The sequence below is a fragment of the Rhododendron vialii genome, chromosome 13a (assembly GCF_030253575.1).
Source record: "Rhododendron vialii isolate Sample 1 chromosome 13a, ASM3025357v1".
Classification (NCBI taxonomy): Eukaryota; Viridiplantae; Streptophyta; class Magnoliopsida; order Ericales; family Ericaceae; genus Rhododendron; species Rhododendron vialii.
Window position 1 is genome coordinate 2,658,908 of NC_080569.1, and position 68,430 is coordinate 2,727,337.

At 38.1% G+C, this 68,430-nt stretch overlaps 9 protein-coding genes and 2 long non-coding RNA genes across 13 annotated transcripts; 4 read left to right on the top strand and 7 right to left on the bottom strand.

Moving 5' to 3' along the window:
• Positions 1-439: 439 nt before the first annotated feature.
• On the top strand, positions 440-3,805 carry LOC131313539 (uncharacterized). 2 transcript variants are annotated; one of them, XM_058341896.1, is made up of 4 exons: positions 440-591; positions 1,656-2,155; positions 2,245-2,316; positions 3,295-3,805. In XM_058341896.1, the coding sequence occupies exons 2-4, from the start codon at positions 2,063-2,065 to the stop codon at positions 3,532-3,534; spliced, it is 405 nt and encodes a 134-aa protein (XP_058197879.1). In that variant the 5' UTR covers positions 440-591; positions 1,656-2,062; the 3' UTR covers positions 3,535-3,805. The 2 variants fall into 2 exon arrangements, with proteins under 2 accessions (XP_058197879.1, XP_058197880.1); XM_058341897.1 differs by having other exon boundaries at positions 534-676.
• Positions 3,806-4,054: 249 nt separating this feature from the next.
• LOC131313535 (uncharacterized) lies at positions 4,055-6,255 on the bottom strand. Its single transcript, XM_058341889.1, has 5 exons — positions 5,911-6,255; positions 5,693-5,815; positions 5,021-5,212; positions 4,757-4,921; positions 4,055-4,610 (listed from the first exon to the last, which is right to left on the bottom strand). Exons 1-5 carry the CDS (start codon positions 6,028-6,030, stop codon positions 4,290-4,292), a joined length of 921 nt encoding a protein of 306 aa, XP_058197872.1. The 5' UTR covers positions 6,031-6,255; the 3' UTR covers positions 4,055-4,289.
• A 1,432-nt stretch (positions 6,256-7,687) lies between these two features.
• LOC131313532 (RAN GTPase-activating protein 1) lies at positions 7,688-11,284 on the bottom strand. The gene is made up of 2 exons (XM_058341887.1): positions 11,009-11,284; positions 7,688-9,571 (listed from the first exon to the last, which is right to left on the bottom strand). The coding sequence occupies exon 2, from the start codon at positions 9,559-9,561 to the stop codon at positions 7,942-7,944; it is 1,620 nt and encodes a 539-aa protein (XP_058197870.1). The 5' UTR covers positions 9,562-9,571; positions 11,009-11,284; the 3' UTR covers positions 7,688-7,941.
• A 3,150-nt stretch (positions 11,285-14,434) lies between these two features.
• Positions 14,435-17,279, top strand: LOC131313537 (cyclin-P3-1). Of its 2 annotated transcripts, none has more exons than XM_058341892.1 (3): positions 14,435-14,812; positions 16,156-16,563; positions 16,761-17,279. In XM_058341892.1, the coding sequence occupies exons 2-3, from the start codon at positions 16,163-16,165 to the stop codon at positions 17,014-17,016; spliced, it is 657 nt and encodes a 218-aa protein (XP_058197875.1). In that variant the 5' UTR covers positions 14,435-14,812; positions 16,156-16,162; the 3' UTR covers positions 17,017-17,279. The 2 variants fall into 2 exon arrangements, with proteins under 2 accessions (XP_058197875.1, XP_058197876.1); XM_058341893.1 differs by having other exon boundaries at positions 14,501-14,812; positions 16,161-16,563.
• Positions 17,280-17,483: 204 nt separating this feature from the next.
• Positions 17,484-21,883, bottom strand: LOC131313534 (DAR GTPase 3, chloroplastic). Its single transcript, XM_058341888.1, has 9 exons — positions 21,693-21,883; positions 20,443-20,583; positions 20,225-20,341; positions 19,557-19,700; positions 19,389-19,475; positions 18,806-18,921; positions 18,239-18,420; positions 18,082-18,139; positions 17,484-17,944 (listed from the first exon to the last, which is right to left on the bottom strand). The coding sequence occupies exons 1-9, from the start codon at positions 21,831-21,833 to the stop codon at positions 17,821-17,823; spliced, it is 1,110 nt and encodes a 369-aa protein (XP_058197871.1). The 5' UTR covers positions 21,834-21,883; the 3' UTR covers positions 17,484-17,820.
• A 1,481-nt stretch (positions 21,884-23,364) lies between these two features.
• On the bottom strand, positions 23,365-32,640 carry LOC131313530 (ARM REPEAT PROTEIN INTERACTING WITH ABF2-like). The gene is made up of 19 exons (XM_058341881.1): positions 32,290-32,640; positions 32,027-32,175; positions 30,154-30,326; positions 29,953-30,073; positions 29,776-29,850; positions 29,573-29,667; positions 29,302-29,377; positions 29,083-29,190; positions 27,533-27,661; positions 27,347-27,415; positions 27,080-27,139; positions 26,587-26,710; positions 26,343-26,482; positions 25,683-25,746; positions 25,516-25,595; positions 25,160-25,224; positions 24,948-25,065; positions 24,735-24,859; positions 23,365-23,939 (listed from the first exon to the last, which is right to left on the bottom strand). Exons 1-19 carry the CDS (start codon positions 32,534-32,536, stop codon positions 23,846-23,848), a joined length of 2,112 nt encoding a protein of 703 aa, XP_058197864.1. The 5' UTR covers positions 32,537-32,640; the 3' UTR covers positions 23,365-23,845.
• Positions 32,641-47,038: 14,398 nt separating this feature from the next.
• Positions 47,039-49,465, bottom strand: LOC131312597 (probable inactive patatin-like protein 9). The gene is made up of 3 exons (XM_058340476.1): positions 49,005-49,465; positions 48,113-48,825; positions 47,039-47,423 (listed from the first exon to the last, which is right to left on the bottom strand). Exons 1-3 carry the CDS (start codon positions 49,222-49,224, stop codon positions 47,196-47,198), a joined length of 1,161 nt encoding a protein of 386 aa, XP_058196459.1. The 5' UTR covers positions 49,225-49,465; the 3' UTR covers positions 47,039-47,195.
• A 2,167-nt stretch (positions 49,466-51,632) lies between these two features.
• Positions 51,633-52,311, top strand: LOC131312600 (uncharacterized). Its single transcript, XR_009195922.1, has 2 exons — positions 51,633-51,810; positions 51,844-52,311. It is a non-coding gene; the product is annotated as an uncharacterized LOC131312600 (long non-coding RNA).
• Positions 51,817-56,794, bottom strand: LOC131312596 (uncharacterized WD repeat-containing protein C17D11.16-like). The gene is made up of 16 exons (XM_058340475.1): positions 56,521-56,794; positions 55,837-56,036; positions 55,516-55,595; positions 55,285-55,374; positions 55,050-55,179; positions 54,618-54,676; positions 54,449-54,523; positions 54,021-54,091; positions 53,824-53,920; positions 53,493-53,567; positions 53,211-53,309; positions 52,914-53,057; positions 52,793-52,822; positions 52,637-52,699; positions 52,458-52,535; positions 51,817-52,354 (listed from the first exon to the last, which is right to left on the bottom strand). The coding sequence occupies exons 1-16, from the start codon at positions 56,634-56,636 to the stop codon at positions 52,283-52,285; spliced, it is 1,479 nt and encodes a 492-aa protein (XP_058196458.1). The 5' UTR covers positions 56,637-56,794; the 3' UTR covers positions 51,817-52,282.
• Positions 55,044-55,432, top strand: LOC131312599 (uncharacterized). The gene is made up of 2 exons (XR_009195921.1): positions 55,044-55,179; positions 55,285-55,432. It is a non-coding gene; the product is annotated as an uncharacterized LOC131312599 (long non-coding RNA).
• A 2,370-nt stretch (positions 56,795-59,164) lies between the features above and the next one.
• On the bottom strand, positions 59,165-62,729 carry LOC131312598 (fatty-acid-binding protein 1). Its single transcript, XM_058340477.1, has 4 exons — positions 62,279-62,729; positions 60,763-61,018; positions 60,058-60,161; positions 59,165-59,620 (listed from the first exon to the last, which is right to left on the bottom strand). The coding sequence occupies exons 1-4, from the start codon at positions 62,679-62,681 to the stop codon at positions 59,481-59,483; spliced, it is 903 nt and encodes a 300-aa protein (XP_058196460.1). The 5' UTR covers positions 62,682-62,729; the 3' UTR covers positions 59,165-59,480.
• Positions 62,730-68,430: the final 5,701 nt, after the last annotated feature.

Below are 68,430 nucleotides of genomic sequence, written 5' to 3' on the forward strand. Positions count from 1 at the left end.
CGTTAAATATAAAATATTTTTTCAAAATTAGATAATTGGATCAAGTGTCTATGAGTATCGAATTGAGCTGATTTTTCACGATCATTCTTGAAAAAATATTTTAAATTCAACGAATGACTTTGTATGGGACTCGTAGTGGGTCTCATACCGTAATCTATGCACAAAATCTGTATAATTAGATTTTTTTATTATAATAAAATTATAGTAATAAAAAATCACTACAAATCTGGATTTCGTTCGTTTTGAGATTTGGATTTGTAGGTAATAAGTGTAGAAATAAATAAATTAATTATTGAAAGTATGGGTAATGATTTGAGAGATATAATGAAAAAATGAGAGTAATAATTGAAGAAAAATAGGATAATAATTAGAATTCAAAACCCTTAAACGAACGGATCTAGAGACGGAAAAAAAAGTTAAAAATAATTTCTTTCTTTAACATCGTATTACATGAATATTTTTTCCATTCTGAGTTCCTCCAGATTAGTGCACGAAAGCTGGCTCGGTACCTGGTGCAACGGATCAAATTCTAGGGTTTTCTATGTAATCATCCAATTCCTACGCGATCAAAACCCGCCCAAAATCCAGCAGGTACCTACCTCTCTCTCTCTCTCTCTCTCTCTATCTAGCGTCTATGCAGGCCTCCACCCAGGGCCGGGCCGGCCCTGAGAATAAGGTAGAGGATAAAAATAAGATAATGGAGGAAAAGCGAAATTTTTACTTATGTTTCTGTAGCATGCAGACTTGGGTTTTAGCATATTCACTTCATTCGGATATTGATTCTGTTGTTTCTTTAGCAGATCCACATTATGGCTGTGTGATTGACATGAAACTGCACATTTATCTCTAACCACTTCCCTCCTCTATGTATTTCATATCCTTTATTTTTCTTTTTTCTGCATTTTCTTCTGGGTTCTCCAACTACTTGTAACTGCGGGAGGGATTTCTTTGTTTCATACGGGTTCTGGACATTTGTTCTACTCCTTTTTTTTCCCTGAAAGAGCGGGGTGGAAAGGAAAACACTTTACAATGTGTGAATAAACCTTGAGAGAAGCTTATCCGTGAATAAGCAAATCGCGGAGGCGCCAAATCACAGCCGTCCGTTCTGGTGATCAATGAAACTTTTCTGGGCAAGAGTTAACTCTTCCCGGAAAAGTTTGTTTAAAATTTTGACCACGCGATGGTGCTCCGTAAACACTTTTTCACAGAAAACTCCGTAAAAAAGGTTTTTTTCATCAACTTTATTGCACCTACTATAAGTTAAAAGTATCACAAAAAAAATATTGACTTCAAAAACAGTTCTTTTAAGAAGAAAAAACAAGCAAAGCAGTATCAAAGGGACAATCCTCCATCATTTGAAATGATAGTTTTTCTTGGTTGGCTGATACGTCCTCGGCAATCTCAAAATTTTTCAGAGTATCTTACATATTTAGGATTTTTGTATCATCTAGATGGGATTTAGTTACTTTTTTATTCGGTGATAGTATTTTCGTTCATGAAGTTGTTAGCCATAGTCTCAATGGTAGTCAGTAGCCACCGTAGTTTTTCTTTCGTTGCTTTTCTTCATTACAACGTGCAGTGATTTGTCATTTTTTCGTTTCATTCTGTCTAATATTCTTAAATATGGTTGTCTAACTACATTATGCTATTACTAGCCTGAAGTCTTCAATTCTTCCGTGGAGATGGTTACCCCTCGATCTAGAGTGCAGACAAAACCAACTCGATTATCTTCCAAGAAAAATGTCAAGAAAAGAGTCGGTGCCATCATTAGGCGATCTGACCGACTCCGCAATGTAACCCCACCAGCTCAAAATCGAGAAATAGAGCCCGTGGTCGAGGAGATAAATCTGTGCGAAAGTGAGAAAGAAGATGACCCACATGTTGAGGAAACCCCCCCTGAGTCAATGTTACCTGAAGAGAGCTTGGAAGAGAAAACAGATTACCCTGCTGGAGGATTGAAGTCCGAGGCATATGATTAATTAGCACTTGCATCATTTGTTTTTCCTTGTTATTCTTTAGTTTCTGATTGGAACTCTTTAATTTTTATGCTGTTCTCATTGACATGCATAAACAGGCTGCCAAGAGGCACTTCCAAAGTGACAGCTCCAGTGCCAATCTTAAATACAAAAGACTGTATTTTGATTCACAGAAGAAGGTTATGTTTCTTTACAGCCTTTGCCGTCTCTTCTTGTTGTCTGTTACAACTACTATTACCTTATTTCATTCGTCTTCGAGCTATTACAGAATGAAGCCTTGACAAAGGAAAATTATGAGCTTTCTAAGAACTTGGCGATTGCTATGGGGAAAATTGAAGGGGTAATGTTTCCTATGTCTTCGGTGAAATCTTCTCTTTTGCCGATTTTCTAACTCGTTTTAACTGTTTTTGTATTAGGTTGAACTGCCCTTTTATGATTTTATTTCTGCTTCCAGCCATGTTGAATTAATGTGTTTCCCTGTTTTGCTTTCCTTCCGGTTGAAAATCGTATTCGAGATTTTATTTCTCGTATCCTGAGTGATTGGGTGGGTTAGAGCATGACTAGTTAGACACCCCTTGCATAATTATTTATCCTTTCATGCAAGTCAAGTAAGGATAACATATTAGTGATTTAGGAAAGCGTGTGGGGCTTCTATGCTCTGATCTTATATATTGAAAAGAGACAATGTCTGTTCGTCCTAAATGCTTTTGATTTTGTATAAGGCGCAGCTGAACCCTCTCTCCTTACTCCTTACTATCCGTTTTCGCAATGGACTTGGCTAATAACAGGGTTTGTCGAAGCATATGGAAATAGAATGAGTAACTCATGTAATGCCTGAATGTGAGTTATGGCAATCTTCAATAATCTTAATGATAACGTTAGGGAAAAAGGATATGTAGAAAATTGTCGAGGGAGAGGAAAGTTGTAGTTTTTTACATTATGAAGTGTGTAGATTTCATGACAATGGTGCAGAGCAAGACAGAAGTGAAAAGCTTAGAGCCTTGGACATCAGTTTATTTTTTTTGTTCTTTCTGTTAATTTCCGTGGCACTCAGCTTCTGTTTGCAATCAAAGGAGGAACTCAGAATATCCAAGTCATCTGTGTTGCAGTGTCTATACTAAAAGCTGCATGAAGAAGTAAAATATGGGTGGGCAATATCAGTAAACATGAACCTTCAGAAGTTCAAGCAGTATCCCTAATTTTGAATTTTGCGTGTATTGAACTCGTATGCCATAAGTAATACCAGTTTCTGAAAACATTTCTAAACTAGAAATGTATATGCCTAGCTGAGGTATCTTTCCCTTTTACTTTGTTACAGCTTGCAGAATCAAGTCGTGTTTGTTCAGGCTTACTGGGAAAATTGCAGGATGTGCTCTTGATCTCTAATCTCGGAAAAGCTACCGAAACTGCAATGAATCTATCGTCACAAGCAGTACTTTGCCGTTGTTCTTCTCCCAGTGGTGTTGGTGACCCCAAAGTTGCCGTGAAGAAAAAGGCAAAAGGTGTTGGTGAACCCAAAGTTGCCGTGAAGAAAAAGGCAAAAGGCAAAAATAACTAAAACTTTACAGCATCTCCTAACGTGGCTTGTGAACAGCATCATCTAGAGTCAGTAGAAACCAAATTAGTTTCCTTCGCTGTATGGTATTAGTTTCCTTCCCTCTATGGTATCAACTTTTTTTTAGCTTCAGTATGCTTAATACTTGAAAGGGATGTTGTATTTATTGATGAAAAGGTGGAAAAGGTTGTCCATTGTTGGATGATGGCAGCTACTTCATCTTTGGTATTTTGAATGGAGTAACAACTCTCTTTTTTGAGCTTTTCAATAGAAATAGAGTCAATAGACTTGGAAAATCCTTTTCGTAGTTCGATTAACATATGTGCAATTCATTCAACCTTCTAGTTGAATTGATGACCCTGAAATCTGGTTTGAATAAGGATATTTCCTATTTCCGATGTGTTTCCTGTGGATTTAGTGTGATGTTTATTCCTTCCTGCAGTCTCCTAAGAAATTTACAATTTGGTTAAATTGCTTGAGCATTTTTTTGAGCAATTCGCTCGCGGCGCACTCGACTGTGTGACGAAAGTCGCGAAATAGAACTTTGAAATCTACATCACTTAACATTACCTTGTCAAATACTATATATGAAGGGTACAACAAATCGAGAAATGACTAACTAGATAGAGAATGGATAATTATGATTCCTTTGGCATTGTGACAGGTACTTGATCTTTTGAAATCAAAATTTTCCACCTGACACTAAACCCAACTTCAATTGGATAGTGAAAACCACCACCAAGCTCAAAATTGCACCTTCAGCAATCTTCTTGCACTTCATCAAGAGAAGTGCACCACCCGAAACGATCTGTTTGTGGTGTCCTTGTAACTTGGTTACCATCTTCATGCTCATTTCCATCTCTATACTCCTCTTCTGGTATTGGTGGTGGCGGGGAAGAGAAGTCCAAACACAATCCGCGTATTAAATCCTCGGAATAGGATTCTGATAAATCCTGGGAAGTGAGGAGTTGGTGGTATTCCACTATTTGATGAAGGCACTGGTTCTCCCTAGTTAGATTTGCATTCTCATTTGCTAATCTGGATTTCTCAGCTAGCAGGGCCTCTAATTGAAGCCTCACCTGTCAAAAGTTAAATCCCCATCAATCCCATGATCCAAACTCTGATATGCAGTTTTCTCGTTTTTGCCATCGAAATACATCTACATCTTTCCATCGTTAAGCTGAAAGATCTAAGACCCAGACTAAAATAGAGTTAAGTAATTTACCAGATCATCTTCCTCAGGTCTAATCCCTTCAGAAAATCCATCGCGGAGTTTCGTATTCTCCTCCTCAAGGAAAGCACATCTTTCTTGCATAAAACACAAGTCCGATTTCATTGATTTCAGTTCTCTTGCAAGTGAGGTTGCTTTTGCTGCCATGGAAATTGCAAGCTGCAAAAATGGTGAACAAAACATAATCATTAATGGAAAAAATAATAATAATTAGCTGCATTTTTCATCAACAATGAGATCAGGCAGAGGAAGACCAACATTTTTGGCCTTCTTGAGCTTCCCCTCTTCTTTTGAATCAAATTCTTCCTCCGTACATGTTTGAGCTTCAGACTTCCTCTTCAATCCTCTCTTTCCTTCATCATTCTCTTCTTCTTGTTTGCTTTCGGCCCTCTCCATTGCGCTTTGATATATTTCAGTCATTGTTGGTGGTCTGGCCAGATCTCTTGCTCCCTGTATGACACCAATGAATGCAGAATTGGGTTTAGAGGAGAGTTGTAAAACATTAACTATCTTGTTCGGTTTGTTTAAAGCTCATTTTTTATCGACTTATTAGGTAAATGTATTTTCAAACACATTAATTTTTCAGCTCGGTTAAATAAACTTATAAATTGAGTAACTCGAACTTTGCTTTGATTGCCTAGAATGGTAAAAAATTCAAGCTCTACAAAGACTGGCCCCCACATGAGGGACCAAACAACTAATTCTCATGTCTTGACCAAACAACCTAACTCTATGGGTAGCTGCTCGACTCAACTTATTTGCTACCTTACTTTCCAAACAAAATCGAAAAAGTCTTTAGATTAAAAAAATTCAATCGGCATTATTATGAGATTACAACCTTCCATTCCACACAAATCTGCAACCAGCAAATTGCTATGTTCCATGGGATCTGAAAAGAATATCCAATTTCTTTTCAGAAAGAGAGAGTACCTGAAGAGCATTGTCCAGGTTTTGAGAAAGCTGAGAGAGAGAATAGCCAACAGAGTCAAACCCTCTAAGCAAAAGCAACGAGTCTACCCTCATGGTCTTTGCCCCATCAATTTCCCCAGAACTCTTCAAAAAAAAAAATCCCAATCAAACCCAGTTAGTAAATTCAGAAAAGGCAAAAAAAATCTGAAGACAACAGAAAGAAAGAGAGAGAATTCTACCGGTTGAGTTGGGATAGGCTTGCGATTCTCGAGAAGGGTGTCGATCCGGCTATGGAGAGCGCTCCAGAAGCGCTTATCTGAAGAAGGGCTAAAGCGGGGAGATGAACTAATGCAGCTCATTGAGATTCCTCAGATTAAAACCCGATGAAGATGAGAGAAGACTTTAAGTGAGCTTTGTTGGGCTTTTATTTTGAAGAGTAGCAATCTAAGTTGTCGAACTAAACTTGTTCTGGAGCAAGCAGCAGATGATTCCGCTGAAACTACCGAGAGAGAGAGAGAGAGAGAGAGAGAGAGTAACGGCTAGTTTTGAGGGGCTTTGGTCAAGATGGGAGAGTTTTAAATAGACGCGCCCAACGTTCTAATTCCAGTCCAGAGTCTTTCTTTGGAGCCCCACCCCCCAAAATATTTATCCAGCCTACTACGGAGTAATAGAGAAATTTAGACCCTAATCGTTTTGGAATTTTGGATTCAGAAATGCTAGGGACAAAGAAAATTTATCCCGAAAGTACCCCGAAAACAGCAATCAATGGTTGAGATTCACTTTGATGTGTGTGACCCAATCATCAAAGTGATTCTCAACCATTAATTACTGTTTTCGGGGTACTTTCGAGGTAAGTTTTCTTTGTACGTAGCATTCCCCGTTTGGATTTGTAGGTAATGAGTATAGAAAGAAAAAGAGTAATGATTTGAAATATGTGTAATGGTGAGAGAAATAGAGAGAAAAATGAAATAAATGATTTGAGAAAAAAAAAAATGTAATGATTAGAATCCAAAACCCTTAACCGAACAATGTCTTAAAGATCCCTATGGATAGACCAACAAAGTGCTAGATACAAAGAAAATATAACCGGAAATTACCCATAATGCACTTGTAGAGGTAATTATGACCGAATACCTCTACAAGTATATTTTGGATGATTTTCGGGTATGGTCATAATTACCTCTACAAGTGTATTCTGAGTGATTTTCGGGTATATTTTTTTTGTACCTAGCATTCCTCATATATCAATAATGCTAGATCTAGTAACCCAGAAAACCTATATGTTGTCATTTTAAGAATACAATTTTAAAGACTTGTAAAAAAAAACCTATACTTTTGAAAACAAGAACACCCATCTTTTTCGTGTTGGTTAGCTTTTTTAGGTAAATAGTTTTACATCATTTAAAAGCATTATTTTTGGTAGATTTCAAGGAAGTTTGAAAAAAAAAAAAATAGGAAATAGGTTTTGAAAATTGTTGGCAAAATATTGTTATTGGCCGTAGCAATTTCAATAATGGAAAGAAAGATGAGAGGTCTTAAATAATCTTCAGTTGAAGTTTACAAGAATACAACTCAATACGGAAATGAAATCAATAAGCTTTAATGCTTATGATTTAAAGCTTATTGATTGTTATTGATTCAATTAGCTTAAACGCAGCTTTATGGTTGTTTCTGATTTCCTGTTGAACTAAATATTTGGATCCTGTGTCCTGGGTAATTTACTACTAAAATAACCAAACTCCATATTGGCACAACACAGGATCTTCCATCCAAATCTGTCTCAGTTCAGCCTTAACTGATATCAATTCCTTCCTCACTCACCGTATTCATAGGTCGCCCAAGGTTCATCCCCAAGGCAGATTTGCCATTATTGGCTCAATTGGCAGCGCCACCGCCACACTTGGTAGCTGCCAAACGAAGAGAATTATCATAGCCAACGGAAAAGGGAAAAGAAGTAAGAAACCGAGAAGCAGAAAATAATACAAGAAAAGCAGAAAAAAATACAAGTCCGAGCAATATCCAAAGATTCTCAAGCAGAATCAAGATTCTCAGAGAACATTAGAACATACAACTAGCAAACTATTCCCAAAGTTTGAAGGAAAAAAAAAACAACAATTCCTGTGAGAGGAACTATGAAAGGATGAATCTGTTCTACCGTTTGTATAACAGATCACACATGAATCCAGCCTTCCTGAAAGTAATAGTACTAACATGCCAAGACTTCACTACAAGGTGATGCCCGATCAAGCAAGGTGATTCGTTCTCAACTCCTACTCCTCTGGCTTAATTTTGAGATCCTTAAGCTTGGACTCCAATTCATCCTCATGATCAGCAGCCCCCTCCTCTTCATCCTCCTCGTCAAGGTCTTCTCCTTCTGGATCATTCTCATCCAGAGGCCCAAGCATATCCGGAGCACGCTTGAATATCCCCTTCAGCTCATCAACCCCTTCGTCAGATATGAAATTACTATTGAGATTCAGCAACTTAAACCCAGGTTTCTGCACAACAACTTGAGCCAATACCCTAGCTCCAGCCCTTCTTATTCCATTAGCACTCAGATCAACTTCACTTAATTGCCCATGACCTTCTTCCAGTACCTTTGCAATCAAAATAGTACCGTCATCCTTCAATTCATTTTCAGCCAAATTTAACTTGGTGAGAAATTGCTTTGCAGCAATACAGGCTGCCAAATCAGGCACTGCTTTGATGGTGATATCATTTCCAGACATATCCAACACCTCAAGCGAAGGAGCAGATTTTATCAGAGCATTAGCAAGAGTTTTGGATCCCTCATCCTCAAGATTCAAATAACTGAGATAAATCTCAGTGAGATCAGAAAATCCCAACAAAGCCTTGCTTAAAGCAACTCCAGCTTCCACACCAAACATATTGTCGCGTAAATCCAGTTTCTTTAAATGAGAACATTTTCCAAGAGCATTAGCCAATGCAACTCCACCCTCGGAGTCTACCCTAGTAGAAGAACACCGGAAATCCTCCAACAAAGGAGATTGTTCCACAAGTTCAGAAATAGCAATTGCCCCTTCATCTCCTGTCATGTTATTATGAAACTGAAGGATTCTAAGTTTCTTAGTGGAAGGAATCAGCTCACACACTGCTCGTGCGGCTTCCTCCGAGATTCCATCATTCATCAAGTACAGTTCCTCCAAATTATTCTGTGACCTTAGGAGCGCTTCAAATGCCCTTATACCCTTTTCACCTAAGGCATTATTTGAGAGATTCAAATACCTAAGTTCACAGCCTTCCAGTGCTGATGAAAATATATTCATCACTTCAATAGCTTCATCCTCTGGCCTTCCGGCAATGAAATCTGATAGGTCAACTTCTGTTAGTTGGTCCCTGAGCGATGCCAAGATTGGCTCAACAACATGAGCTGCATCCAGGCCAAAACTTCTATTACTGAAACATATCTTATAATACTTATTTCCTGGTTGCCTCAGTGGCTTTAGCAACTCTTCAGCCTCCTCTGCATCAATAAAAGCCCGCCGGCCTCCAGATATGTCAAAAATAATTTCACCAGACGCTTTAACTTTCTCAGATATCATCACTTCCTCAGCTTCCTTTGTTATGGGGCCTCTTTTGAGAACTTCAAGCATAAGTTTACTGGATTCTTTAGCATAAAGTTGCACTGCTGAACTTCCATCACCATCCGGCTCCTTCTCATGATGCTGGTTTGCAAAAACAAAAGCCAGTCTTTCAATTTGCTTGGCATCCTCCTCAGCTTCTTCTTTAGTCAAAAGACCATATTTTCTGGAAAATATGGACGGAGTGGTAAGATTCTTGGTCATTCGCTCCACAAGCAGCAACCTCGTACTATGACTGGGGGGCCATAGTTTAATTGAGAATGAGCGAACTTGATTTGTGGAATCCATGTGCAAGTACCTGGAACCATGAATTGCAACTACATCATAAGCTTCTAATAGAATCAAATAATACTTGAGCACAAATGAAACCAGCAACCGAGGAAAATCAACAATTCGATCAAAAATTTTGCTTAAACCCAACTTCGACCGATGCTCTAGAAAATTTCATTTCTTTCAAGAATCCACAGAAACATTGATAAAAATCCGAAGACTTCCATATTCTAAATTTGTCCAGATTTTATATTAGATACCATTTCATGCAACTAGAGTCCGTAAGCAACAAGCATCTGGTGATCAAAGGAAAAGAAGTACGGTTAGTTAACAGTCACATTGAACTTTAAAAAATTATGAAACGATGGTCCAATGGGGTTCACTGGTCAAGAAATGGCCCAACAGCAAAGATCTGGAAAAAGTACCACGCCATCTTTCTTACATAGGGGCATCAGATGTTTATCTGAGGGAAAAAATGACACTGCAGTTGCACCTAGATCACCACTGTCCACTTCAAACAGACCAATTTCCAATAACAAAAACTAGACAAAGGTAAAACATAAGCGGTGGCAATATAAGTCACTGTATCACACATCAGATAGACTTACTCCGTCATACACGGATAAGCTGAACAACTAGTTCAGAAATATGCAGTTAAAAAAAGCCTAAAAACCATAAAAAGAATATGATGTGCACCATGAGCATTGCATTCACTGGCCACTGCTCATTGTTGATTCTGTCAAACAAAACTTCCACTCAATTGCATACCATAAATCAACATATATAAAAGCGAGTGCACATGCACATGTATAATTATATATGTCAAATAGGAATAGAACAACACACCGAACACTCCATAAAATTGACGGAAAATCAGCAACAGTCATCATAAAACCAACCATCTTAAGAAATTCATGCAACAGCTGAGAAATTGGTATATCAACCTTAGTTGTCCCCAAAGTTTAAGCCAAGTCACAGAATACATAACCAAAGCCTCTAGCCTTTACCTCCCTCGTGAACACTACCGAATCCTAGCGCTACAAAACCATCAATACCCACCCATGGAACCGGCATAAAGGTTACCTCTTGCTTCTTAACCGTCCACAGCACATACTTTTCAGTATAACCTACAAAGTTATAGCCCGGGCAGGGGGCACACAAGTGTAACTCAAGCACAACTTCGCTCACAGCTCACCCGTAGAACACACAAACGAATACAATCCACGTACTCTAGACAAGGCACAAACACTTCACACAAAAATAAAAACCCAATTCAAACGCATCAGGATCAAAAACAAATCCTGAAACAATAACATATCAACCAACCCACCGAGGAAGTAATAATCAACAAAACAAATTGACCAATTAATGAGAACCGTACGAGTGAACGGAACCCTATAAACTTCGGGAGCGAAAATTGAGATCTGTAAACTCTAAAACGAAACGAGCGGAAGTGAGGACTTACTTCGAATCGGCTGTCTTGGAATAATTATGCGAGAAGACTCACTCGGATGGTTATCGTCGAACGGCGACCATGAGAGAATCGAGCCCTAACTTGTGGGAGAGAATAATGGAGGGAAATGAAATGAACAACTCCAACTTCAAAAAGTGCGGAGACTTTCGATTCACGAGAATCACGACGGAGCAAGTGGCTTCGCAGTTGGCACCACCCCCAATCCCCTTTCGATACCCTGTTCTCGAGAGAGTTGAGCCTGGCCCAAACGTGAACGAGCCAAGATCTGATCTGCCTTTGGATTGGGATCCGACTGGATACATATCGAAGCCCATTTCCCCGACTAATGCCATGCGGCCCAACTGTCAGAAGCTTTCTCTTTTCTTTTCAAGTAACCTTGCCATAATCATGCTAGGAGAAATAAGTACGTACTTATTTTTTAAAATAAAGATGATATATTATGAAATAATGACCTATCTCGTAGAAAGTAAGTATTTAAAAAATAAAAACCTTAGCGGAACGGGACCTGAGTAACTTTTAATAGTCTTTTTATCAAAATCAAATGAACGTCTTTTTTTTCCCCCTTTTTGCTTTGTTTAGCTAATTTATCGTGAAAATGGTATTCTAAATGCTAACAAAATTGAAGTTGATTGCACATTATGGTTCGGTTCTAAATACGAAATGTGATGTGAATGTTGCACATATTATTTTTTAAATCGGAGTCAAGTAAATATGACACGTATTACGCATCATTGTCGGCTATCGAAATAGAATGTGACATGATGTAGTTGGTTCATGAAACAAAATTGTCATATGAGCGATAAAAACCATAAACGTACTAAATAACATTGGATCGAGTATCCAAATCCAAAATTGCATAATAATTCATTCAACGTGCCCGGACAACATAAACCAGAATACTACACAAATGATGTTTACTTGTTTAGTGGTTGACTTCACTGTGTGCCAGTTACACTCCAATTATGGACTCCTTTCTTAATTGCTAGCGTCCAAGAAGAGTTATCTTTTTTTAACAAAAAAATGACTTTTTGCGTTAAAAGCGGTTATTTCTCAAAATATTTGGATTTAAAAAAAATTATTTTTCCGATTTCTCTCGTTGAGACGAATCAATAATCCAAAAAAATTAGGCGCAAAACTAACAAATACGAAAAAAATTCAAATAAGGACAAACTTCTTAGATTTAAGTTAAGTTCATAAGAATGCAACCTTAATGTGTCGAGACAAGTTTACATATATCTCAATTAATTTTAAGAGACCATTCTCACGTCCACTTGCAGGGATCAATTAAAGCCGTAGAAAATTTCCATATACGTCGATCCCATGAGAGTCGATAGTACTTGAAAATTTTCAAACGTGAGATATTAGGGGGTGAAATGGGCATGCATACCCAGCCAGATCAATTGCGTTTTCTAGGTCCACCGTGGTCCTCTCCCGGTGAAGTGTATAAATATACATATGGACAGCTGAGCTACCACGGTCGTTGGCACTTCACATCTTTCGTCATATCTTTTCTTTCTATATATATATATATAACCATACATATTACTACCTGCCACCTATGATTCCATACCTGCCTCTGCATGCTAGTTGACATCAGAGTAGGGAGGGGCTTTTTCATAAACATAATTCAAGTTCGTAATTCGCCGACCCCAAGGGATTGGCCAAGTGAAAATGAAAAAGTATTTGTCCTTTATGAAGTCGTTTGTTTGATTCAAAGAAGGTTAAACATTTTAAGCTTTTGGGTACTGAAATTACTCGATCGAGATGCGAATAAACTGGCTCAAACATTTAATTATAAAAAAAAATATATAGGTTCGTAATTTGCCCGTGAGTTTGGACATTACTCCGGAAATAGCCTAGGTCTAGTTATGATATAGGAGTAATATGTGGCGTGGAATTCGTGATGTATGCACGACAGCATGTGATGATATTAATACAGTAACATGAAACATCCTAGCAGATACCAATGAGCTTATGATCTAAAAATCATTTTTAATTGACCAAACAGCGGAAATCCAGATGTTGAGTTGGTACTTGGTGCCAAGATTAGTATTTTGCAGCCACTCACTTGAAAGAAGTCAGATCATGATCATTGATAATTAAAACGTCTGAGGAACAACGTGGACTATTTACCGTTCACTTGCGGGAGTCCCAATTAAAACTAGAACAAAGCTCTGACCCAAAAGAATTTGATAGCACGGGAACGATTTCGAACCTAAACTCTTAAAAGAAAACAAACACCGAAGTACCAAGCCTTAACCCAATCGAGTCTTAAAAATACAGTTTACCAACAAAGCTGCTGCTGCTGCTTATTTTTACCGGCGAAAGTCTTGGAGGAGGAGTTCAACGGTGTATCCATAGTAGTGTAATCTAAACGGAGAACGGTGGTTTGGAAATAATCATTCTTTATATTTTCCTGTCCTGTCACAGCTGGAATTTTAGCCACAGGGTGAGACCACCGACACTAATTTTCGCATATATAAGGGAGAGTCCACATGTGAGGAATAATATTATTGAATGCTTTTGACACAAATTATGTATCCAAATATAGATGTCCGGACGAAGATATGTTTGAAACTTTCATGTGTGTGAGTCTCGCATAGGCACATGTACTATGGAAAACTCACACATTTCAAATGACTGTAGTAACATTCGTGTCTAAGCTCTACGTTCTGTTTGGAACTTGTGAGAGAAGTGAAATTTAAAAGTTATCCTCCTCTCTTGGTTTGGATCTTGTTAAAAGAGGAGAGAAAATAACGAAATAAATTCAACTTTCCTCCGTTTAAAAAATAAAACATAAAAATTCAACTTTCCTCCTATTTTCTCCACAACTTTCCCTCCACTTTCTCTCTTAATTATTTTCCTTTCTTTTGTTTTCCTTTCCACAAGTTTCAAACCGAGCATTATTCTTGATGTCTATGAGTCCATAGCGTAGATGTGCAAATACAACTCCAAACACCTAATTTGGGTTTGGATACTTATGTGTACATGACATAGATGTACGAATGCAAATTCAAATATAGATGTGATTCGGATACAAATATAACTGAAGTGGATTCCACATGCACCGTTGGCATGAAATACCCATGATACTTGATACTTCTTTGTTAAATATGTAAACATTGAAAGATTATTCACTAATATGTGATAGAAAATAGACTTGAAACTTCACGTGGTGTCTCAAGTCTTTTTTTCACTCCACATTGGTGTGTGGCCTTAGGCTTCTTTTCCATTCTATGTTCCCATTGACCCCTCACTAATTATGGGGCCGCTAACTTTTGAGCTCCGAATTAATTAATATACGTGTAAGTTGGTTCAGACATTTGAATATAATAAAAAAAATACTCCCATATAAAGAGGAGGCATAAACGGAATAATTTTTCCCAAATATCTCCGTCAGTAACGAAAAGGAAAATCAAACTACCACAAAAACAGAAAAAGGAAACTCTACCTTCTCGTTAAAGATACGGAGAGAGAGAGAGAGGGGGGTAGAAAAAAAAACGGAGAGAGAGAGAGAGAGAGAGAGAGAGGGAGAGAGAGACAGAATTCCCATGTGAAGTGACCTGAAAGGCAACCAAATTGGAGGGAGAGAAGAGAGAGCAAAAGAAGCAAACTTGGGGAATATATAAAGCGCTCTCTCTCTCTCTCGGGCCAAAAAGTGCTTTAGATATGGCCATGAGAGAGAATACAACTTAGCTTGCCGAGATAAGCGCATAGAATAAGACATACTCCAAACAACAAGAATCTTGGCATTCCCATTATCCAGAAAGTAGATCTCTTTCGAAAACAAACTCGGTAAGCCATTCTCATCCTCTGATTTTCTTGAATTGCTTGTTCTAACTAAGGTGATTTGGGTTTGGGTCTTTGTAGTTAGTGAGTTGAGATCTACTCATTTGAGGCATGTCTTGTTTCTTGATTTTGATGTTGTAGCTATCCAAGGTGTTTTTTAAGACTACCAGTTTTAACTGGATCGATTGAACTGTTATGCGCTTCTTTTCTCGATCTCAGTAGTTCAATCTTGCTTGTGTACTGTGTGAACTTTGAGATTCCCCTGCAGGGCATTGTTAATTAGATTGTGCCCAGTCTTTTTTCCTTTCTTGGCAGAATTTCGCGGGTTTAGGGTTTTATATTTAGCAATATTGGGTAGTTTGATGTGGAATTAGGTAGTATTCAGAATGCTTGACCTAGATTGAATTCAGAATAAAATGCATTCACCGTGCATGAATTTTAGGGAAATATTCTAGCTTGTTATTTATTAATTAATAAAAAGGCAAAGGACGTGTGACTTGAAAATGCATAGATTCTCCGTTCGATTTGAGAAATAAGGCATCATATTTTACAAATATACTGATACACAAGAAGGAAAGACTCTGTGGTAAAATAAAAAAATAAAAAAAAAATTTACATGAAACTACCGATTCTTCGCTTCTGAATTGTTTTCCACCTATCAAGCTTGATGAAGTAAAGCTAAGGCTTCAGTGATTTTAATATATTCTCTATGTTTCTGTTTATTCACGGATAATGTACTAGTCGTAAGAAATGTTGCCTCGGTCTCTTTATTCAACCAAAAAAATGTAGCCATTATTGACCATCAGTTTGGTTATGTTAAATTACGTCTTGTATATTCCATTTAAAATGGAGATTAGAAGTATTTGGTTCATCAAGTTTTTGTTTCTGTGCAACTCCTTATTGATGGGGATACTACGATGCATTTTGATTTCTAAATGCATTTGTTTTAGCTTTGGTTCATCGGAATAATCAAAATTGGATTTTTTTGAAATACCCAAAGAAATTATTGTGGGTCAAGGTCTTCATCAATTGCCTAGTAATTCTCCTGAGTCCGTGGTGGGGATAATCGGAACAGGGTTTTAATGGTTACAATATCTGATGCTTGGATTTGGTTCGGTCCTTCTCTTGTTGACTGAGCCTTCAAAATTCTTTAGTTCGATTTAAATCTTAATACTTGGTCAGAATGCATTTTCTTCCGTCTAGCTTTACATGTTTCCCTCTCATGTTGTTTTGGAAGTTGGAACATAGGCTATTTAAACTTCTCTCTCTCATTTCACCTCCAAGAAAATTTCTGTTCTTCATTTCTCCTACATTGAATAACTTATCAATGCTACTCTGTTGCACCGCAGCTTAGATATGGGAACCTTGGCGCTTGAAACAGAGTCTGTGATCTCCGACATTTTCCGATCTTTAGGGCTTAAAGAATCAGGCAAGGAGAATCCAGAAATCCCACGAGTTCTTCGGCTTCTTTCTTCACTGCTTGAGAGATCTGTTCAGAAAAATGAAATTTTACTTGAGAATTCACAAATTAAAGATGTCCTTACAATATTTCACGGCTCAAGAGCACCTTCTCTAGGCATTCAACAGTATCTTGATCGAATCTTCAAGTACTCATGCTGCAGCCCTTCGTGCTTTGTCTTGGCCCACATTTATTTGGAGAGATTTATCCAACGAAAGAAAGTTCATTTAACCTCCCTCAATGTTCACCGGCTTGTAATCACAAGTGTGATGGTGGCAGCAAAATTTATTGATGACGCGTGAGTATTAGTCTCCTCTATTATACTATGCTTTGAATGTTTGAAACCTAGGTGGTTTATGCGTAGGTTTTTTATAATACGAATGCTATCAGTGTTTGTTACTGAAATTCTTTTTCTGCATTATTTTCCGCTTGTTGCATCCTTTCGTTAACCTTTGCATCAGGGATAATTCAAATATAATCCCTTCGGTTTTTCAGATACTTCAATAACGATTACTATGCAAGAGTGGGAGGAGTAAGCACAAAAGAGTTGAATAGATTGGAGATGAAATTCTTGTTTGGTCTGGATTTTAGACTCTACGTAAGCGTTGAAGCATTTGGGAAGTGCTGTTCGCAATTGGAAAAGGAAGCGGCTCTTGGGATTCCCATTGAACGACCAATTCTGGCCTGCAGAATCAGGGAGAGCTGGTCCAACACAGATGATTCATCTTGCGCTTCCACAACTGCTACATGAAGAATTCGTATGTATCATTTCAAATTATCAATTCAGGGGGTTGTCAATTGTTATAAAATGGTCATTAGAGATTCAGAATGGTTGGTTTCTAAGCAGGCAGTGTGAAATTTTGTTTCAGTGTCCTGTTTGTGTGATTGTTTTCGGTCTTCATTTCTGTCCCCAAAGCTTCCAACTTTTCTGTTGGTTTTCCCAGAATGATTTCAGTCTTTCGTTGGACAGAAGCTCATTATTAAGAGAAGATGTTGCTATGATTGCCCAAGAAATTTGCCGCTATGATTGTTTGCATAAGCAAAGCTCCCGGTTACATCGATCCGGGTTCTGATTTATTTCCCCAATGCAACCAGTTGAGAATTCGGGATCGCTCACGAAATTTGATCTGGTCCTTGTATGATATCATGATAAGAGGACAAAAGAGCAAGGCCTAGTACCCACAGTGAGAGTACTGTGAACCTGAAATCATTTTGGTGTGCTTTTATGGGAACCACTGTATTACCAGACAAATTTTGAAGAAACAATATTGTTTCCAGTAATATCCATTATGTGCATAGGATCACATTTCTCTTATATGTATGACCTCCTAAACGTTACAACTTACAACAACACGAACCCTACAAATCATTGAGAACTCTTAAACTCAATGAGGATCTTAGTCTTGCTCATAGCACCAGATCTTTCCTCAGCTTAATAGTCCACCATGTTCCAAATCTGCAGTCGCAGAAGACATCTACGTCACTTCAAAACTGACAAATAAATACAACCACCGGGTCTTCTGGTCTCGAAACAGAAAATATCCCACTGCATCATTCATCGAGGAGGCCTCTCTAAGCCAATCCAACCAAACTTCCCTTTACGAAAGTCAGCCAAGATACGAAATGCCGCTTGATGTGTATCTCCACTGAACAACTGAAGTGCAAGCTTCTGAACGAATCTGCGATCCAGAATTGTAATAGATCTTAAGTTAGTGCTCGCATGGAGTCCAATTCCAACTGTTCTGCTTCGGTCGAGTTGGACATTTAACAATTGTGAAAAACCCAAGTGCACCAATGAGCACACACTACAACTTACGTTTTACCACATTGACAATCCATCTCAATCTTGTAACGGTTGTACATAGCTTTTGTACCTGCAACGAACAAATAACATTTTTCGGCATTGAAGCAAAGGAAAATATCGAGTTTAACAAAGAACACAGAGCAATTAGAAAAAAGAGGAGGAAACACACCAACAGTTGGATGCTTTGAGAGCATCTGAACGAGAATCGCTGCAACATTAGTGACGTCATAGGATCTCTCTCCAATATCATCACATATAGCAAGCTTTATTGCAGCTGACTGATCACTTATCCGCATTGGGATCATACCAGGGGAATCCAGCAACTCCAGATCTTTCCCAAATCGAACCCATCTTCCCAAGAACAAGGGATAGATCAAATGTACAAAAACATAATGAGAACCCAGCAGTCCCACTTAATAATAACTTCACATATTACTAGTCGACGTAAGCAGATGTAATCTAATGTGCGGTAGTCCCTAGGTTAGAAAACTTCTCCCACAATCGACGAACTCTCAAAAATTCTGTTTTAACTTTATAACCTAACTCTTCAGATTCTGGAACTTGAAAATTTTCTATTCTCACAACACAAAATAATTCCAGTTTCAGTTACTTTTGTGAAAGCTTCTTTCACCCTAACTGATGTCAGATTGGACTTAAAAGTTGAACCAAGTGTCATTAATAACTCTTCTCATTCTGCATTGACTTCAGAGAGTATGACTAAAGCAAAAGGACATACTTCAATTCCCTTGTAACACCTGGTCGTGGAGCTGCTGGACACATCCGGCGCTTAAGCAAACGGTTTATCAAAGATGATTTCCCAACATTTGGATAACCAACTATTCCAGCTCGAACCTGCCAAAGAGTGAAGGCAAAATCTTCATAGAGCAAAAGGAAGAAAAAAATCCGGTCAAGGCACAACTTCAGGCCTTAAATTGCAATCAATATTACTCACTCTGGATCTTTTTGGTAGATTCAACCTAGAGCATAGAGCAAAACAAACAAAAAAGGAAGGAAAATACATGAAAGAAAAATAACATGTTGAGGGTACGGAGCACAAACGCCAAGAGTTTCATCATTCCTTAATGGCCTTAGAGGATAGGACTGATCTGAATTTGGTGAACTTTGAAACCACTGATAAGCTAAAACCTAGCACGTATTTAGAAGAGTAGACAGAAAGGGCAACAGATTTCAACAAAAAGCAATCCACCTGCCAGAGCTGTACACCTGAAAAGCCATGAAACAATCTGCAACGGACCAGCTCTGGCAACAATTATGCCCTAATGGAAGGTGCATGATAATATTGGGATTTGAAAACTCACTGGGCGGGGGAGTAGTCCTTTTGCTCTGCGTTTCAAATTCACACCAGTTGCTAATGCCTTGGCTAACCTACCCAACTTCATTGTGCCCTGCACCCCATACAAGAAAATAAGAATTGTCCATTGTGCTCCTCCGTCAGCAGATTAAAGTACCAAGATAGTATCAAGTACCATGCCAAGCTGCCCATTGGAAAAGACAACCTTCACCCCTTGCCTCGTGAAATAATTTGCCCAAGCATTCCGGTCTTTAGTGGATATCATATCTTCTCTATTCAAAACCAAAATTCGTTTTCTGTTTCCAAGCCACGCATCCATCTGCTTGGATGAGTTCAATACATAAGGATATGAACAAGATAGTCAGGATAAAAAGTTACGAAGGACTGAACAACTCTGTCCAAAAGGCAGAATGTGGATTCACGTTAAGCTGCAATCTTAGTTGTGAAAAGCATACAATAACAGTACAATTGTCTTGTTTACAAATCATATGCATGTTTTTGCTGAAGGAGTAGAAGTTTTCTTCAATTCCCGTTGTTTTTGGCTAGTTTTGTAGTTGAATAACATGACAATAGCCTATACTCTGCATAATGACATGACACCAGTGTATATTCTCCTCATGAAAGAAAGATGGGATGATCCCTATTCCATAATTAAAATACAAAATAGGTGATTGACAGGCACTAAATAACAACTTAGCTTTATTATGTTTGCTCAGCATTGAGCATGCTCACCTAGTACTACATGTTCTTAGATTCCAGTATTTACCAACAAAACAAAAACACTATCATACAAACACATCCAAAAATACTAGATAAATTTCAAACAAATACACAATCATTCACCTGTGGATGACTTGTGGACATAGGAATCCTTGCATCTCGCACTTCTATCACGACATCCATCAATTTGAGCTGTTCTTTAAGTTCCTTCTCGGTCTTTGCAATATGACCAGGATACCACTGTTGCAGGGCCAATACTAATTACAGGTGTAAAAATTATTGGCCAAAAGTACAAAATTCAATCTCAATATCAAGTATCCAGGTTTATCAGCAAGTTCTACCTGCACAGGGCGCAATTCCTTCGTCCAGTGATAGAGGTCAGTATCAAGATCGGGCCAATAATTTTCTCCTCCATAGGCGTCCAACAAGTCATTGGAACTGGAATTCCTCCCATACCACCCTGGTGTTTTCCCACCAACAATCTGAAAGTGGTTGGCATCGAAACCAAGTTCTTCATTCGAATAAGAGGACGAGAAGAGTTTCATAAGCACATCAATCACTAGGTATTCTTAAACTCACAAATAAAGCCCCTCTATGCTTATGCCAATCCTCACAGATCCTCCAAAACAGGAGGATCCTCCGGAACAGATCCTCCTGAACAGGAGGATCACAACTGTGAGGACTGGCTTCTTGATTCCCAAATTTTTGCCATTAACAATTGTAGATAGGCTTTTCTTTACTTGATGGTGCTTAGGTGATTGTTAGGCCTTTTGTTGCATGGGTTTTCCGGGGGGATGCCCCTGTTGGTTTTTGTAGCTTCTCACGCTTTTTTGGTGAAATGAATTTACTTCCCCGCCCAAAAAAAAAAAGAGAAAATATATCCACATAACTGTGGCAGATTGGCAATTTCTCTGATTGCCCCTAGCTCTTACTATGGCCGTTTAGGTATTTCTCTGAATGTCACTAGCTCTCATTCGGTAGGTAAATTGCCAGCTGTTGCTAGAGTTAAGCAATGTGTAGTGACAAATTGCTACATATTTGCAATGTCCAAATGTTTTTTCTCCTGTTTTCTTCACAAAAAGTCCAATACAAACGACATTTGCAGAGAAATGCGTTGTCAAATATAGTTACTGTTTCTAAACCCTGAGCAAAATTCAGCACAAGACTAAGTTCTAGCTTAACTCAAGCCTTTTATATCTAACTATTGGAGAGCTCTTGACAGCAGTGAATCCTTTAGGCCCAACTGGGGCTGGGCAGCTAAAATTTCCGCAACTCTTACATGGGAAAACAGTACAAAAAGGAATTCAAACGAAAAACGAAAATGTCAGAAAGGAATATGTTTCAATTCTATTACTTATCTAATTAGGGTTCTGAAACCAGAGGCTCCTTTCATCTGAGCCTTGTATACAATTAAAAGAGGGCCCTGAATGCTAGAAGAGTAGATATTAACAATCTGAACAAGTAGTAAAGGTAAAACAGGAATTCTTAACCTCGTTAATGAAAACAATGGAATTTCAAACTTGAAACGGAGAGTAACCTACAGATGAGTTGTAGACTAGTAGTATATGCGTATGCGAAATTGATGACTTGCCTGAATAGTTGGCGGAGACGAAAGGGAAGATGAAGCTGCGAGAGCAGTCGGCGGCGGCGGCGGCGGTGTCCGGCAATGATGATGAAAATTCGTAGACAGGGGAGGGTTGGGAAGCCATAGCCTGTTGAGGTGAACCGCCATTTTTGGTTAGTTGCAGGATTGGGGATACACGGTTATTAGTTTTGGGAGCATATATAAAAGTAGAAAAGGTCAAAACTTTCAATTTTTATTACTCTCCCGTCTCAAATTAAGTGTCCATTTTCACCCTTCGGGAGACTTCAAAATATTTTTTATATCTTTTTATCTATAATATTTTTTAGATGTATTAGTTCTATTATACATAAAATTTTAAAAATATTATAAATTGAAAAAATATAAGAAATTTTGTAAATGACGGGGCTGCCAAAAAACGACATTTATTTTGGAACAAAGGATTAAGGAAGTAATATTTTACGTACTTTTTGATTTTCTGGTACAGTTTTTAATCAATTATTGCTAAAATGGACCCAAATAATGAGCATTTTATTTTATATTATCTTTACAAAACTTTTTTTTAACATTTTGTCGGTATTTGTTATTTGTCTGATTAGTCTAGAATCAATAAAAAAATAAAAAGCAAAAATGCTACTGGTACAGCAGCTGCTGTACAGCAGCTGCGTACAGATCCTATTTGCGCCCGCCTCGGGTCCCGCAAAGATAATCGAAGCCGCTCATTTTGTTCAAAATACGTCGTTTAAGGTCCTTGAAAAAAATTACCTCAATCCGATATCGGGAAGGGTGTTTACGAATCATCCAACTTTGCTTCAAAATTTAGCCTAAATTTTGAAGCAAAGTTGGATGATTCGTAAACACCCTTCCCGATATCGGATTGAGGTAATTTTTTGCAGGAACCTTAAACGACGTATTTTGAACAAAATGAGCGGCTCCGATCATCTTTGCGGAACCCGAGGCGGGCGCAAATGGGATCTGTACGCAGCTGCTGTACAGCAGCTGCTGTACCAGTAGCACCACTCAATAAAAAGTGATGCGGATCAGAATCATCAGATAGCTGAAAAGTACCTGGCAACCCGATCATTGGAGGAAGGCTTGCTAGACTCCACCGAGTCCGAAAAAGATTTTTCCTTTTCGCATATTTTCTTATTTCAGCTTATTCAAGGCTATATCCAATCCTTTGATTTTGTTTCTAGTTTTGTTTAATTCCTTCCTTTGTGTTTTGGATTTGATTTGAATTTCCTTTTCTTGTCCAACTGGTACTAATAGTAACCCGAGGGGTTGTCTCAATTGGTTAAGACCTAGAATATGCTCTCCCAAATCCTCAGTTCGAATCCCCTAAGGGTTACCCCATGGGCTCCCATAAGAACGGGACACAAGTTGGTGGAAGACCGTAGAAATTTAATTCCATAATGCGAGTAAGCTGGTCCAAGGACACTCTACATTATCAAAAAAAAAAAACTGGTACTAATAGCAAATGGCTCTTACCACCTAACTTGCACACAATGACTCATTTACGTGGTGGGTAATAATGCAATTTTCTCATTAAGATAAACCTTGCAAGACCATCCATTGGGCTCACTAACTAAGGATTACTCCTTTTTTTTTTTAGTTCTTTTAGTTCTTCCTCCACAAATTCAGATCCAAATATAACTCGCACTCAACTTTTTCCTCCCTTCTCTTTTTGCTCAGCAAGAGATTTCATTTCATAGACAATGAAGTTAGTAATACAAAGTACAAACTTAAAGTCAATAGCCAAAAGAGTCCTACAAGCATAGCGAGAGTCCACTACTTAAAAGAACAAAGAATTAAGTAACCAATAATAGTTCTCATGGCCACACCATGACAAACTTTCGAAGGTTAAGCTATCTCTTCTCATTTCCCCCCACTTTTGTTTGGGACTTTTTTGCAAAGACTTGCAGGCTTGCAAATGAGAAACACCCGGGAGTTTTTTTTTTTTGATCCGCAGAAACACCCGGGAGTTACTCGAGAAGAATAACTGCTGCCAAAACCTGAAACTCGCATTAGCCGCGGTATTAGCAAAACATCTCTGGATCAGGATGATTGATCACTTGCTCCTTCCGTTTTCTCGCAAACGGGGAAACTAACCGCAATCTGTACATTCTGTGTTTGAAACGATAACCACAACAGAGACAACCCATCTACTGCGGCAAGTCAGTTTGGATACGCCTAGAAAGCGCTCTGGCAAAGTAATTGCGCATCTCTGGTAAAATACGTTGAATAAGATGAGAGAACCTGCATATCATGCTTCCTTGATGAGTAGAGGAAAATAGAGAATTTGCACAGAATAACAAACACTAATAAGAGAATGTATTCACTATTTTGGGAAGGTGGAGCCAAGGTAGCTTGTAATACCCGATGCTTCAATACTTATTTCGAAGGAAAATGCAGACAACAAAGCATCCTAATAAAGACAACTATTTTAAACAAATAGAGATCTTTGATTCAATTCCTAGCCCTTTAAAAATACAAGTGTTGATAGTGCAGACAGACAACGATTGTGCTCATAAAACCCAGGTCAAACTTCATTCAATAAAGAGTGACATTTCAGTCAAAACCTCAAATTGGGCTAGCCAAATGAATTCCGGTTCCATAATCGAACCGGCAAATTTAAATCGGAACACTCCACAATGGAAGGAAATACGAGTTTAGAGTTAAAGCTAGGCTTGATTAAGTGAATGACGTTACTATTCACTTTCCAACCAAGGACATTTCTCTTTCTTAATGAATGACAATCAAATTCTATGTACTTAGAGAATTCTTTATTTTATTGACAACTGTTAGAGAGTTCTTTATTAAGATGAGGATTTGTGTCCGCTAGCTGATGTGTGTGTGTGTGTGTGTGTGAGAGAGAGAGAGAGAGAGAGAGAGAGAGAGAGAGAGAGAGAGAGAGAACGTGGAATTCTTTATTTTATTGATAACTGTTAGAGAGTTCTTTTTATTAAGATGAGGATTTTGTCTCTGCTAGGTGCTAGCTGGGGGGTGTGTGTGTGTGAGAGAGAGGAGAAGGGGGGAAGGGAGGGAACATACCATGGCGTAGCACTTAGCTTGTCGAACTTCTCCAAGATAAACAAAATGCATGCATGCTTCAATGACAAAGCATTGAAGGACTCCGACAACTCATACATGAGTGACACGTTTTCTGCCGATATGTCCTTGAGAAATATAAGGAGAACCAATTAGTTCAACTTGTGAAACTCAAGATAAAGTACGCAGTTATCAACTTATTTTTTCTTAACTCACCTGTGCAATGGCATACTCACAAAGACGCTTGAGCCCCTCCAAAAGATATTGATCAGATGCTCTGAGAAGCTCCTGTGCAATATCCAAATTGACATCCACTGATCCTGTATATATGTATCTGCAACCAAAGCATGGTACAGCATCTTATTCCGTTCCACCAAACATTTTCTCGCTTTCTCTCTCCGCAAACACAACGATGGAAAACTTCTCACCTCATCATCAATTCAAAAACATCCCATCTGATATTTGGAATCTCCACGTCCTTGGCATCCTTTTCCTGCAATGCATTTTTTCACTATTCAAACAAATTGAATAATCCGCTAATAAATTAACTGCAAATTTGTGTGGTTGGAAGGACTGGACAACGGAAATTGTGCAAAGTAACTTAGGCAAGTATGTATCCATAAGACCGTGCAAGTGTAAAAGATTAACAGCCTGCAGGTTTGTCTTATATTTCTAATTTCTCTAAGGAATAATGGGGACAAGAAATATGTTCGGAGTAGCTAACAGAGCCATCTGACATACACTGAAACCAGCAAAAAGCACTGAAAATGGTAATCCATCTCACCCGGTAACCACCATCAAACATTGCACGGAATGCATCAGAAGAAGCAAGCAGACAAATCCTGTGAGCATAGAACCGCTTGCCTGATCAAAAGAGAACTTTCTAATAAGCAACAAAAGATAAATAAATGAAAAGGGCAGACATGAAGATGGCAGGGAACAATTTTCTACCTTCAACTAGAAATGTAACATCAGAAAGCGTGGGGTTGTTTACAAACTGTTCACCCAAATAGACCTGCAGCAGAAAAAGTTGAACAATTACACATCCTAGCTCATCAAGATAATAGTTTCACATAAATAGTTCCATGCATTATTGAGAGACCAAAAATTAATAGCACAAACATATACAAGAAAAGCACTTAAACAAAGAGGCAAAAATTATGCAACTTTGGCTAAGGGCGCTTGGCATTCACATGTAAGCATGTTTAGTGATGTTTGTACAACAGTGATATAGATGTCTGTTCTATACCCTCATCATTACATAGTATCTCATTCCACCTGTAAGATGTTTTTGGTGTTGAGTCTGGAAGTGCTAGCCAACACTCTAAATATAGTTTGTGGTCATGTGGTGTGATTGTAGAATTGGTCTCACCCTTAAGGATTCACCAATAGGGTAAACAACTGATGACCAAAACAGCTTATCCAAATCCTAAAATGTTCCATTTCATTACAGTTAATACACAGAATCAAATACAATTAAAGGTCAATGGCATGAAGCAGCTTGGGCAGTAAATACCTGTAATATGCCAGCAGTTACAAAATAAATCACATCTGATAATCAAGCATTAACCAAGACAACATGTGGTAAACCTATTAGAAAACATGACCTACCTGAGGGGTTGGTGATGGGGGAGCTGCATCCATAGGACAGAGCGAACTAGCTTTGGTAGCCAATTTGTATAAAGCCACTGAAACATCTTGTTGTTGCTTCACATTTGTTGATTCAAGAAGCTCTAAAAGCAACTCAAGTCCTGTGAGACAAAGTCCACGCAGATGGCAAATCTCAGATGGCGATACGGTTGGTTACAAAAGTAAATACTTACGAGTAAAGAAAGAACCAAAACGGGGCTTTCACCATTGTTATCAATAAAAATAGCCTTCCGATCATCAGGAGAACAAAGGTGAGCAAGAGCCATAGCAACTCTTCTTTGAACAAACTTTTCTCCAATCCTCATCAAGTACAGCAAATGGCTCAATACCTGTCAAGAGAAAGCAATGATGTATTTAGATAGTGCGCTTTGCCAATAGTTAGTATGATGTATTGGTTACAAGGTTCTTCGATGCATCTAACCTAAAAGCTAACACAGAGCACCTGCTAAACAAAGTCTTTCACTCATTTCATCCCATATAAGTGGCATAATCATGTGTTTTCACATGAAATTATATTGTTTGCAGAAAACAATTTGTTAGTCTTACAGACAAAACGTTTATTACATTGTTTAGCATATATTTTCCTCTTTCCTTAAAACTCTATAAGATAATTAGAGGCTCTTTTGAATTCTGAACAGTTGAAAATGCCTAATAAGCCAAAGAAATGGAAACATAACAACAATAAGAAAAATCCTCACTCGTCCATGTATCTTCTCCTCTAATCTTTTCAGAGTCTTCGCTACACAATCCCTAGTTGGCTGCAAGAAAAAAAATAAAAAATTAATGTTTCATCCTTAGGAATCACCCATCATTTACTGACCAAATTAAATAAACAAGTACATACACACACACACACACACACACATATATATATATATATATACATATATAATTTATTTGACTGCCATTAAAGGCAACTAGGCAAGTAGTAAACAACAAGTAAGAAAAATTAACTAGAAACTTACCTGGACAATGAATTCTCCTTCCTGAAGCTTCTGAATGCCCCCAACCCTAACAAACTCTACAACATTATCCTACAAAAGATACCAACACAGTGAGTACAGGTTCACAGTCATGTAACTACAACTATGAAACCAGAATGTCATACTAAAGTACGTTTTGAATTTCATTACTATTCAATAAAACTCTACCTCATTATCTGCAAGGCCATAAAGAGCAAACGCAGAATTATGTTGCAAAGAGCCATTTTTTGAATCAAGAAGCTTCAGTAATGGCACTATACCACCGCTGTGGCCAATCCCAGCTTGGTTGTGAGTGTCCTGAAAAAGAGAACATCTTAGCAGGAAACTTGTGACAAAAACAAACGAATAAGGGAGGATGGAAGAATTAACATTTTTCAAGGAACAACAGTAAATCAATCAGTAACTTTGTTTCAGAAGAAATAACAAGCTGTATTTGTTGTGCCGAAAACCAAATTGAGAATATAAACAAAACAAGCGAAAATCAAGAACACAAGATTTATATGGTTCCCCAAATTGGGTACGTCCACAGGAGAAGAGCAAGAGGATCCACTATAAACGGGGAGATAACACACAGAGCCGGCTATACCCGTAACTCTTGTTGAAGCATCCAATTACAGATATATAGGGACAAATCTCTGGTGGAATCCGATAGGGATACTAAAACCCTAGGTGGAACCCAATAGAGCATAAACCAAAACCCTAATATCTAATCTTCAACATGAGAGACCCCCTTGGAGCCTCTCCATAGGGATTCACTCAAGAAGTCCTAAAACCTAATGAAGAGAGTAAGGCTATATTTATAGCCACAAGAGTCCTTCCTAAAACCAATACTTGCCCAAACAAAATTCCTTGCACCCAAAGTCCAAACCAACAAGGAAACAAATCTTTTAGGAATTCAAATGTCTTTTCAACCATCCCAAATTCAAGGCATATCTCCAACAGTATTCCCACTGGAAGATTTAACAAGGAAAAAAAGGTAATAAACAATTGCACCCAAATGACTTCAACGATTAACAGAAAAGAAATGAAATTTACACCATAAGAAAATCAAGTACTGGCCTCAAATGGAATATACACATTGAGAGAGATAGAAAGTTAAATGTTTCTAAAACATCAAAGGATAGCCAAATAAAGACTTGAGGTTACCATTGGCCCTCCAATTACTTCTAGAAAACACCTGGATTAAGATGCCGAAAGAAGCCAAGACTAATCTTGGTAAAGGAATGAAGAAGGTAACTTTCTGTCTCTTTTAGCTCTGTTAGATGCCTAATTATTCCTGGTTTCCTTTTCCTCTTGCTAACAAGGGCACTACTTATCTTCAAAGGAGAAACAATACAAAGATTTGACACCATGAAATATTTCTATTGGCACGATGACATGTCGAAGTGTTGTGTTTTGTGCGTCCAAGTGTTGTGTTTTGTGCGTCCAAGCCGTATGTAAGCCGTCCATCTCAGTCACTAGTCAATCGATAAGTGCTTAGTGTACATTATATTAATTAGTTCTGGAGACTAATAATTTGTAATGCAGAGCTTTAGCCCAGATTTCTCCTCTCAAAAACCGCATCTCTTTGAGAATTTTTTGGATAAATTGCATCATTTATTTAGTTAAGTACCACTGAAAACTTTTGCTGAAAAGTGAAAACGGGGAGGTTTTATGGCCACATGTTGCTTGACAGAATATACATGTAAACAAATCATGAGATCATAAAAGATAAAAACCTGCGCCAACCTCCCCAATGCAAAAGCTGACATTTCTTTTAGTTGTGTGTCTGGAGATTGAAGCATCTCAATTAATGGTTGGACAGCACCTCTCTGAACAATGTGCACCTACACAATAACACATTAAAGAAAATTTGAGGTAATGCGTTGCAATGGGATAGGATGGATTATAATATTGAAGATTCCAGTAAAAAATATGGAAAAGGTATTCCATTCTACCTTGCAGTCTGAATCATTAGCAGCAAATTGCCCAAGTAGCAAAGCTGCTTCCCTTTGGCTCTCTGAACAGCAAGAACTGTAATTGAGATAGTTTCACATGAGTTAACAAAAAAAAGGAAAAGGTACGAACGGACACGCAATCTAATTGAAACTCAAACTTTGCCAAGAGAGTTTAAGGACGCAGTGAAAACAGAGCAAATATCTACACTCCGAAAAGCACAAGTGAGTAACAAGCGAACCAATGCCGTCAGATTGGGTGCACGATTAGTACCTCAGTAATCCAATGACTGGCTGCAACGCTCCAGCAAGCAGAACTTCTTTCTTAATATGCGGAGATGAATGCACCAGATTCCCAATCACACCAACCTAACAGATACATTCCAAGGTCTGTCAGTGGTTCTGGCAATAGAAGTGTTCAGAGTGCCCAAATGAGTGAAGCAAGTGATCTAATAATGAATAAAATCATAAACCAACCGCTTCATAATGTATAGCAGCATCCTCTGATCGAAGCATTAGAATAAGAGTAGGTAGGGCATTGCATTCCACAATCTGCAAGTGCATTAATTTAAAACACAAACTGGGTCCATGATTAAGGTTGTATGGTATTTAAATCTGGTAATGCACTCTGTGAGTCAAAGAGAATCCATCAACCTGATTTTTGTTCTCATCGTTTTTAAAGGCAAGGGTTCGCAGAGCCCCTGCTGCTGCTCTCTGCACCTTTAAGTCGCTAAAATCAACCAATTCAACAAGGAGTGGAATTCCACCTTCAATCCTGGATGTATGACCAAAATGTTCATGATGATGATACAACACTGGATATTGGATTTGAATAACGCCAAAAAACAAACAAACCTAACACGAGTTTTGATGCTGCTATTCTCATGAGCAAGGTTGGTGATTGCATCAGCTGCTCTCCTGATAACACCATTGACTGCTCTAGAGTTTTGACCATCCCTATGCCTCTTCAACAGACCAACAAGATGGGGCAGAGCTCCAGCATCGACAATGAGTTGTTGATGCTCTGGCTGTACAAGCAACCAGAAGATAGAACAAACAACATGAGACACGGAGCATGGCGATGACGGTATGAATATAAATCAAGCACCAATCAAAAGGAAACATATCCTGTGATGGGAGGAAGGAATAGCATCCTTAAAATGCACATCTCAAATTGAAGAGGTCATCAACACCACCATATACTTTTCCTAATCAGACAAGGATTGATTCCACTTTAGAATGAGAAAGCAAAAGAAAAACTGTTTGCTAGTATTAGTGGAAGCATAGTATCATCCAACATTGGACACCAATATTCAACACCTTTTACATTCACGCTGTGGAATGGACTCTCCACAATTTAAAATACATCGTCAGAGTCTAGAACTACATACTTCCTGAGCAGGAAGTGGAGCAACCAAGACTACAATAGACACAGGTGCCCACTGCACAGACTGAAGTTCAACAACAGCAACATAGAGAAGCCCAATGCAGTATCTCCATCGTAACACAAAGAAAACTGTCTACAATCAGCTGAGACACTTCTAAATGAGAGAACCCTGCAACAAACATCCATAAAATCACAAAACACCCAATGGCCAATACAATGGAGCTAGTTTTTCTTCCAATTTCCCTATTTCTATCTGCTCCAAAGCTACAAATTACAATTGGCTGTGTAAGAACTAAGAAGGAATTATCCTCCCCCTGTGCATGATCCATTCCCAACCTTGATAAGGCAGGAGCTCCCATGCAACCATCAACCGTACTTGGTATTAGAAACAATGCTAGAGGCCACAGTGATAGCTTGACTCAAGCTATTACTGCCTGACAGTCATTGCCTTGGGTGTTGCTAAAAATAAGTGACAAGCAAAATATACCATAAAATAACAATCAACTAGAACCCAGCATTCGGGGAGAGATTACAAAATGATGACACATACCGTAATAAATAGTGCCTTATTAAATAACTCTATACGGTAACTCAAACATCTAAGACTAATCAATCCGCAAACTCATGTTAGTAAGGGAATTCTCAACTATCAACATTAAAATCCCGACACCCGACCTAGTGAATAGATAACAGCAAATATATGTGGCAGTTAATTCTCTCCTGAACATTAATAAGCTTCCAAAATTACATGGCAGTTAATTGTCTCGCAAAAGTAAGCTTCCAAAAAAGCAAAGTACATATTCAGGCGAACAAAATCTTACAAGCCTCCAACGTATTGAAGTGGGCGTGGATTGTCAAAACAGCACAACTCACCAATGTGGAATAGCAAGTTGGAATTTTTTATTATTCTTGCCAGTAAAAAGATTTTTTTGGATAAGAAAATTATTTTATTATATTTACAAGTGTAGTTTTATTTAGAGGGTTTAGACCTGTTAGGATCCTAGTTCTTATCCTAAGCTTGCGTTATGCTGTGTTAACGTGTAGATCAAGTATTCCAATTTTGGCTAATTTGATTTCATGTGATTTCAAGACTTTTCAAATGACTTTAAAAAAAAAAAACAAAGACTTTTCAAATGATATACTAACAGACACCTAACCAAAGATCAAGCACATAAAACAGTTACTAGTTATCAAATTGATTAACTTCACCAAGGGCACAAAGTAGCAGTAAAAATTATCAAATTGATTCATCATATCCTAATTACCAAAGATAGTCCACCAAAGGCACAAGGTAGCAGTAGCAAAATAATAATAATTTCAAAAAGTAGCATGCGTAATTACTTTCACAGCGAGAAGACCAAGCGTGAAAGCGCTTCCTTTCTCGACTTCGTGCTCGTACGGCTTCGAACCAGTGCTCGATGGCGGCGCCTGCAGATGCCTCACCAGCGGCGCCACCGCTCCGCAATCCACAATTAAATTCACAATTTCCTCTGAAAACACACAAATCCTCTAACATCAATTCCCTAGGTAAAAATTTTTTTAAAAAAATTAACACAGAAAATGAAAAAAATCAAATAATCGAATAATAAAGAATTTTGCGGTACCGTTCTTGGCGAGCTCGCAGAGGACGTGAATAGAGGTCTTGGCGGCGAGCCGATCTGCCTCGATCGGCGAGAAGGTGGAACCGAGGATGTCGACCTGCGTGCGGATGTTACGGACGAGATCTTCGTGGTTGTCGCGAGGAGAGAGAGCAACGACCTTCCGATCCTCTTCGAAATCCTCTTCCAGCTTCCGCTTCAGGTTCTTCCTCGCGGATCTCGTCGGTTGTTCGTGGCTGCTCTGGTTCTCCATCACCGGAGATGATGGGAGAGAGAGGGGAGGGGGGGGACACGGGGGTAATTTTGGGAAAGGGGCGTGGGTTTACGTATTTTGAGTGTTTTTTTTTTTTGGGGACGGAAGTGAAAATGAGTGGGCTTGCGTGGGTTTTATATCGGGCGGACTATAACCTAAGAAGCTGAAAATTGTGAAGCCCGCGTGCATCTGAAATTTTTGCGAATCGTTGCTAGATTGCGCTCCCGCCTCTTTTCTTTACGAAACGTTACGCTAACGTGCGCATGCATTCAGTCGTCTGTGTGCCCGCGCTTTATCATATCTCCATGTCAAGGGACACATCAGCCTTTGAAAATGGAAATCTCTTGTTAATTTGGGAAATTTTTATTACTACTACTACACACACTATGCATTATATGGGCCCCTTCGTGAATGTAAGTGTGTGCATTTCCGCGTGTATTTTGTGCGTGACACTAAGCATGATTGATTTATTGAAATCTTAAGAAATATCTCCACTAATGACAGTGTAAGCAACACATATTTTTCTTTACGTGTTTATATAATGTTGATTAAAAAAAAATCGATTTACATTAGCACATCAAGTTGAGTATCGAGGGTCGAGAGCATCACTCGTTTGTCAGGCTATAAATTCAACACAGTTGCCACATTACTAGAATTGTAGCTAACCATCCAAAAATATAACTAGAATTGTAGCTAACCATGCCTTGGGTTGCAAAATATATGGCATAACATTCATCAATTTCTTTCAATTTTGTTTCTTCTTACACATATTTAGAGGGTCTCGTTTTTATTCTCATCTTCATTTTCATGTGAGTGTGTTATACCATGTTTTACTCAATGTTTTAAATTGACTCAAATTTTGTTTTTATTTTTTTAAACATTTATTTATCTTTGATGGATAAGAGGAGGAGCCGAAATGGGAGAGATCCCTCTCGGGCGGTACCTTTTACACGTGCTTCATTACCAGGCAGAAAATAATGTTCGACAAGTTCATTTAGTTCAACTCGCTGAATTTGTCCTGCACTAAACAAAATGATATTTTTTCAAACATCGTTCGAAAATCAATACGAGCTGAAAAAAAATACCCCAGTTGGATAAATTCTCAGGGCCCGAATATAGGGCCACTGTGTGCGTCACAAGTGCTTTCAGTTGTGACAGGTTTTCCACGATCCGGCCATTTACCAGTGGGCCTGGTTGTTGGGCTCAAACCAGTCCTTGCTGTTTTTTTACGTTTTGGGAACGAATAGCGGGATCTCAAGAAAAGCCCATTCAGTTTCACAAACTATTCTCAAGGCCCAGTTCCCAAAGTATGTTTGAAATGGGAAAGGGCTTCTTTCCAGCTGGTCCTATATAGGTGGACAATGTCCCAATAGATCCGGATCCCATAAACTTTGATGCCTGAACAACCAACTTTACCTCATCCGTCACCACAACCAGACACTAGAGCATTTCACCGCCACATCAACCCCATTTCTCGTCGAGAACGGAACAAGCTCGCGGATTCGGTGGCGGAGCAGGATTTGGGCGTTTCAGGGGAGGCAACGGCCGCTGCGACAGCGGCGGAGAGAGGAGGACAACGATGATGGTAGATCTAGTCTCTGGTCGCTCCGCGGAGGAGTCAGGCGACGGGAGAGAGAAAGGCGGCGATGGTGGAGGGAAGGGCGGCGGTGGTGGAGAGAAGGCCGGTTGTGACTAGGGAGGGCGGCGGAGGGAAGGTCGGCGGTGGTGGAGGGCGACAATGGTGGAGGGAAGGCCAGTGGAGAGAGAGAGAGAGAGAGAGAGAGAGAGAGAGAGAGAGAGAGAGAGAGAGGTGGGTTGCCAAATCCTAAATGATGAGTTGCCCACCACCCTTTGTTGCTATTTAAAGTAGGGTAAAGAAGTAAAATCACACCAACAAAACATAGTGGGCATTGCACTTGTACCTCATATGACTTTATGGGCTAACGAATCCAAAATTAGGACCAGCCCAGAATTAACGAGTGCTTGCTGTGTTTTTTACTTTTTGGGAACAAATAGCAGCTTCTCGAGAAAAGCCCATTCAGTTTCACAAAACTATTCTCAAGGCCCAGTTCCCAAAGTATGTTTGAAATGGGAAATGATAAAAGGAGTAGTACTAAGGCCCAATACGGAGTACTAAGGCCCAATTCTCCGTAATGTCTTAAGGAGCTTTTTTGCTAAGTTAATTTGGGTCATCCTAATTCCTAAGTAGCAGGCTAAATAGAAAAAATGAAGTAAATCACATATTGTATTGCCTGTTTCGAAAAGCCGGAAAAAGCATTAGATTGGCCGGGAAGTTCTTTCTGTACTCAGGTGCGTTTAGTTAATTAATCCAACATCCAAGAAATAAAATGCTAAGATGCACAAATACAGTCCCGTGATAGAGAGTTGTGCAACCAAAAAGAAATCTTGAAAGAAAAGAGGAAGATATTTCAAATTTATTTGGGTGAAGTTTGGACAAAATTATCTTTGGACTCATTTTTTTGTCTTTGAATCTTTGTTAACTCTGCAATAATTTCTTTTACCTCTTGAAAGTTAAAAACTTTTAACAAATTTTTTTTTTTTACAAAATATGTAAGGCAAAAATATTTCAAAAAAATACAAATTTTAATGATGTTTTAAAAATTATTTCTGATTATTTTTCAAGTTCGGTTTATTTTTTCCCTAATTTAATCTACATCATCGAGAAAAATCCAAAAACTAAAATAGGTGAAAGATGAAAAAACTAACTAAAAACAAAAACAAGTATTTATAGAGAAAATAGATATACTTGGTTCAAACTTTTACCCAGTTTCATTTTATCACACATGCAGTAACACTGTAACAAGATCACACGGTGGCAAAACCGTATCTGTCGGTGTCGGTGTCGTCGGCGACGGTACAATACGTCCGTAACCGAAGAAACTTCGCGGGACCTTTCCTTTAAAACGTGCGTCTCCTTACAAATGATCCCCACCACATTTGCAGCCACTTTTAGCTGCTCAAGAGGTAAAATAGATACTACTCCAGTAGTAACTGCTTAGTAAACAATAGTCCGTCCCAGTAATTTTCGAAGAAATCTCACCTCCACGCACGCGAAAGCATGTAAAACGGCTATGTGACGGTCGGAAATACAGGCAAACTAACTCAGATCACCCTGTGCTACCCAAAAAAAACCCGTATGCGTGTCCCCACCTCTCTCTCTCTAATTGTGTGTGGATTCTGTTTCTCTCTCATCGATCTCCACCGGACTCAGCACCATAAAATGCCAAAAAAATAAGAAGTCAAATCACATCCACCATCTCCACCAGGAGTTTTGTCTTCTTGTGCAATAGAAATATATTACTCCTACGTGCTGATGCACCATACCCCGACAATGAATTACTACTCCATAAACAAGTTGCGGAGACCTACCAACAGCTAGAGCCAAACAAAATGCTACGGGTGAATAAACAACTGGTACTGTATTATTATTATTACATATAAGTGGAGCCAAACAAACCATGAAGAGGTACCCACTTAGGCGCATCCGAGTTGTCTATTTCGGTTTTGGACGGCTCGAATTTTGGAAAGAGAGAGAGTGGTAGGCGGTAGGGAGAAAGAAGAGAGACGATTTTAATCGATCTAGACCTTTCAACACGTTTTTAGACTGCCCGAATGGGCTACTTGGGCAACACGTAGGTATGGCCATGTGGTACGTACCCGGCACCCAAAAAATTATCCTTGAAGAGGGAGAAAACACTGTTTCGCTGCGCTTTCTCTTCTGATCAGATTCATTCTACAGCTTGCTGCTGCTGGTGAACACGGTTTGCAGCTCACGAGGGTTAGATTAACAACTTTAATTCTGTCTAATACTATCTTACTCTTCTTTAAAATGTTAATTAAGGTCTTCCTGCATGCATCTAATCTAAGCAGTACTAGTCTATATACTACCCAGTACCAGTACTCTGCCAGCTGTGGGTTAATGTCTTCGAATTAATAGTACTAATTAAGTATTAATTACTACTAGTATAAAGTATACAACAAAACAACAGATCACAGCGAATTAGTTATGGACGATGAGTGACTGATTCAGTGTGTATAAATAATTGGGATCGATCGAATTAAAACAGCTATTATAAAGTTACTATTGTTGGACTGTCCGATTATTTAGAAGTCTAATAATTACCCAAGTGCATGTACGTACATGTATATAATCTCAGACTGTTTTAAGCTTCTACAATCAAAATAATTAAGTACTAGATCCAATACAAAATAAAATTATGAGAAAAGATTTGTTTTTGGAATTTTATGTTCTTCGCGTACAACATTTGTTTAAATTATTTTGTCTTATTGAAAGGTACTGTACTATATTATTGGTTTGTTGAAATCTCGTGACGCGGCCAAAAGATTTTTACTGCCCTCTCCATTAGCTAAGAGCTAAGATTAAAAAGAAGAAGAAGAAGCATGCCTTTTGTTGTTGTTGTTTCTATAGTTTGGAGAGAGAGTGGAAAAACTCAAAAAAAGCCTCAAACCAATGAAGAAGACAAATTAAATTAAAGCACAACTATGAATTCCTCTTTCAAACACTAAAGCACAACTATGAATTCCTCTTTCAACATTTCATTAATTGGTTCCAGTGCATATATACATAGAGAATGAATGTGGTAGATGGATGGGGAACTTCATATATGGATTCATGGCGGTGTTACAGAAATTGGATCCATTCTTGTTTGAGTTGACAAAGGGTCAAATTTATTTATTTTTAATAAAAAAAAAGTTCATTTTTTTCGTATTTATAACTTTTTTTCTTTTAAATTTTTAGACATATATAATCATTGATTTTGAAGTTACTCTTGTCAAGATAAATGATTAAATCAACAAAACTGAAGCAAATCTAGAAAAAAAAATAGGAAAAAAAATTTAAAAAGCCAGGCGAATCAAATTGTACGCCATATCCACCCTAAATGTGCGTATCTTTTCGTGCGTGTGTGTGATGGGGAGGGCAATATTGGGAATGCGGGAAGAAGACACGAAAGATTGAAATGCATGTGTAATTAAAAAAGTATTATTGCAAAGAAAGCTAGGGGTCTGGGACTCTGGACAAGATCCTATCACGATCAGTACTATCGATAGATCCGATCATACAACATGAGAGAGAGAGAGAGAGAGAGAGAGAGAGAGAGAGAGAGAGAGAGTCGCACGTGTGCGTGATCTTGAGAGTAGATCGATGCATTGTGGAATGGGGGGTCAGATCGAGTAGATTCCTCCAATGTTCATTTTACGCAGATATATACTACTATTACAAATTAATGTTTAGCTTGGTCGCCCAAGAAAGAAGTTTATTTTAAAACCAGGATTTCTACAATACGTACTTCTTGTATTTTCTAGTAAAGTTTTGATAAACACGGAAATCCCACCCTTCCGTGATCTCCAAAAACATCACCTCCTACTCCAAACGAAATACTAGAGCCATCTCTTCATAGTGTTTCTACAAACGCCCATTTTTATTAAATAGCACCCTTCTGATGATGCAGAAACAACAAAATTGAACACGGATGTCTATTTATATCCAAGTCATGAAAGATTAATTCTCGAGTTTTGCTTCATGGGACATGATCAATCAACTCTAAAACATGTCTACCGTCAAATTATTAATCAATAATGTGTTGATCATTTGGCAAGAATTGGTGCCGATAAAACCCGAAGAAAAGTTGGCCGTAATCTGTGAGGAATCCCCTCCATCGATCTGTGAGGATTTTTGCGAGGGAGGATGGGTTTGGTTCTCGCCACTATAGGGTCTAACACATCATGTCTATTTTTGAACTTTTTTAGCTCTTTCCGTTTTGAGAAATCCTATATGTACCGACCATTTTTGTAGGGAAACCGTACCGACGGCCACGCGCGGTCATCTCCGGCCACCGGACGGCCGATCCGAGCCGTCCAAAAATTTTTAAAAAAAAAACCAAGGGGCCTAACGCGGGAATCAATGGCATCCGATGTGTGTAGGATGCTTGATCTAAACACCCTATTTTTCGTGTATATATGTATAAAATTTTTGGATGGCTCGGATCTGTTTTGTTTGTTGTCGAACATTTCTGAAGTACCAGAAAAAAAATAAAAATGTCCACAAATTGTTTTTTAGCTGCTCATGAAATCGGTTATGTACAATAAATAGGTAGTAATCCTATTGAATGAAGTACAATAAATAGGCAACGGTTTTCTATGCAATACTTTACTTTATTTTACGCATTATAGTATTTTTATCTACCATTTAATAAAGGATCTGACATGCATGTCCGGATTTGCTCACATTATTTATAAACTTTAGTTAAAAGTTGTCATAAAAATTAAATTCTTCTCTATTTAACTGTACTATGTTACCAAAAAAAAAAAACCTTCATTAATTAACACGTATAATAATCGAACAATCCCAACAGATTTTCTGGGGGGCATTTATGGCAAACTACTCAATGGGGTGGGTTTAATGGGCGGAAGATATACGATTTAATGCGTGGCAGTCATTTAAAATTAGTACATTAGCTTTTATTAATAGGCCCCCTTTTTTTGGGAAAAAATAATTGTTTATTTCCACCAAGGGTTACGGGCCTCTTAAATCTTACACCAACTGGAATTCCAGTGAGATTCATGTGGTTTTATCCCTTTGCCTGGTTGAGGCTCGGTTTGGATGACGGCAATCGAGGATTAGGAAAAACTATTCTAATTTCTAAGAATGTGACTAATTCTGGTAATATGATTCATGGGTAATCTTATTCAAGCATTTGTTTTAAAACATAAATGTTAACTAGGAAGAATCAAAATTCTAATTCAAGTGTCTTTTTAATCATTAAAAGCATTGAAAATGAAATGAAGTTTTAACCTAATGAAGTTATAAGTATATCAAATAAGAGGGTAATCGGTTAGAAATACGTACAAAGAGTGTGATGAGCCCTTCTTTGAAATTCGTTTTTGGACCCGGAAAAGTCAAGACTGCATGCCCTGACAGGGACATGGTAAAGAAATCGACTCATTTTAAAATGAAATTTAAAACAACCACGGATGCTGAATATATATATATTTGCGATGTTAACTTGCAACCCTTTTCCCCATTCTTCTAAATTATCATGCAAAAGGTCCAAAAAGTGGTGTATACAAGTTAAATATATAATTAAAGGGATAATTCACAGGCATTTTTTTTTTTTGGGGGGGGGGTGGTGTTTGTACCGTTTAAAAATTTGTGGCTTTTTCTCTTTTTATAGGATTACTAAAAGATGAAGAAACCATGATAGCTAGCTGAGGGAGAAATCATACACTCATGGATTTTCAAACACTAAAAGAGCCTTACCTTGTGCTTTTAGTTTGGTAGGAATATTGGACCATTAATTCTTGTGGGAATTACTTTGTTGCATGCTTATAATAAGTCTAATGGGTTCTTGACAACCCTACCAAACAACACTTGAGCTTTACGCCTTTGTCCCTCTTTTTTTTCGCATGCAGTATATAGAGCCATGATACCAGTATTCACCCATGTGTGCTACTATATATTAAACGTACATGTCGCGATCAAATTTGGCTAGTTATGCAAGGGCATGTTCGAGAGTTGCATGCTCCCTCGAAGCGTTTTACATACATAGTGTACTTGTGGCCTTAATTTGTTTCTACGAATTATTTTTGACATTCACAAACCCTAAATCACTTGTTTTAGAGTTGTAGAAATCTTCAAACAGGGACTAGTTGATTGAGATTAATTACGTGGTCATTGGATGATGATCAAGTGAATAAGATTGCCGACCAACCACTTAAGCTCATACTTACTCCTCCTCTCCTCTCTCTTTCCACATCTTTTTGCAATGCTGGTTGCTAATTAAATCATGAGCAAACCAACCACTCCCGAATTATAGTACTATAGAGAGCATTAATCTAAATGAGCTACTCACTTTAATAGTAATTAAACTCACAGTACTCTCTCTTTAGAATCTTTATTGTTTAGGTACTTCCTTTTCATCATCTCGGGTCGAAGGGTCTCTTAAGTGAAATTGAAAATTAGGTAGAGTAAGGAATTTGAAATTTGAATCAACTTTATTTAAAGTAGAACCGAATGCTTTCTTAAAGTAGAGACTATAAAGTAATGCTACGAACACCGATGAGTGTGTATAGATTCAGGCACAAATGTATTCGGAATCGTTCCGATATGCTTGTAGATTCCAAGCGGTAGATGTAGTATTCATTCACAAAATTGAACAGATTCGGATATACGTGTCTGAATCTATGCACGTTCATCTGCGTCCGTAACATTTTTCGAAAATATAAGGGGTGATAAGAAACCATGATGAGTTAGAGAAAGCCCACTTAACAGAAAAGATATCCTCCTCTAACTTTTTGTTCAACTTTATTCGTTTCTCTAATCATCATTACTTAATCTATAATATTGCAGCAACCAGAAATTACTTACCATGGAGTAACAATTTTACACTTTAGGGGTGTTTCATTAGCAAAACCACAAAAAATTTAACGCATTTTAATTAATATCTCGTTTTCAGTAATAAAAAAGTTTCAGGATTTTATCATATTCTTATCACTAATAAAAAAGTTGTCAACAAAAATATTTTTTACTACAGTAACTCGACTCACAAACTCATCAACAACTTATTTACTACCGGAAATAATTTGACTTTTCTCAACAATTTATTCACTATCAGAAACACCTAATAACTTTTCAATCACAAGTAAAAATTTATAAATTTTTCACTACCGAAAACACCCATCAGTTAATATTTCAGTATGATCAATCATGTCCTACTTTGTTTTCATTCCTACTGGCCCTACTAGGACATATTTATCTTGTATCATCGCATAAATATAGTACTCTATTATGGAGCTACGGTTGTACTTCTGGGGGTATTATTGTACCTCTAACAAATGATGAACTATAATCATTGGCATTCCTTTTCGGTAATGAGGTCTTTTTTAGGGTCAGATTAGTAGCTAGGAGCTAGGCATACCTTTTTTATAACCTAAGGTACAGTAGTATGTGTACAGTAGTATATGAACCGACAACATTTGAATAGACTTTACTACTATTTTGTCCGTTCAATGAACGAGGACTAAAAAAAAAACATCTTTCATACTCCTAAATTTTTTCATTTTGTCCTTTACATTAGTTGATCGACGCTTGTGGCTTTTGGAATTTATTCATTTTTCTCGCAAAATAATTTAAACGATTCCACAACAATAAAAGAACAAAAAAAATTGAAGAAAAGAGATAGGTTTTCCAAGGAGTATTTGTTATGTTATTGATTAAACTTAGTTTTCTTTTGAAGCAAACTAAAGTATATATTTTGTGTTTTATAAAAAGTATAGAATAATGAATAAAAAGATGCAAAAATGAGAAAATTTCATGTACGAGAAAGGGTTAAGGAGAGAGCTTCGTTTTATTTTAAATAATTATATTCTTATAGTATATAGTTTAGATTTTCTGTTTCTTCATTACGGTATAGTATTTTATAGGAGTAGTACTCTAGGTATCATTGGTTAAGTGAAATTTGCAATCGAAAAACTATTGGCACGTAACTTTGTGAGGTTTCTCATTAGTTCTTTATATATTTAAAAATAAAATAAGGTGTTTTGATCAGTTTATGCGCACTTTAACTAATTTTGAGAGAGAAATTACAGCGTTCGCTAACGGGAGCCTCATTTAAAGATAGAACGAAGCTCTGGATGAACATGTTAATTTTTTTTCATAAAAATTATGAACATGTTAATATTTCTAGCGTACGTGATAATCGAATATGCTGTCAAAACAGAACCAAACGACTCCTAAAAAGTAGCGTTGGTATGAAATCAATGAGCCTATTTAACAGAAAGAGATCCTACTCTCACTTCTGTTACCCTTTCAATTATCCTAATTAGCTTTAAGGCATAGTACTATTATTTACTTTTAGCTAAATTTACAGGCTTTAGAGCTTCTCTAGGGTACAAACTAGCTTTAACTAGTATATATGAGTTTTTTAAAAGCTTAATTACAGTGGTTAGTGTCCCAAGGATACAAGATTAAAGATTCTGTCCATAACCCCATATGATCAATTAGTTATCCATATCGAGTTCACATTTGAGGTTTCGAAAGCTAGTATGAGGTCGTTACTTAAATGAACAACTCTGCTACGAGTCTTCGAGACGTATAAAATATTCAAAAAAGATGCTGAAAAATCAATAAAAGCGGCCGGTACAAACCAAAATAAATAAGTTGTCCAAATCTCCCTGTATAAGAGCATCCGCAATGAGACTAATCAAAGTCGATAACCAAAATGTGTCACGTCAGCATTTGATTATCCATTTAGTTCATAATCAAACCTAACAAACTTGATCTCCATATTGGTTATTTTTGTATCCCTATAAACCCCCCCCCCCCCCACAATACGCAATGCATCTATGTTCAATTGCAAACGAGTTTCAATTACGCACCGACCACACCAAATTATTCGTCTCGATGAGACGATTCTAATGTAAGGTGTTTTTTAATTTTTTAGTTTTGAATTTGATTATTGGGTTTGGTTATTGAGTTTTGGTTATTGGTAAAAGTTGTTAAGTTTGGTTATTCAAATGTCAAAATTTAATGAGTTGCTAAGAGGTTGCTAAGTTTGGTTATTACAATGTGAGCATTTTTTTGAGCAAATATTGCTAACTTTAGCAACTTTTTAGTTTTGATTATTACATTGTGGATGCTCTAATTACTGGAGTACATTGATCTAGCTTTATTCTGTTATTATCTTTTGCTCCCTTTTGTGGCTTTGGTAGGGTTTATTTGTAGAAACTTTCAAGGCGCTCTTTGGTTTCAAGTTCGAGGAATTTAAAAAAAGATGTTAAAAGCCATGAATGTCCCGCATTAGGAAATTTAACTTTCAATGGCGTTGCCGCCACTGATTAAAGTTGATACCCCGCATTTATTCTTGTAGGGACATAATTAGTACGGACTACCTATTATCACTATCAAAACTAGTTAAGGAATTATTGGTTTCTTTCGATGGCCAGATGTCCAGGTCAGTGCGTCTGCCCGCATTTCGACTAATTTCGGAGCTCTGAAGGTAACAATCGAGCATATCTTCAATGATCCCAAAATTTGAAATTGTTGATCTCTGTGGGATTCGAACAATATGACATTATTGTTGTACTCTTGGGATATTATTGTACTCCCCAAAATAAATGTTGAAGATAAGAATAATAATGATTGGTCCTTTTAATTATTTGAGGTCTATTTAGGGGTGCATATGGAGTTAGGAAGCACATTATATCTCCTTCTTGGAAAGTATATATCCAATTCACTATCCTTTACGAATTCTTTTTGACTCATTTTATAAATTTTCGTGACTCGTTTGATGAATTTTGTGGCCCTATATATGAATTTGGTGATGGTGTCAACGGATTTTTGTCGTGTTGTTTACAAATTTTGGGAATATTGTTTATGAATTTTTGTTGTCAAAACAGACGGCATAAGGTAAAAAACAGACGACTTGCAGTAATAAATTTTTGCGGCGTTATTTACAAGATTTTTCGAGTGTTAAATTGCGATTTTTTGGCGGTTTACGATTTTTCTTGACTCGAAATACATAAAGGCATACCTTACACCAATTTTTGGGGTGTTTACTCTAGCCTTGTCCTATTTTTATGAAAAGTGAGGCCACCAATATTTTGCTAAGTCTAAAATATGTTTATTTACTGATTTTTCACATATTTTAGAGCACTCTTCATACATTCTCAAATAATTTTTTTCCCCATAAAGTGGATTAATAATCACCAAATTATTTAAATGGCCATCAATTTGTTTTGATAGATCCTCGAACCCATGTCTCATTGATGTCTTTCACCAATGCATAACTTTAATGTGTACCGACTTAGATTGGGTCCCAAATCTATCCAATTTCAATAATTGATCCCTAATAATAAGATCTACTACATGCATCACGCATATTGGATTTCAGCTGCGAACAGACTTTTGATTTAGAATTTGGGTCCCAAATTCTTTATGAGTAGTACTATCAAGGCCTATCAACGTTCTACCGTATGTTGGGAAAAATAATTACCTTTTGTGATTAAACCAATAATCTAAATGCAGTAAAATCAGAATGCAAAACCTTGGAAACGCACCGAAGAACATAAAATTTGTGATCAAGGCGAGTGTGAACACGCATATTGGATTTCAGCTCTTGGCTTGGACCCTTCCATGCTCTCATTTCTCTGTCAATTACTAATCATTTGTGTCCCCCAACCCAAACATACAACGAATGATCAATCGTTCACCTCATAGGAATTCTAGAAAAAAAAGAAAAAGAAAGCACGTTCTTGAAAATTTAATTTGACCGGACATCAATAAGCAGTTAAATAATTATGTTTGGTAGATAAAATGAATAATCTACTTTTAAAATGATACTTGTCGTCCGTGTCACTAAACTATAGCACTGTACTACAATTTTTTCACTTGCTTAATTACCGGATGTTCGAGTAAGTTGACATTTTTCTTTGATAGATATGTAAGATGAATTGTCCTGATAATCATTCATTATTATGCGATCTTGATAGGCCCTGCAAATAATACTACGTAATTCAGAGGGGTATGGAGAGATCGATTATTCAGTGCTAGCTTTAAGAGAGCATTGGTCATCTTAATTTCTAACCAGATCATGCATTAATTGAACCCTAGTACTTGGAGATGGGACTTACAAACTCTTAATCACATAATTTTTCAAAACGTCGTATGCTCTGACTCTCAATCATCGCATTGCGCTCGCTTTTTTAATTCTCCCGCTCTCGCAAATTTTAATAGTAATAGTTTAGAATTTATTTAAAAAACGTTTTCACTCTCGATCTCCTATTCACGCAGTATCAGCTGCACACGAATTAGGGCCTACTTGCTGTCATTTACTCATATTATCATCTTAGGATTCTTTTTCTTTTTTTTTCTCGCGCCCCCCCCCCCCGGTACAGCCCGGTACAGATAATACAAGGTCCTTTTTTGTTTCTGGGGGACTGGGGGTTGTGCACTCGTACCTAACGCAAGGCAACAAATTAGCTAGGGACCCCTGCATTTTTATTAACTAGTACTACTACCAAAGAGAGGAAACAGTGGCTCCGTCCCATGCCAAATTGCCAATTATACCCCCCCAATACAAAGTACACTCCCATCTACCAAACGTACCTACCAAAAACAAGGTGAAATGAAATTCTACTTCCTCCCTTTGTCTTACGTTGCTCTCTACGCATCCTCGAATTGGAAATTTTGGCAATTCGAAAAAGAATTCCCCAATGGTGTCTATCAGTAAATATCTGAGAGGCCTGTAGAAAGGTTCATTTTTAGACCTCATTAAAGGGTGCTTCGATCAGACAGATTATTAAAATATAAATGTCTCTGTAGTCGGTCGATACACGTGTGGTGGTCTCATAATGTCAGTGTTCGAACCTGAATCCACCGTGCTTAACTTAAGCAACAAATTAACTAGCAATATTTCCCCTTCCCTTTACAGGAAGCCTTAATTTCCAATCTCTGACCATATTACCCGTTCCACAGCCGCAATTAACTGCAATTAATATACTCGATCGGCCCATAGATCACCGTCAACGAATATACTAGTATATTGAATGTTTAATGTACCAATAAATTTACACACAAACACGAGGTGATCTAGATCATAGATTACTCTAATATCGCTTGTAGTTCCCACTTCATCACAGTTAACCTCCGTTATACACCTGTGTGTATGAATAACTTCGTCAGTTTCGATGAAGGGGTACTACATTTTACGGATTTCTAAGTGCATTTTTTTGGTGTTCCAAGCTAGCAAGTGGAAGTGTCAGCTCAATGATAAGTACTCCTATGTATTTCCATGCACAAAACGTAAGTATAATTCTCGCTAACTACAACTAACACTTTTTTCCCGTCAAAAAATGATTTTTCTTATAGAGCCGAAGGTAAAAAAAAAAAAAACTAGCAATGTTATTGTTCCGATTTGGTGTGGACGTAATTTCAAATCCAAACATTCGATTTAAACACCTCATTTCTCGCTATAAATCAAATGATTTGATGTGACAAATTTGAGAAAACTTAAGTTGCTTATCAAATTTGTCTCAAAAAGTGATTCACGAGTTGCTTGACAATGGAAAATAGGATGACAAACTTTGATTTTGTCAAAAAATTCTGCAAAATTATACTCCCTTCTCCATTCCAAATTGTTTGTCCAATTCCAAATTGTTTGTCCAATTTTGGAAACCCAACTTTTCAGGGAACACAATGATCGCACCTAGAAATATTCGGGCTTTCCGTTATTTACCCTTCAACTTCTTCGGGAAGTTACTCTACATTAAAAAAGCAGGGGCAAAAAGGGCATATAACTCATCCAAAATTCAAATGGACACAATTTGGAACATGCAGATAAGATAAAAGTGGGGAATTTGCCTAAACTGGCAAATCTGTCAATGAGCTAAAATGCTATATATTCTAGTGGAAAGAATATTGCCCAGTAATTAATTAATTACTGTACTTGTAGTTGAGAGGAGAAATGCCAAACAGGTCACTACCATTATTATTTGAGATATAACTAATTACTCCGTAATTGGGACTAGAGAAGTAACCCCGAGGCGAGGAGAAAGGTTTTGAAATTAACAAAAAAAAAGGATTAATTAATTAACTACTGGAGTACAAAGCAAAAAGACAAAACTAACGGCCATTAGCAAGCGGACTGACGGCAGTCTCCTTGCACGGGCTCGGCGGCACGCTACTCCTTCCCGAGGCAACAAGTCGTTGCACGAAGTTCCCAATTCTCTCTCCGTTGGTCTCCGTCATCAACCGTTTCCCGCCAAACGGTAACGACTCCACGCCTTTCTCCGTCAACACACCCTGGGCCTGGCTGCTCTCTTCGACTTTCCCCGCAGCGTAACTGTTTGCCTGCACATTTAACGCCGTCAATCAGTTGCCTTTACCATAAGATGGGACTATTAGTTCTATTTCTGTTACTATCTAATTAGCTTAGGAGTAATTGTTCAATAGCCCGGAAATACCGGCACGTGGTATTCCAGACCACTTTACAAACGCACGTTCTTATGAGGCTATGCACTTAGTGGTAAACTCACAGAAATATGTGGTTGTAAAGTGATCCGGGACTCTTGACTATCATACAATTTCACCTGGCTTAGGGATGTTCTTTCTACATTTTTGTTCGGGTAATTTATTTGTTACTATTATTTTTGACAACTTTTAATTTAGCATTTTCATTGTTATTTTTGAATTAACAATTCGTCTTAGATGTAAGAAATAAAAAAACAACTGCAAATTTCATATGGGATGACATTAAAAACATAAGCAACAGCTGTTTTATATTTACTTTGTCTATAATTAACTTTATTTTTCTATTGATTCGTACAATTTTATTTTTTAAACTCTTTTCGCTGAGATGAACAGAAAATCTAAAAAAAATTAACGCGAATTTAGTAAAACTTCCTAAAAAGACAAAATTAACACTGAAACAAAAATTTAGGAAGAGTAAGGCCTCATTAAAAGCTTAAACAGTGAATTAAGAAAGGTACCATTGATTATCAAAAAAATTAAGTAGGGTATTATAGATGAGATATAATTACCTGAATTCTAACGTAGTCTGCATGATTCCAGCAGAAGGCGTTTCCCAGCATTTGGTCGACGGTTTCGGAGACGCCGTCAAGGACAATGTCCACGACCGAAGACGTCGAGCAATAGCCGCTACGACGGAGTTTGACGTTAGCAGGACTGCTTAACGGGCCGTTACCCAAAGAGAGGACTAGCAGGTCTTCAACGCCGTTAACGGAGGGGAAGTCACGTTTGTTGTGCAAGACGTGAGTGACGGCCGCGGCGGAGGGGTTGTTCATGACGAGGCCGCCGTCGACGGCCAAGCAGGAGGTTTTCCCGTCGACGGAGGCCAGTTCGAACGGCTTGAACAGGGACGGCGTCGCTGACGTGGCGCGGCACACCTTCCAGAGCTCGAAGTCGAAGCTCGGTGACTCGGACGCGTCAGCCCGGGAGAAGACGAACGGCGCTGAGCTGTTTAGGTCGAAGCAGGGGACAAGGAGAGGCTTACACGTGTCCTTCAACGTCAGCGCCGTTCCGTCGTCTCTCCTCAGCGCCTGTTTCAAAACCTTCTCCATGCTGGCGCCGGAGAACCTCTTTTCCCGGCGGAAAACGCCAACGTTCTTGACCTTGAACAGTTCCGCCTGTTTCTCGACGAAGAACTTAACGGCGTTTCGAGCCGTGTAGAGAGGACGGCCGTTCCCGTCGGCGGCAGTCAGCATTGCCGCGAAGAGAGCGCCGATTCCAGTTCCTGTTATCAGGACACTCTAGGATTTTCAGTTCAATTATTACAAATACAAACGCATAGGAGTAATGCTAGCAGATAATACTATTTAAAAAAAATTAAATCATGTCTATAACACAAAACTTCAGTGCATTTTTTTAATTTTGAACATAAAAGTGATCAAACAACAGCAGGGCCGGGCTTGCCTGTGATGATGTCGAAGAAATCGGCGATGGAGGAGTGAGGATCGCCGGTTCTAGCACGGATCTGGTCCTCGAGGTGAATGAGGGCGGCGCCGGCGACAATGCCGGTGGTCCCGCCGCCGTCGATGCTGAGAATCCGCGTCTTCTTGCTGGCGTCGCAGTGGTAGAGCCACTTCTGCTCGAGCTTTGAGAAGATCTCCAGCGTAACCTGACTGAGGTCCATGTCACTCTCGATCTCTAATAATCTAAGAAGAAATTAAAAGAATCACACCCAGTTTTTGAGAGAAACCGTGGGGAAGGATACAGGTCACTGGTCACGCTTTCTTTCTCAGAGGCATTAATGAAGTACTACCAATGGCTCTCTCTCTCTCTCTGCAAATCTCTCTCTCTCTCTCTCTCTCTCTCTCTCTCTCTCTTGCAGTCGGTGGTGGCTGAGTTTAAATAGGAAAGGGAGGAGTGGAGTGTAAAGGGAGGTTTCGGGGTAGTTACGTAGTATATAGGGGCAGAATCTTTTGTTTTAGTTTAATTGTCGCTAGCTCCATTGGAGTAGATCTCTGCTGTTGAAATTTATATACTCTACTCAGTATTTTCCTTTGCTACACTCTGTACCGGTAACTGCGGTAGCACTTTGTTTTTTACCATTTCGTTGTTTCTGATTTTACAAGCAGTATTTTTCTTGGAGTACCATATCTACCGAGTAGTATTTCATTTTCTATCTTTGTCACTTTTGCGAGGGAGTGTTGCTCCGCTATACCACACTATTATCTGTATGTCGTAATCGAAGCTAAAGTCCCCACCACATGCAAGTGTTGAAATTTGGTATGGACTGGTATTGAACAGTACGATGGTACAAAACGATATTTGAGCTGGAACGAAATTAAAAGTGTAGAGTACCGAATTTAGTTAACTTTGCTTGAACCAACCTCGGTGGTCTACGGAGTATGATTATTACTTCTACTAGTGTTTTACACTGGTTTTGGATAAAAAAGTAAACTTTACTTTTTTGTCTTTATTCAAAAAATTTACATTTGTTAGTTTTGCATTAAATTTTTATCAAATTTTTTATTTGGCTTGACGAGAGGAACCGAAAAAATTTACTCCATAAATTATGATTGAAGCTCATATTATTTTGAATAAAAACAAAAATAAATCAGCAAGAAAGATAATTGTTCTTTTTTCTTATTTTCATCTTGTTTCAAAAAATTATGAGTTTCGATCATACTTTCTTACTTTTTTTATTACTTTTGTCGAGACAAATCAATAATTCACAAAAATTTGACGCAAAGTTAACAAATGAGAAATTTTTTCCATATAAGACAAACAAAAAATTCAATCTTAATTTTTTTTATCAAAAACAGCTAACGGACAAATAAGAATTTGGTAGTAAAAGGTATGGAAGTGGGCCGAATTTTCATTCGGGGCGGAAAAAAAAAAAAACCTGGTCCTGCCAAACTGGTCCTAACGGCTCTTGGAGTCTTAAAGACGTTTCCTAAGGTGAAAACGCTACCTGGTAATCTTAAGTTTGGCTAATGTGGGTTAATGTGATAAACTTGGGATGCTGAAATAATAAAGTTATTGTGAAGGCTTATCCACAAGACCCAAAATTAGCAGTAGAAGGCAGATCCAATACATGAGACTTCTGCCATTGCGAGATCTGGAGAAGGATTGACGTACGCAATTTTACCCCTACGAGCAGAGAGGTTGTTTCCACGACTAGAACCCGTGACCTTCAGGTTACAATGGAGCAACTTTCCCGTTGCGCCAGGCTCACCCTTCACCCAACATTAGCTGTGAAAAATAAACACGATAAACCATCTATTGTATGTGGAAAATGTGGCAACAGTTTTTTTTTGGTAAGTAAATGTGGCAACAGTTACATGAAGGAAACCCTCTATCGGAGAGTTGGTGATGATTATTCGGGTGAAAATAATTGATTGATTGATGCATCTGTGAATCAGCATGTCTCAAAACTAAAGCAAGCTTCTAACCCTCAGAAATGACTGGGGAAAAGGGGCTTATAGCTTCAAAGAGCTTATGAAATGGGTTTTGTTGAAGTAAGAGAAGTTAGCTTTAGCAAGTTCATCCGTTAGTGCCAAAATGCAAGGCCAAAGTTATTATTTAAGTAGCTTACTACAATGTCAAAATGCTAAAAAGTAGCATGATGTGCTAAATTAGATGACAAATTTGACACCAAAGAATGACATTGTCAAAATTTGGCCTGCTATCATGTTTGGCAAGAGGATGGAGAGGGCTTTGCCGTTCTCGATGCCAAATTTTGGCTTTGGCACAAGGGCGGACTTGCTCTCTGAAGCAGTCCATTCATTTTCAGTTTAACATGCTGTTAAGAGGTTTTTTTCCCACATTGTTCCGCAATCCTTCTTGGTGAATCTGTACCTACCACTGAACTGAACTGTACTGTATATCTCTCCATGGTCCCTATCTCACAAGAGCATCACATCCATAAGAATCAAATGGTAAAACCTTCCTAGGCTTCACGAAAAGTAGTTGAATCTGATTCTGTTCACAAAATTTACGAATGAATCCAGTGTCTAGGATCAAAAATTGATACCCAACATGACAATGATGGATTTGTAAACATTTCACGATGCTTACATTTTATATGGGTAGACGTTCGTTTCGCTAATTCTGGGTGAAAGCAAACTTCAGAAAGTTAGCTAAAGTTTGCCAGTTGGTGTCATTTTCTCACAATGCTTGAAGAAGTTATAGAGGTCTATTACCAGACAATTCAGGTATTTTTTTGCAGAACCAAGTTTCATATGTGAAAATGACACCATTTGAATTAAGACAGGTTCCGAGAAAAAATAAAATAAAATAAATACAGGTTAACAATCCAATTAAAAACATCACATCCAGCAGTTTAGACAGGTAAATAAAACAATGAGTGCTTGTTCACAATCAAAAACCAAGGCCTCAACCTTTCATTACCTAATTCTAAAAATGAAATCAACTGCACTATAAAAATAGACTATAACCTTTCTTTTTCTTTTTTCTTTTTTTCTTCTTTTAGGTGTCCGGGCCAGTTTAGGTGCACCTTGACTATTCTACTCCTTGGTTCGGTCAAAGGCATGCCATCCATGCCAGGACTAGAGGATTCACAAGAGATTTCTAAATCTCTTGCAGCCTGACCCCAGAGCTTGCCAAGGTTTGGAGCTCAAGAGCTCATCCCTATTGCCACTTGAGCTCCCTTGAGGTTGACCTTTCTTTAATTTACACACCAAGAACACACCAGAAACAGATAGTAAGACGTATCTCTAATAGGTCTAAGATCTGTTTTGATTTCTTAAGTTACCATATCTTCGGGAAACCCCTGCATCAGATAGGGTATCCCACACCTGCAAATGAAGGCAAAAGCAACTAGTCACTTCTGTTGCATGGGGCTTCCACACACACACACACACAGAGACGCAAAACCATGAGGCACAAGATGTTACTCACTTCCAGTCTCCCCTTGGAGCCTCCTATGGCCAGCAAAAAGGGGCTATCCTCTGAGAACGAAATGGAAAATACAGCTCCCTGACAACAATGTATAAAGCACCTCAGATTTTCTACCAAACATGAATGGTAATCTTATTATATCGCAGTTGTACATTTAAAGAAAACAAAAAACTACATACGGCTCTCGGATTGTAAGATGCAACACATGATGGCTGGTTGTCTGACAAATCCCAGAGTTTAACCTGCAGCAATCAAGAGTAGTCAGTGAAGAAACCACAAATCACACAAATTTGTGGCTATGGAGGCCGACTGAAATGTATAGGTGAAAAGATTACCATTTTGTCAGTGGATCCCGTTGCGAGAAGCTACGACAAACAGTAGGACAAAGAGTTACAACAGCAATACAGTTAAGTCGAGCATTAAAGACATATCTATAGAGAGAGGAGAGACGTGTACATTTGGCGCCAACGGATTATAGGAGATTGTGCAAACTGCTTTATCATGTGCATGAAGGGTGAAACTGGGCTTTGAGTCCGAAGATTGATCAGACTTAGCAGCTCTGATATCAAAACCACTAACTGTACCATTTTCAAGACTGACCTAAAACACAATTATTTGGCAATATTTTGTTATAAGAGGACTCCAAAAAACCCGCACCACATAGAGCCTGCCACTGCCATACAAAAACCCTTGTGCCATCAATCGGGGACAAGAAGTTGAACATAGCTTGAGGAAGACAGAGGATAAACATACCACAAATGAGTGCTCAGTGTGTGGATCCCAAGCCACGCTTTCAACATCAGCTGAAACTGACCACTTGAATCCTGTATGAGATGGTATCCTTCCATCCTTCTGCAGTAATAAACACAAATCTAATCAAACTAGTGCCAAGGTAATATAGATAACAATGATACTTCCAATTCATAGATCATATTGATAATAACTACCACAAGCCACCCACAATGCTATTACAATGTAATGCAGATAGATGAATGCAAGTCATCAATATCAATATCCATTACAAAATCAGATTACCAGGACCACTGTATGATCGAAGGATCCACTAAGTAAAACTTGTGGCACGTGATGATTCCATGCAACAGCTTGAACCTGAAACCAAATTATGGGAAGGTGAGTGCACTTCTACTTTTTTATTTGACACGGTGAGCAAGGTGCTACAAACACATATAATAAATGTAGTCAAAACCGAAAAGAACATAAGTGTTGAGTAAATGCGTCTTGAACACTCATTTATAAGCATGAGATAAGACGCAATAGGAGGACTAAGAAGATAAATACATTTATCATGCATTCTACATTATATAAGGGAGACAAACACATAGGGAGATTACGGTGCAACACTTGCCTTGTCTGTATGGTGCGCCATGGTAATATCACATTTTCCAGTTGCCACATCCCAAATCTTGACTAGTTTGTCTGCACTAGCACTGGCAAGTATATTCCTGTACATGGATTGTAGTTCATAACAAATAACTTGTGCTGAAGTTTAGTACCAATATACCATTTAACGAATCAAACAAAAGAGAGGAAACTTCCCCAGACCTGTACTCCTTGTTCCAAGCAAGACCAAGCACTGCATCAGTGTGGCTGTCCTCCTTGTACTTGATTGATTTCTAACACAAAGCGATTACCCATAATAAGTAGTAGCAGAAGAGAGTGGAATCATTGTGATGCAGATCACAAGGAGGTCAACAAAATGCTTGGTTTCAAATAGAACTTCTTCTGCCCCATTGGGTTACATAATCAACAATTTACACTTACAAAAGGTCTTATTAACAGTCACCTAGGCGAGATATTCATTTGGTGTGATGTAAATTTTATAGTGATCACAGAGTTCCAGGTATTTTCCTAATTTCAAAAATTTCAAACGGAGGTTGTGAGTTATCATGGGGCCATGAGCAAGACTGCAGAATATCTTAAGCAGCCTCAATTTAAAATGCAATAAACGGGGGCTAAATTCACCACCTCACCTTCTTTCCTCCTTTCTTCTTCTTCTTCTTTTCAACAATACCACCTAACACCACTGATGGTTGGACTTCATCCATCTGATAACAGCAACAATGATAGAAGTATTACCCCTAGTATACACTATAAGTTGGCACTACATGCTACAAAGATTGAGGTCCATAATTCACATACAATGTCTAGGTCCCATATTTCAATGGATGGTTCCATTGAACCTACAGCTATGAAGTTACCTGCCAAAAGGAAGAAAATAATTTGAACATATACACAGGGAAAATAAAAACAATGACCAGTAAAGTTCCAAAAAAAAGGGCAACCTGGGTGCCTGAGCCTCCTGCTAGAGCAGGACTTTGGCAGGGCAAGATGTGTGCAGGCTTACCCATTTTTTGCAAAAGTTTTTGTCAAAAAGTGGCAGAGAATGGATTAATTCCGACTCATGGGAAATCAATAACACTGTTCTTACTCTCTTTCACTCTCGGAGTAACCACAAAGCCAAATTGTTGCAATGGCAGCATACAATGTTAGATCACTAAGGAAAGGAAACAGAACATGTGAACTGGTGAAGGGACACATTTCCCAAAAAACAACTGTTCAAGTATATGTTACCTTTTTCTCCACCTTTAATTGGGCAGTCGAGCCATGCTAAGCAGAGGGGAAAAGCTGGAATGATGATATCGTGGTGAACGTACATGTTCGAATCACCACCAGCCGGGTCCTCATAGATCCAAACCTGTTTGTAACATTAAATACACCAATTGACTGACAAGCTAAGATAAGAGAGAAGTGGGAGGAATAACACACTATTGTCTAGCGAGGAATAGCAAGTATTACATGCCTCTAGATGACTGACTTCATCCTCGTTACGTGCACATATTAACACAGCATCCTCAGCCTTTATGATCACGTCCTCAAGCTCTTCAGAGTCATAATCCTAACACCAACAACAAATCAGCCCCCAACTTAAAATACAATAACAAAACAAAAAAGAAGCAGCAAAGAACAAGAGAAAATGAATTCAATACTCGCACCATAACCCAAAGAAGTAACAAAATCCAAACTTTGTCAAACTTACAGCCTGACCCTGCAGATATGGGTCCATGTCGTTACTAGGATAATATGTGCCCCCAATCCCCGCACCAAAAATATCAATACCTGCAGCAATCTTGCTTGATTAAAAACCCATTCAAACATTTTTTGCATGGAAAAGACCAATGCCATCGTTACAATCAGTTTAGTTCCAGTTCACATTTCCTTAAACCTATGAGCTAGCCATAGAACTGACAAAACAATAACAAATGCTTCAAGGTTAATCCAGGTCTCAAGGAATGCAAAATCTAGGCAAGCAGTATGCCCAAATTCAATTATCATAGATGAAATCAAGGGAGGGATATACCGTCATCCTCGTCATCGTAATCTTCCATGTTCAGCTCCTGTAAACCATCAGTAATGTCCTGAAAATTGGAACTTGAAGTGGTACTTTTTGAAGCTTTTCCAAGTGCATCTGCAGCAGCTAACGCTTGGGAAACTTCTTCACCCTTTTTAGCAGCTTCGGCATCCATACCTTCATCTTGCTCCTCATTTTCACTCTCCTCACTGTAAACCCCAACAGAAATTACACTTACTGTAATCTACACAAATCTCAAGTTACCAAAAATCTAATTCTCATACAAATATTTCTTTTCGGGTTTGTGAAGCCTGATTGATCTAATTTGCGCTTTGCTAACAGGGGTATTTACGTATTACAATAATTGATGGTGTAAAACCCTAGCTTATAAATACATATTAAACGCAGCCGATGTACTACGAGTAACTTGCACTGAATTGTTCGTTCGATATTATAGTGAAAACTGGTGCGAATCAACTACAGTTGGCAACCATGTAAAAATCTTAGTGTCTTGCGTTTCTTTGCTTAATTGTTCTTTGCACGTTAGCGTGCTTGTTGGTTTGGCCAATTTCTCGACGTCTCTCTCTTCTCCAAGAAATGACAACCACCCATCCTTTATTTCCATATATCTGATCACACATTAACAAGAATATTCAGCTAAATTGCAAGCCATGTGAGCGTGAATTTTTTTACCTTTTCTCTAAATTACTCTTGAGAATCTCTTCAACCTCGTCTTTGGAAGGAGGATCAGCCACATCTGGGACAGACTTTGAAACCCCTTTCGGGACCCAAGAAACCGCTGCTATCATTCTTCTGGCTGAAGTTCTATCCAAGGGCTCGAAAAGAATCGATTAAATGCGAATATAAAACAAGAGGGAAGGGTTTTGTTTCTACTATATATGATTCGAATATCTTTCACAGACTGCTTGGAAATTGCTTAAACCCTAAAACGCCGACGACAACAACGTCGGTTTGGGCCGTGTGATTATCTGTGTTCAAAGAGGCACCGAGTTTCCACCTTCAAGTCCAGCCCAATTGAAACAAACCAACAATATGGTGCAGGCCGACCCATATTTCAAACACCCTTAATAGGATCTTAATTTCGGTTCCGATATAAGTGCGTTAAGGTCCTTTACAGATAGTAGTATGGTGCGATGGGTTAACACTCTCTGTCGGAGGTGATAAGGTACCGTGCATGCACTTCTTTTTTAGCACAAAAAAAAAAAAAGGTTATTGAAAGAGAGCTATGTTACCGGAAACACCAAGGGCAAGAGACCTATTCCACCAATTCATTAAAGCCAACCCACATAGTATTCAAATCATGATCATCCGATGAAGGTCACCATAGTATTTATTGTATCGGGAGAGTCGTGCTATGGTGGAAGGATAAGTTAAACATATTACTGATAATATCAATGAACAATGAGTACGGTTACAAAAAAAAAAAAAAAAACAATGAGTTGTATGGAGTAGACATAAAGTTGGTGTAATGTGGATGGTGATCACACGCATAATGAGTTTAGAATTTGCTCGGGAATTAGATTAAAGGGGTTTTTTTTTTTTGCCCACTATGTTTGACTCCTCAAACAATTCATTTTACCTTCTTAATTTGTTTAATTTTTTTCATCTCACAATTTACTTCAATCTTTCTGTCTTTTTTTTTTAAAAAAAAAAAGAGAGAGGAAAACTTTGCATTTAGCGGATAATATATATATTTTGTACTATTTCTCTCCCTTGTTTAATTATCTTATCCTCTTTTCCTCCTCTTCCAAAACTTCCAAACACAGCATTCGCCATTATTCTAATAAGTTTTACTTTCTGGATATCCTCTTTTCCTCCTGTTCCAAAACTTTCAAACACAGCATTTGCTATTATTTTTTATTCTAATAAGTTTTGCTTTCTGGATACTTTTCAAACCAATTTTTTGAGTATATAACATTGTTTTTACACGTTTTATCATAGAAATTTACATTGTATCACCAGTTCATAGATTTACTACTTTTGATTATGGAACAATAGAGAGAGAGAGAAAAAAACAAAAAACAAAAAGGAGCATTTCTATTTCGCATCAGATTTTTCTCGATAGAATAAAATCTTGACTTCATTTCGAGTCTATCATGCATATCATAGTAAATGACTCATTCCGGATTTTATTTTATTTGCTTTTGTATCAATTTCATTTCTAGCATCCTCATCTCATATCCTTTGAAAAGAGCCAAGGGTCAAGCAAGTTGGTGGTCAACAATTGTTCCATACTCCATTTGGTTGGTGAATTTGTTTCCCAACAATTGATTAAGGTTTAATTATTAGAGTCAGGCCGTAAAAAAATAATTTCTCGTGAATTCTCCCTAGTTCCAGCGTAGATAGTTTGCCTTTGACCGGACCGAGAGAGGATTAGTTGAGATGCGCATAAACTGACCCAGATACCTTTGAGCGTCGGGAAAAAAAAATCGTGCAATACGGCAGATTTTCATGCATGTTGCAAATTTTCTCATAAGCTTTTCGAATTGACATTCGTTCTAGATTTGGTACTTTCCAAAGGGAAAGAGAATATATTCTGAATACAAATTGACATATTGAGGAAGTTTTGAATAATCCATGTACTATAAATAGAGAAGTTGAAACCCCAATCAAATGGCATCTTCTCATTGGAGCATTGAGTCAAGAGGGGAAGAGAGGTCTCACATGTAGACAAGAGGTTTGTTGAGTAGCCAAGGATGATTTGCCTGCTTCTACTCCTTAAGGGATCTGGAAATAATCAAACATTATTCACAACCCTTTGTTTGGTTTCAGGCAATCACCTTGGCTAAGTTGACAATCGCTTCTCTTTCATGTCAGACCCTTCTCTTCTTCCATTGCCAGTAATGCATGCTTGATATTGTCTTCAAGGATAGAGATATTGTCGAGTGTCCGTGTTGTGACAAATACAATGAGGCAATAATTCTCCGGTAAAATTCCAACAGAAGGTTGGTAAGGTACATGCAAAAAATCTAGATGCTCACGTGATGTTAGACTTCTAACAGCGTATACAACTAACTGCATTTACAAAACAATATGCATACTGCAACGGATGAGCTTTTCTTCGGTCGCAGAATCTCTTGCTGCCATAACATGTGACAGGTCTAGTGTCATTCTTGTACTATAAAACAAGACAATTAAGCGGTCTCATGTTTTACTTCTCCAGCTAACGTTGAATATACTTAGTAGGAACTATATGATTTTTATAGTCCAAAAACACCACCCGACCCCTAACCACATCCAAAATTACCAAGTCAGAAGTACTTGAAATAGCAACACTAAATTGGTTGAATTTAATAAATAAAAAGAACCAGAGAAGGAAGAGGAAATGCTAACAGCACCGTAGACAACTCCTCATTGATAACGAGGGAAACACACATAATGTTTCGATAAGAAGCTTAAATACTGATTCAAGAGAAATAGATGCATGAATAAGAAGCAAACCTCCACCATACTATATGAAGGAAAGAGTCGCATAGCACATTTCCGTAACAACACTCCAGAAGGATTCCCATCCCACATACGGTTTAAAATTACTCAATACTCTCTAACTGGCTAGGTAAATTCTTCAATGCCGAGTGGGAAGGGCAATTTCTCATTGGACATTATTCTGTAGGTTTTGAAGAACGAAATATCTACTGCTGGAATAGAGAAGCCAGGTTTCGCTCAATCTCTTCTTTAGCTTTTTGGTCAAATGGATCATCACCCATGTACAGATCTAAAATTGACCGACCGAGAAGTTTGCTCTGGATACTTCCCACCTCCTTTCCATCAACTACAATATCAACCAAACACAAAATTAATCTTGGGTGCAAAGACATCACCACAAAAAAGGATTTTTCACTGTTTTTCAGTATGAAATAATACCCTGCTTTGAGCTGAATCGTAACAATGCCTACAATTGGTACCAGTCACACAGGAAGAGTACAGTATTAGAACTCAGAAGCCTGTAATCCTTGATCAGGTTCCTTTTAACAGCTACATTTTAGAATTTTTAATTCCAGTTCGGCGTATCACAAATAGTTTCCCCTAATTAGCTTTGGAGACTTGTCAATACGGACACGAACAGAGTGATAACTGAGGAACAATAATGGCAATAACCAAAAGCGCTCAAGGAGTAATAAAGCTGGATAGAATCAATGAGTATCTCTATTATATCTGTTACACCAATTGGAAAACTACAAAAGCAGGTTTAGAAATAAGAAGTCTTACTTGTTGTGCGAACCACATTGCCCAGTTCCCTTGAAAGATCAATTATAGATCCCCGAGGAATCTTGTATTCATCTTTAAAAAATGAAGTGAACCTGTTGAGCAGGCTGTTAGGCCCAAAGCAATGACTATAAAACACTAGACAAACTACTTTACAATAACACATTCTATGAACCCCTATTCTTATTGTTTCTCATTTTAATTTATCAATAAGATTACACAGTTTCTATCACAAACTTCAAATAGAAACATCAAAATCAGCAAGGAAGAGGGCAAAGGCAGTTTTAAAAGCGATCAAAAAAGGCCATATACACAAACAAGAGCTGGGAGGGTATCATTTGGCGTGCTATATAAACAAGCATCAAAGTGAAGTGAAGCACCTAAAGGTCAACTTAACTCAACAAGCCTTAGTCCCGAATTCCTGGTTACATGGGGTCTGCTACTTGGATCCACTTGCTCTAGAGTCCCAATTGATTCTCACCAGTCACAACCATGTAAGGGTCCATGGTCCACTAAAATAGCCATCACAGCTACTAAAGAAGGGGAAAAAATGAATAGAACAATGATACCAAAAGCTTTCAAACATGAGAACTTTTCAAAACCATAACATCTCAAGACTTGAAAATTCAATGATGATATATTATCAGAAGTATATTCTCTATCCATAGCAACCAAGTAATGCTATACTCTGACAAAACGATGACTTACCTTTGAAGCAATTCTTTATTATCTGACGATTCTGACCCAGCAAACTTTTGTAGTCTGTTTCCAACAGATTCTTCGAAAGCACTACGTACAGAACGAATGCTTAATTTTCCATAAACTATTTCGAGTCTAACAGTCATGCAAACATCACTATTCTTAAGATCATCAATCAACTCCTTGTTATCCAGTTCCGCAGGAGATGCTTTTCCATATTTCTCACCAAGAACTTCCTTTATATCAACAGTATCAGCATAAACACCTGTACATTTACTTCCATTATCAAGGGAATCTCAAAATGATGTCAAATGTTCATCTACTTAAATACAAGTAATGCAGTAGGCTAGTAGCCATGTAACGGATATAAAATAATGCAGAATGATGACTGTGCACAATCCAAGTAAGCTACTGAAAAATGGCAAACAACAAGTGTTCAATAGAACATGAGTGCCTTATAACAACTGGTAGTAGGGGTATAGAATAGTTGCAGCTTGCACAAATGAGACCTGAACCCAGCATCACACCATCAAGGAAGCGCCTTCTCCACTTGGCAACCCCATGCCCCCAACATGAATGTCTTATGATGGGCTTAAATTGTCTAGGTTAAGCCCAAAAATAGTGTTTTAAGAGAAGCAAATGATTTGAAACTCCAAAATAAGGTTATCAAACATTTCATGGATATAAACTCATATAACACCTTTTCATTCTCATAATGTGAAAACCCTATTAGACACAAGTCTATTGATGATTCTCAGAAATGACCACCAATAATAAGGGGCCCCCGACAATCAACCATCAACTGGGCTATAAACTTCCCCTTGTAGTTCATTTCAATGCATGTTGGAAGACGCAACCTATAACTTCTAGGTTTGTTTGATAGCTGTGCCAAACTGTTTGGCATGAATTTATTTTCCTCTTATGGCCGATGACTTTAAAAATTCAATTTTGAGAAGCTCCATTTGTTCAGCTGCAACGAAAAGCAAACTGTATACTACCACCTAGGAGGAACAAAGATGTGTCACTTGGCTCGGTTACAGCCATTGATCATGCAATGGTGATCTCCATTCCATATATTGAAAATAGAGAGTCCAAGTCCCATCAATGGAAAAAAAATTACAGCAACATTTTAACTCACATTCCAACAAATTCATGGAATTAGAAACCGAACTGAATTCATCAAGCTGAATTCCAGAAACGTACGTAGGGCTGCAACGAACTGAGCTGCTCGGCTTGTTAAGGCTCGGCTCGACTAGTTTAGCAATCGAGCCGAGCTCGAGCTCGAGTTTTAGGCTCGTTTACACCCCCAACGTAGGTGATACCCAATTTCGCGCACAATGTGCATTCCAGTTCAGGTACATAATAAAATTCGAGATACTAATTTAATTGGCCCCGCTAGTAGACTGAGAGATTGATCCGACATTAGCAGAGTGCGCGTAGGTCGGCTTAGACACTCTGAGTCATAATAAAAACATTGGAGGTATTAATGTGACAAAGAAGCGGAAAAAGGAAGGAAAGGCGGTACCGAAAGCATAAACATCGATGTTTTTCAAGCCAAACACGCTCTTTCTCCGCACCCCAACTCCGAGAAGTCGCCGGGAATCTCCCAAAGCGGACGGAAACGAGACGCCGGTCTTCGGCTCGTTTACCGGCGTCGGATCCGCGGCTAGGGAGAGAGAGCCCCAGAGATGGGACGAGCGATTGGCGTTCCCGTTGGGCGATAAATTGGAAAGCAAGAAATTCAAGGCGTCTTGGAGAAACGGGGTGTTCGAGTATTGGGATGCGGCGGCGGCGGCGGCAACGGATACGCCGGCGGCGACGGTGAACGCCACGGTTGAGGCGGAGAGAGACTTGCGGGAGGGGACGTCGGGTCGGGCGGGCGGCTTTGGGGGCTGAGGAAGCCAGAAAGGAAAGCGCGGAGAAACCATAGTTGGTTTTTTCTCTGGGTGGAGTTTAGTGATGGAGTAAAATAGTCGTGGACTTGAGAGTAAATACAGGTTTTGGGGGCCTCACGTGATACGCATGTGTTTTGGAGATGTCTAATTTTTTTAAGGCCTATGGGGTATTTTGACATCTCTAATTTGACATCAACCGCTCTCTCTCTCCGACCCTTATGTCAAAAAATATAACTAAAGGAAAAGAAAAGAAAAACTCAAAAGGCTTTTGAAATTCAAACGGTCTTTCAATTTTGAAAAATGGCATGACAAGAAGAAGCTGTCAAAATTGGCATGGGGTGGGAGATGTCAAAATCAACTCAGTTTTGGCATGGTGAAAGCAGTTCTGTTGGATTGTTCATTGATGCCAAAACTAACCGTTGGAGATGCCACCCCAGCTTTGGCATCTCTTGTTGGAAATGCTCTTACCAGTCTACGGTCTTTTCTTATCGCCTATTTCGATTTTCGGTTCAATTTACTGGTTTTTCTTTTCACCCCTAGCTGTACGACGTCCTATTGGCTTATTTGCTTAAAATCTGGATAAACAGTGGTGGTTCCATCCCTCGTCTAGGTCCGATCTCAAGTTTTTCGAGATTCAAGGTTCATCCTAAAAATGAGGTCCTTACTAGACAATATTTACCATAAAAGAACATACAAACAAACAAATAGTCATACTATTTCATGGTTCATTCATTCATAACATTTTATGGTTCACACTATTTCCGAGGTTCAAGGGGTGTGTGTTGTTGTGGAAAAGGGTTTCTGATTAAGGGGAAGAAAAATGAGTAAAAATCGTCTTATTTTTTTTTTTTTGATCCGCAAAAATCGTCTTATTTTGATCGCTAAAGGGTTTTGTTTAGGGGACCCACCTGGCCACCCAATAAGCCACAAATGGGCCTACACAAAGTTATTGGGCTTAATGAATTAATTGATTTTGGGCCCTTATTGTGTATTGGACCAGTCAGATTAGGCTATCAAAAACTCCTACCCATCTTAACTCTAAAAATTATTAGGGGCCCTTTTTTAGGGGCCCTAGACCCTGGCTTCTTAGGCAACCCAAGGGCCAACCCTGTCTTTGTCAAGAATGGTCACTTGATTCAAGAGGTGTCACTTGATTCACTTCAACACCAAAAATTCGTTTTAAATTTATTTATAAAATACTTGTAGTTTTTTTAGGTTTATTTTAGTTTAACCCTTCTTGAATACCCTGCCCAAAAATATTGGAACACCCTGTCCAAAAATTAGTCCACAGATCAATCAATTATCAATGTATACATACAGCCCAAGATCAATCAATTATCAATGTATACATACAGTCCAAGTAATAGATACGTGTAAATTATTGTGCATATATATAGTTCTGATGTCGTGGATAAAAAACTTAAGTGGAGGCTCGTGATTTTAGGGTTGTGATTTACTTTACACTAGTATAAATAACGAAATACAATAATGAATTCCAAAAGTAAAACTAATGAAATCTCAGCCCTCAGATGGATTTTAGATCAGCTCCATAAAACTTGGAAAGTTCATAACAACGGTTCCACCTTGGCATCTTCTTTCTTTTTGAATTTTTTCTCAGCGGGTTATAATATGACTCTCTGGACCAAAAATGTAGTTTTCCCCCCCTTATAATTTGAACCAAAAGTATAGTTAAGGCAGTAAGTTTTCGGTCCAACGCTAATCACTTTTCAAGTTAAAAGACAACAATTATCAATTATTTTTACTTTTTTATATTGGCGGTGTAAAGAATTTATTCTCTTTTCAGACCCCGGTTGACAAAGGACGTTAAATGTAATGTACTTACTAAGTAGTATAAATCATGAATTAATCTAAACACAACAAAAGCGGCTAAATAAAATTAAACGGAGAGAATCCATTTAACTGAGACAAAAACTGTTAACAATTTACACTTAAACTGTCATGTCCAAGTGCTCCTGGAACACGGCTACATAGTGGTCCAAGCAGGGATGGATAGAAAGGGGGCCACGCGGGGCACGTGCTCCCATTCGAAATTAATTTTTTTATATATATTTTGTTTAAATTATCATAATTATGAAAGTGTGCCAATATGTAGACATACACACTTGCATATATTTAAAAAATACACATAGAATTAGTTTTATGCTTGAATGTCATTATATAGTGCATTTATATTTGTTGTTTGATGAGCTGTTTGTCTATTTTGAGCTATTATTTCTTGATTCTCTTTATTTTTAACCGTCTGGGAGAAATATTTTACAGTAAAGTCATTAACAAAACTAGTTCAATCATTCTAAAACTTGTCAATGTTCATTTAAAACATATATTTTAAAATTTTTGTTTGAGATTTTGTACTCATTTTTAACCTAATTTAACTTAAAGTATGCGTTATAAACTTTTGTAATTAATAATGCATGCCTTAATTTTGTACTACGATCTTACTATGGATGACTAAAAAAAATGAACTTTCTCTATTACGATTAACAGGCATCCCCACTAGGCTATATTCTTGAATCCGTCCTTGTATCCGAGACATTCTAATTAACACCACACATTCTCATGAAATCCAGGATGAAATTTATAAACCCCACATATACGTATGCTACTGAAATGATTTGTGCGCAGTACCACACGTAGCTAGGGGTGTGCAAAAAATCCGTAACCCGACCCGAAGGGTTTCGGGCAGGGTCAAACATGTGGTTCAGACGGGTGCGGTATCATTTTTTGTTAAAAAGCAATTTTCGGTTCGGGGTTCGGATTGGTGCATTCCTTACCCATGGGGGTCGGACCCGACCCGACCAATCCGAAGAGTAAGCCCGACCCGACGTAAAAAATCGGGCTCACGGACGGTTCTTACCACCTGTTCGGATTCGGATTCGGGCCTGAGATATTGTTACCCGATATGGTTGGGTCAGGTTCGGGGTCAAATCCGACCCGTCTGAACCGTGCACACCCCTACACGTAGCCATACTCTCCGGGGTCTGCTGCTGAATAATTACTCGATCGCTCCAACCTATCCAGTATGGCAACAAATTAAAAACTGGACATGGACAACCCCGAACATAATGCGTTGAAGTTTCTATCTCTTACGTACTCACATATAAAACAAAGATGAAAGGGTATGGGTAGTGTTTTAATGGTTGTGTCGGAGGATTTAATTTTTGCACCAAAAAAAAGATGGATTGGAAGTTGCCGCAGTGCAGCAGTTGCACTACAAGGTGTAGTGTAGATCCAACTGTTCATTTCGATATGAAGTATTCGAATTTAATTTGAGCTACTACAAATTCAAACCGTTCATTGTTTGAATGAAAATTCAAGCCGTCCATTGCCGAAATGGACGGCCGAAGTAGCCGCACTACACGTATAGTTTGGGGTGCACTACAGCACCCCAATCCCAAAAAGATAAACCAAAAAACAGCTGGCACCCTCACAACTCTGTACCTTTTTTTTTTTTATAAACCAACTCACATATTACATATTTTTTGAGATCCATATTGAAATATATAAGCGATTTTCATACATATAATTAACTTCACAGTTTTTAAGGTTAATTTTGAAAATTTAGAGTAAAAAAATTGACTTCTTAAAATGCACGATTTTCTGTAAAGGACACTTAAATTGAGACGGAGGGAGTACTGTATAGTAGAAGTAATACAGTATATCATAGAGTCCCCTTTCTATAAGGAGTCAGGACCACCTTAACTTGTTAAAATGCGGATCTGCCATTTTTTTTTTATCAAAATTTGATGATTCAAGTCGTTTAGGACCCGGGGACCCTGCCGAGCGGCACCCCTGCCGAGCAGGTGCTGAGCGGCCAATCCATATGTTCAAAACGTGATTTTAAGGCTACCCTCGAGAATTCAACATAAAAAGACCGAAAAGGGCTTGATCTGTTCAATTTTTCATAAAACTGTTTTTGTCTGCATTTATGAAAAACTGCTCAGATCAGGCTCTTCCTGGTCTTTGTTTTCCCGATTTCTTGTGTGCATTCTTCAAATCAAGTTCTGAACACATTAAACGGCTCGGATCATCAAGATTTGATCGAAAAAAAGAAGTCTGCATTTTAGCAAATTAAAGTAGTCCTTATAGGAAGTTTTGTGATATATATCATAATCTATTGATGCATATAAAACAATCAAAAGGACTAACAACATTTCATCGCAAACCATGTAGGCCATGATAAAATCTTGTTTATGGAGATGTTGTAAGCACTCAATCGTAATTGTTTAAAAGTGTTTTAGACGGTCGGAATGTTAATGAAATTTTTTCTGGAAACAGTTAAACTTTTTTTCGAATTTTTTTTATTAAAATCCAGACCGTCCAAAATGCTTTTGGACGACTGTAATCAATTGGTGTTGTAACATGCTATTTACAACATGTCCATAAATAAGTATATCTCGTAGGGCATATGGTCATTGAACTACTGGATCTAACCAACCTCCCCATAATGAGTGTTTTCTACGAAAAAATAGGCGTGCAATTTTGGAATTAAAGAAAAAAGTTCTTCCGTACAAAATTTTTATTTTTTTTAATCAACTTGAAGAACTAATTAATTCGGTGAAATTTTTGTTAAAAAAATTATGCAGAGTCAAATTTTATTTTTTTTGTTTTTGAAATTACATGTGTTTCCGTAGATGCAACATTTAAAAAGGGACGGAAGACATGTTATGTTAGTCACATAATTCTTTAGCAAGACCTTTTGCTCGGGCTCTCACAAGTTTTGGTAGTTGGGTATGTCTTTGAAATTAAAACGCATTCACGCTGCTCCCGCTCTTGCATGCGCAGAAGGACTTGACTTATTATCCTCTCTTCTATAATATACCAACCCAACTCTTGCTTTACACAATTCTTGCATTGATTGGGAGCAGGCAGACATGATATGAAACGTGTATGGTCTGAAACGCGCACACATATGCATTACTTCCATGTACACATTATAAATGCAAAAAAGTCTAAAAAAACACAATTTTAAAACATAAGTTCTGCTGCAATTGTTTCGCCATTCGATACATACGGATCCATATGCGTCGAATGGCTTTCGTACAGCAACGAAGATTCACTCTTGAGTGAAGAATTCACCACAAAGCCAGAACCCACCATTCTGTACACAACTTTTAGGCCTTACGACAATCATAAGTAGTTTATGTTTGTTTTTGTGCCAAGACCAGCAGTCACAGGGACGAAGTCAGGAATTTCACTACACGGGGGCGATAATGTATTTGAGATAAAAAATAGAAATAAACATGCATAACAACGTAAATACATTAAAACTAAAAAAAGTACAAAAGCAACACTTCATACCTAATTATGCTTTTCATAAGTAATAGATTGCAAAAGCGCTTATTAATGACTTACCTCAGTCTATTTAGTAAAACGATTGGGCAACAAGTCAACAACATACCTACACCTTAGATTTTACCAAAATTACCGAGGGTTCTGAAAAATCTCTCCTCCTCTATTCCTATTTTCTGGAAACTGCTTTCAAAATCTTAATGGCGGGGGATTTTTGTGGGTGAAAAATTGGGAATGTTAATTGAATATTCACAATTAACCCTCTAATGTTATGTTTTTCTATATTTTAACCCTTAGTCTTTAGAAATTAATGTTAGTATCTCTGTATTTTAAAAGTTACATATAACAATAGAGTTTTTTCTTCTTGGGGCGACTGCCCCTACTGGCCCCTCCTTGACTCTATCCCTACAGCAGCAGCAGCAGAGAAGTTGCAGATTCACCGAACATGACTACAAAATTCTAATATATATAG

Excerpts from the sequence above, each read along its gene's own strand:
- LOC131313530 (XM_058341881.1), bottom strand. The coding sequence starts at position 32,536 with ATGGAGAACCAGAGCAGCCACGAACAACCGACGAGATCCGCGAGGAAG. Across the intron at positions 27,140-27,346 it reads AAGGAGAATTCATTGTCCAG|CCAACTAGGGATTGTGTAGC; the intron begins GTAAGTTTCTAG and ends TTTTTCTTGCAG. Across the intron at positions 26,711-27,079 it reads AGGAGAAGATACATGGACGA|GTATTGAGCCATTTGCTGTA; the intron begins GTGAGGATTTTT and ends TTCTCTTGACAG.
- LOC131312597 (XM_058340476.1), bottom strand. The coding sequence starts at position 49,224 with ATGGACCTCAGTCAGGTTACGCTGGAGATCTTCTCAAAGCTCGAGCAG. Across the intron at positions 48,826-49,004 it reads TTTCTTCGACATCATCACAG|GAACTGGAATCGGCGCTCTC; the intron begins GCAAGCCCGGCC and ends TCCTGATAACAG. Across the intron at positions 47,424-48,112 it reads CAGACTACGTTAGAATTCAG|GCAAACAGTTACGCTGCGGG; the intron begins GTAATTATATCT and ends TTAAATGTGCAG.
- LOC131313539 (XM_058341896.1), top strand. The coding sequence starts at position 2,063 with ATGCATAAACAGGCTGCCAAGAGGCACTTCCAAAGTGACAGCTCCAGT. Across the intron at positions 2,156-2,244 it reads ATTTTGATTCACAGAAGAAG|AATGAAGCCTTGACAAAGGA; the intron begins GTTATGTTTCTT and ends GAGCTATTACAG. Across the intron at positions 2,317-3,294 it reads CTATGGGGAAAATTGAAGGG|CTTGCAGAATCAAGTCGTGT; the intron begins GTAATGTTTCCT and ends ACTTTGTTACAG.
- LOC131312598 (XM_058340477.1), bottom strand. The coding sequence starts at position 62,681 with ATGGTTTCTCCGCGCTTTCCTTTCTGGCTTCCTCAGCCCCCAAAGCCG. Across the intron at positions 60,162-60,762 it reads AATAAAGAATTGCTTCAAAG|CCTGCTCAACAGGTTCACTT; the intron begins GTAAGTCATCGT and ends TGGGCCTAACAG. Across the intron at positions 59,621-60,057 it reads CAATGTGGTTCGCACAACAA|TTGATGGAAAGGAGGTGGGA; the intron begins GTAAGACTTCTT and ends TTGATATTGTAG.
- LOC131313535 (XM_058341889.1), bottom strand. The coding sequence starts at position 6,030 with ATGAGCTGCATTAGTTCATCTCCCCGCTTTAGCCCTTCTTCAGATAAG. Across the intron at positions 5,213-5,692 it reads ACCTGGACAATGCTCTTCAG|GGAGCAAGAGATCTGGCCAG; the intron begins GTACTCTCTCTT and ends GGTGTCATACAG. Across the intron at positions 4,922-5,020 it reads AGCTCAAGAAGGCCAAAAAT|CTTGCAATTTCCATGGCAGC; the intron begins GTTGGTCTTCCT and ends CCATTTTTGCAG.
- LOC131313537 (XM_058341892.1), top strand. The coding sequence starts at position 16,163 with ATGGGAACCTTGGCGCTTGAAACAGAGTCTGTGATCTCCGACATTTTC. Across the intron at positions 16,564-16,760 it reads GCAAAATTTATTGATGACGC|ATACTTCAATAACGATTACT; the intron begins GTGAGTATTAGT and ends TCGGTTTTTCAG.
- LOC131312596 (XM_058340475.1), bottom strand. The coding sequence starts at position 56,636 with ATGATAGCAGCGGTTTCTTGGGTCCCGAAAGGGGTTTCAAAGTCTGTC. Across the intron at positions 53,568-53,823 it reads TGGCGCACCATACAGACAAG|GTTCAAGCTGTTGCATGGAA; the intron begins GCAAGTGTTGCA and ends ATTTGGTTTCAG. Across the intron at positions 52,536-52,636 it reads CATCTTACAATCCGAGAGCC|GGAGCTGTATTTTCCATTTC; the intron begins GTATGTAGTTTT and ends CATTGTTGTCAG.
- LOC131313532 (XM_058341887.1), bottom strand. The coding sequence starts at position 9,561 with ATGGATTCCACAAATCAAGTTCGCTCATTCTCAATTAAACTATGGCCC.
- LOC131313534 (XM_058341888.1), bottom strand. The coding sequence starts at position 21,833 with ATGGCGGTTCACCTCAACAGGCTATGGCTTCCCAACCCTCCCCTGTCT. Across the intron at positions 18,922-19,388 it reads AAGGACTACTCCCCCGCCCA|GTTCGAGCTGGAATAGTTGG; the intron begins GTGAGTTTTCAA and ends ACTCTTTGGCAG. Across the intron at positions 17,945-18,081 it reads GATTGTCAATGTGGTAAAAC|ATTCGTTCAGAAGCTTGCAC; the intron begins GTAAGTTGTAGT and ends TCTGGATCGCAG.